Here is a 65,244-nt window from a genome sequence, read left to right as displayed (position 1 = left end):
GGTGTATTTGAGATGAGTTGTTCGTGAAATGCTCGGTGTTCAGCTCAATAAGGGCTCATTCGCTCAGCTTATATTATAAACTAGCCAAGCTTGAGCTTCATTCTGAAGCTCGATTAATAAATGAGCCAAGCTTGAGTAGCTGAAAGCTCAGCTCGTTTTGGCTTGCGAACACAGCTCACGGATATAGCTCGTGAACAAACTCTTTTATAAGCTCATTTATAAGCTTGGTTGTGAGCTCGTTTATATATATATATACTACATTAATATATATACATGTATGTTAAGGTGTATATGTGATTATTATTATTATTATTATTATTATTATTGTTATTGTTATTGTTATTACTACTACTACTACTACTACTACTACTTGAGTCACATATACGGATCTGAATGAACCAATGCATTCGTTAAATGTTTGAAGGCTTAGTTCATTAAAAGCTAAGCTGGCTAGTTCATTAAGCTAAATGAGCGATTCACAAGCCTAATTGTTGAGCACGTAAGAAAAACACGACAAGCCTGACCAACACCAAGCTCAGCTTGTTAAGTCTCGTCAACAACTCATTTATTGTATAATTAAAAGCTCGTTAATAGGAATCATTAAGAGACTTGTTTATAGTATCATTTACAATGTTATTTGCATCAATCATTAATATAATCATTTATAGTATCATGAACAAGCTTATTTACTGGATCGTAAATAATATTACAAAAAACAATTATAGATAGTTACATCACAATGTTTATTTTGTTATTATCGTAATTATTTGTTAATTTTTTAATGAAGATTTTAACAAGTTCGAACGCAAGCCTTAATGATTCCATAAACAAGCTTAAATAATTCTTTTACTAAAATGATCCTCAAACTAAAATTGAGTTGAGTCACACTTTATAATGATTGATTAAATAAGCTTTAAAAGATACTTTACTAAATAAAAAAATAGAAAATAAAAAAAAAATAATCGAGCCTTAATCATGGTACAGAGCCAAGTCTAAGCTTCGAATTTTATTAGCAAGTTGCGCTCGAGCATAAAGCTCAAAATAAGCTCGGTTAAAATAGCAACAAGCCAAGCTTGAGCCTAACAAGTGAAGCTTGAAGATAGCTCGTCTTGAGCTTGAGCTTGAACAAGGCAAACCTCGGCTCGCCTTGGCTAGGATCGGATCATCTCGCCTCGTTTACAGCCCTAAATATAATATTGTATGGACCAAATATTTGTTTTTTTTTCAGAAAAACTATTTTTGGTATTTATTTATATTATTTTAGTAAATATAACTTTGGGGTTTAATGGAAGTTTAATTTAAAACATTTGAGTTTAAAATACAATCTTAACAATTTTTTTAAATAGTTATATATATGTATCTACCTTGTATCCCTGATATTGGTGGTTACCACCCGTGTAACACTGATGCTCAACCCCGATGTCGGTATTAGTTTGTGTTGGGCGTGGCAGGGATTCCTTGACCCCGCGGGGATCCCAGCTGTGGAGTGAGTGAGGAGAATTTCTCCCCCGTAGGAAATTTTGGGACAGGGAATCCCCGCCCTGTCGGAAGTGGGGACGGGAATCCCATTCCCTGCCTTGCCGTACCCCACTTGCATCCCTAGCTGGAATCCATAAGAATTTTAGAAAGTAGTTTTTCAATTATTCACAAAGGGTGTTTAACCAAGAACACGACCATATAAAATCAAGGTTTCAATCAGGTGAGCACAAACTGGCAAAGTGTGGGTGCATTAAAAATGCTTATGAGCTTTCTCTGCAACACCTATCTAATCTCAACAAAACAAAACCCTCAATTCTAATATTAAGGACACAAACATAAATTGTACAAATGGGATTTTAAAACTTGCTGAGCCATTAAGGCATATCAACAAATAGTTCAACAACACAACATTATAACTAAGCAATTACACATCCTGCACAACATTCTAATTATTTTTCAATAACCGGCCTCATTGGTGAAGATCTTGCTATCATTGCACAAGCTGGGATACTCGAATGTGACTGCCTTTGTGCCCTTCCAAACCATTGTGCTAGCTTGAATACATGGAGGTTGGCACATATTCTCGCATCTTGAACCCGACTTATGTCTTCGCGTTTGACCGTTCTCAAGATTTCCTCCAAATAGTATGTTCACGATCTACATTTTCTTCTTTCTTTAACATTCGGCTTCACAAACCTATATGCATGAAAGTAACACAAATAAACAAGTATTAGTGCTTAAACCTGATAAAAGTAATGCTCATCATAAGGAAAGAACATTTCACGTTCTTATCACACAAGCATTTATCACATCACATGCCTCTTTGTTGTTGAAAGAAAGAAAACTTTAGACGCTCTTAATCTTTCTTTTCCAATGAGTACAAAGTGCAAGAATGAGATTCTACTTACCCAAAAAACAACTCACAGAAAATAATATCTTTATTAGTGGTCACTGAATACTCTTATTTTTTGTTCATGCCAATTATTATTTTGAACAATCTTAACCATATGAAGCTACTTCTATTTCATAACAACTATTCTTTTTAAATGTCACTAGAAATTAAAACATATTTATTAATAATATTATTTCATAAATATATACATATTTTTGTCATACCCGAAACCCAGCTTGCCGGAATCCGTGCATCGACAAACGGCCGCATCCCTACAAGGTCGAGACCTAGTAAGCCTGCAAGGCCTCAAAACCCAATTCTACAAGCTGCACAAAGAAACACACTGAAATTAGGAAGCCAAAAAAACTAAAACTTCAGAAAAAGCTAATCAAAACACTAAGGTGCTGGAGTACAAAATAAACTGAATACAAATCTAAGTCATCCTTAATAGGTACTAAAATGGCGCTTGCTCAACGATTCCCACTAAGCTATCCGTGACAATGTACTCCTGATTTGAAACAATTTACAATGGAATTTATGAGCTTAATAGCCCAGTAAATACCTACTAAAACTATCGGGATCATAAAAGTTCAAAACTTTCAAAACTCAAACAAAATATAATAAAATACAAGTATATCATAATCAAATTCAGAAGTCAAGTTTTTCAATAAAACATAACTGATCAAAAAGCCAACCATATATATTCCAAAAATAATTATTTTCAAAACAAAATGTCATAGGTCATATATTTACCCTCAGTGAGCCGAGCAAAAATATCATAGGTCATATGTTTACCCTCGGTGTTTAATTCTAGTGACAGGGTTATTACAAAGTTAGTTGGGGAGTACGAGTTGCTATGTCAAAATACGTTATGCCCAAACATCCATCTAAACAAAATACACAAATTCGATGAACACAGATATAAAATAATTCCAATTCATTTCTAAATCTAAATACTTACATATGAATTGGAAATAATAAATAAATAATAAAATCAAAATATAAATAAAAATAATTAGTATTTTTCTCAAAAATTTCAAAAGTTTAGAAAACTAGAATTTTTATTATATACATATAATAGGATTTATATGTAGAATACTTACCTGTCTAAATACCAAATTTTGAATGCACACCAATTTAGTTTTCTCAAAAAGTCCTATATTTGGTAATAACCCATCAAAATTATAGACAAAACAAATTCTAAAATTCAAATGAATGCAAAAACATTTTCAAGACACTAACAAAGCTACCAAAGTCGAGACTAATAACCAATTCTCGCCGCCGACACCACACACAAAAAGGGAGATAAAGAAATGAGACTAGGTCTCTTACCTTTTTTTAAAAGGGTGATCTAAATCGGAAGGAGGCGAAGAGACGGCTAGGGTTTCAAAACTAAAAAAAAAAAAAGAATATAAAACGTTTAACGTAACCGCCTAACATTAACATTTAAAATTAAAATAAAAATTAAATTTCTTTGTGGGGCCCACAAACTTCCCCTTTTAAAAGAGTTTAGTCCTATAAACTCAAACTTCATCAGTCGAAGAAGGCTTTCAGTAAGATTCTTATCATGAAAAACGTAGAGTACACTGGATTAGCTGATAAGATTCAAAGACCAAGGGATTTAAAACAAAACTTGACTGATGGTGATACTTCTAAGGACAAAGATCACAACAATGATGATTGTTGCCAAAATATTTGAAAACAAAAACTATGTGGAAAATATGTTTTTATTAGTTTTGATTCCAAAACATGAAATTGAAAATTAAAAACAGAAATTTAATACAATGCAAAATGACCCCTCAGTTAGCGAGAGCCCGAATTTACGAGCGTAGGTCTAGTTAGAGAGAGACTGAGTCTATAATTCATCACATGTTTATTTAGCAAGAGCTGGAGAGTGAATGATCTAAAAATCCTTCCAAATTAAAGACTAATGCTATATTTCTCTCTTTCTCTGTATGTGACTTCATCATGACATCCCTACCTCTCACAAGGAAAGTATTCACAGACGCACCTCTACCTCTCTCTCTCTCTCTCATTCTTGTTGAGGTCTTTTTTCTTTCCTTAATTCATCACATGCCTTTTATTGTTGAAAGAAAGAAAACTTTAGATGCTCTTAATCTTTCTTTTCCTTGGAGTACAAAGTGCAAGAATGAGCTTTTGCATACCAAAAAGCTAATTCATAAAAAAATGATATCTTTATTAGTGGTCACTGAATACTCTTATTTTTTGTTCATGCCAATTATTATTTTGAGCAGTCGTAACCGTATGAAGCTACTTCTAGTTCATAATAACTATTCTTTTTAAATGTCACCAGAAATTAAAACGTATTTATTAGTAATATTAGTTCATAAATATATACATCTTTCACAAGAGTAATGACAAAATAAAAGGTGCATACACTCCTCCACAACTAGCTTGTTAAATTTGCAAAAATCCTATATTCTTATTTACAGCTACATATACAATTTGTAGATATTATAAATTATTTGTTGTTTTTCCCTTCATCTATCAATAAAGCAGTGATTTATTCATTTTATTGAAAACAAAATTATAAATTATTTAGAGTATTATTTGATAGTGATGTAAAACAGAAAATTTTTGAAAAAAAAAAATATTAGACTTGAATGTAATTATATTCTCTCCTGTCCCTCACGAGGAATCATCCATTAACTTTTTAGAGAAAGCAATCTCAGGAACATCTCCCTCTCAGCATAATCATCATATCCCCAAATGAACCGTAACTGCAAATCCATATGATCCATGCATAGCATAGAGCAAGACAACAAAAACAATTGATTACATACACTAGTACCACATCCTCGTCCATAATGTCATGGCCTTTTATTTCATTAATATGATTATCCACATAGAAATACAAACAAATAATATTCTAGAAGTTCAAATAGGAAGAGATTCCCTTCTACCTGCCCATGCACGGATGAAATTAGAACAGATTTGTGGACCCCGCCCTTAATTAGAGCTTGCCTTAGTTGCTAATCATACTTACCTTACCCCTTAATCTTTTTTTTGGCTGGTTGTTTTGAAAAGCTTGCAAAGGAGGAAAACATGGAGAAATTCCAGGATTTCAGTCCCATCTTTGTCTCCTGGCATTATTTCCTCATCCCTTGCATTATCACTACCCTTCCTTGCTTCCTTCCACCCTCTAAACTCTTCCTCATCTCCTTTGAAGCCTTAAGAGTGAAGCACCTCACCGGATCACTGTAGCGGCGACGATCAAACTGGGGAGGAGCTCTTCATTTCATCATCAACCTAGAGGTAATTATTGTAGGTTGCTCATGTTGTCCGGAAGTTAATTTCTCTTTCTTAAATGATGGTTGTTAGCTTGCTTCTTATGTTTGCATGGGTTGTTGTTTAAAATTTTTTGGTGCTTATCCTTGCATGAAAACCCTCTCCTTATGCATGTTGAAACCCACCCTTGTGCCTCTTGAGTATCTTTAGTTCTTGGTTTCCATGTTACATAAAGTTTTATTCATGGAACCATCTATATGTTTATACCATTTTCCTTGAAACTCAAGCCAAAAACCCAAGTTTTTGCATGCCTAATGAATGTTTAGTTTTGTAGTTTTGGCATGTGTGTTGGACCTTACATATTCTTGCATCCTTGTGTTTAACTTTCTATGCCATTTATATGTTACCAGAAATACTAGTAAACTTGATCCCCTTCTTAAACTTTTGCATCCCCACTTGTTTGCATGGAAAAACAAAAAGACAAGAAGGCTCCAAGATGTGGCCTGGTTGCATGTCATGCTTTGATTATTTAAGCATCAATTATGGTATATATATTTATATGCACATTGACTTGTTGGTAGCCTTTTTAAATTGGTAGCATATATATATCCACACATGTTGGTCCTGCAACCATAAGTATGTGTAAATATAGATATATATATATATATATATATATACATACATGCATGCATGCATGCATTGATCTACTACTTGTGCTAGGAGATTTATTTCCATCCTTGTTTCTCTCTCACCTATTGTCCTTGTTCCTCTTAATCATTCTATGTCCCCTTCCCACATCATTGTTATTACCACTAGTATTAGTATTATGTTAGATCTTCTTGTAGACACTTTCATATTGTTGTTGTTTTAATGGGGTATTTTTAGACTAGCTTAGCATGAACTTTTTGTGCTTTGAACTCTTCCAAATATTCATGTATATTTGGTTGGTTTTTCCCTTGGATTTTAGGACCACCTTGAGCATCATCTTGGATCTCTTTTTGAATTTAGGATCACCAAGTAAGTAATCCCTTTAAACTCTTGTATTTAAATTTTTGTTGTTTTGGTTTATTTTTCATGTAAAAATTTCTAAAAATTTTTGTTTGCATTTATTCTTTAAAAATTATTGTGGGAATGCCATCTATTTATGTCTTGTGTTTTTTAGAGGAAGAGAAGTTTCTATACTTAGTTGGAACCATAGTGCTATTATTTGCCAAAAACTTATATATGTTATTTCCTTTGTTACTTCCAAATATTTGGCAAAGTAATTATCCTTTTTGTAACCTTGTTTATTCCCAATAGCAAAAAAACTTGAGATTTATTAAGTGCTTGAATCCTTGGTCCACCTAACATCAACTTGAATTACCTATATATTATTTGGGTTATACATTTATCCCTTTAAATATCCACTTGCCTTTATGTCCTTGCCTATCTCCTTCCTAAAATTTTTAACATCCTTATTTTGACAATATTTCCTTTGAAATTATTTTTCTAGCTATTTTGGTTTTAGGTGGGTCATTTTTCTTCAATTGATGAGATACATTAGACCTTGTATTTTTTACAAATTTTAGTATATTATTGTACTAATGCATTTCTTCCTTGAGATTGGTCGAATAATTATTTATTGGTTACACTATTATTTATACTTGTGTTATTTTATTTTTATTTTTTATTTTTTGGTAAATCTTTTATTTTCTTGAATTTTGGGAAAATATTTGTGAAATGTTGTTATTATTTCTCCAAAGTGAAAACCAGGTTTAGGCTTGGAAAAGTGAGTATTTCCTTTTACATTATTTATTTATCTGTTTATTTAATTATTTACTTTATTTTATTAGATGAATTTTTGGAAAATACTTGTGAATATTATGTATTCTTGGCTTGGAATTGTATCTGAATTTTTGGTCTCCAAATGAACAATATGCAACCCTCGCTGCTGGGGGTTAAACCCTGACCTTGTCGACAAGTAATTTTGGAAAAATGAGACTCGCAGTTTCGCGACCGTGTCCGCTTACGTGAAATAATCAACGGCCACTGTTATTCAGTCTCGGGTCACCGAGGGTAAATAAATGATTTCAGTTATTTCGGCTCGGGTCTGTCACCGAGGGTAAACAAATGACCTTTGGCACTTTCAGTGAATTTGGAGTCATACTTTGGATATTGTATTTATTGTTTTACCTTTGATTTTGTTTACACTATTTTGTGCTATTGCATTATTTTTTTTGTGCAAATTTCAGACCTGAACTTTTGCTTTCAGTTTGTTTTGGATTACTTACTGGGCTAGTGAGCTCATGGATTTACTTTAAATCCTTTTCAGATCAGGAGTAGTAGACCCAGGGATCTTAGAAGACTTCCAGTAGATGTCTTCTTTGGGATTTATGCCTTAAGACTTTTGTCTTTGCATTTGTTGTATTATTGTGTAAGAACCTCCTTGTAGGTCGTACTGTATTTCCTTTGCCTTGTATTTGGGTTTGGTTGTAAACCTTCAGTTGTACTCTTATTTAGTATTTTGTCAGTTATTTTCAACTCCTAGTCTGTGTTTAGGTTTTGAGGCCTTGCAGGTTCACTGGGCCCCGTCTTGTGGGTCTGCGGCCGTTTGTCAATGCACCAGGTTCGGGGCGTGACAAATCTAGTGGTATCAGAGAAAATTAGATAAACCTCCTATCTAACGATCCTAGCAGTATAGATAGAGTCTTCAGTGTGAAATTCTTAGGATGATTGATGATTTTGGTAGAGGATATGTTCAGTATAATATTGCTTGTATTCTTGTGCATTGATTCTTATGTTTTGTTAGGAAGAAGATGACTTCTGGACTTAAGCAGGATAGCGAACAGTCAGCCTTGGGATACAACAAGGAAGCAGTCGAACAACTTATCAGGATAGAGAAGAAAGGAGAGAAAAAGCGATTGAAGAAGCTGGAAGGCTATGAACCGTCCAGTGGAGCAGTAGTTCATCCTCTCATGCCATCATCCTCTATGGTGATAAGCATGAACACCCGTGATTTCAGCTCACTGATAGCAAAGGCTATGAGAGAGCTGTACGAAGAAGAGACTGATATTCGCATGATGTAGTGGGATATTGGGATGTGGATGCGTAAGGACGGGCTTTCTGAAGAAACGACTACAGCTTATGACTATTCCTTGGCTATTCTCCACTGTCTTGGTCCTGTAGATCCCCTCCGGGATAATACTGACCTAGCCGTATTATCACCAAGAACCGTGCAAGGCCGTGAGTATTTCATACGTAGGGAAGAGCGGGAAAAAAGAAGGGCTGTGAAACTGGCTAGAAGGATTTTGGTGGAGGATCCAGTTACTTCTCCCCGCTCACTCTACCCTGGTTCATGTTGAGAGTTCGGCCCAGGAGAGTTGTGGAAGCTGCTAGTGCATCTTTTTCCCTTTCTTAGTCTTATCTTTGGTGTTTGATTGTTAAACCTTCCTCCTTGTATGCTTTGTTGTCATTCTTTAAGACTAGTAGTACCTAAGTGTTGCTTGATCATGTGCTTTTCCATGATCATGTTCTCTTTTGGTGGTATTCTTATTATCTTCCCAGGGATACCTGTTTAGATTGTGGTTAAGCCTCGTTGTATTAGAGTAATGGTTCTGCTTGATTTGGTTACCTGCTTTCAATAAGCCTTTGTTGTCCTCGCAACCTAGTTTCTAATTGGATTAGGGTTTTTGCAGAATGCCTCGCAGAGCAGCTAACAGGAGCGTGAATGAATTACTTGGTCAACCAGCAGCTGCTCAGGAAGGCCAAGGTGGAAACCAAACCGATTCTGCTAACAGTCCAGGGGTGATGTTGGAGCTTTTACGTGAAGTAGTGGGGTTGGTGTGGGAGCAGCGTTTATCTCAACAACCAACACCGCCACCTCCTCCTCCCCCTAAGAAGCCCAAATAAAGGAGAGTTATGGAATTTAGGAGTACAGGACCCCCGCCATTTGAAGGAACCACCAATCCAGATGAGGTAGACCAGTGGGTAGCAAAGATGGAGAAAGCTTTTGTCGTAATGAACTGTACTCCAGAAGAGAAGCTCAGGTTCGGTATATACATGATTCAAGGACCTACAAACGATTGGTATAATGGGGAAATTAGGATCAGACAAGGAAAAGAGTTTGAATCATGGGCAGAACTAAGGAAGGCACTCTTTGGGAAGTACTTTACCAGGGACAAGCAGAGGCAACTAGAGCGACAATTCATCCGTTTGACACAGGGGAATAGGTCAGTAGATGAGTACGAAGTGGAGTTTGATCGACTATCCAAGTATGCTTCCAAGCTAGTGGAAGATGATCAGAGTCGGGCGAATCGATTCGAGGAAGGGTTACACCCTCATATTCGCAGGGGACTAGCACTTCTGCATTTGAGTACTTATGCTGAAGTGGTGGGATGCGCTAAGTCCCTAGATTCTGTTTGGAAGGATACTCAGGAACAAAAGAAAAGCTTCCAAAAGAAGAGAGGCAGGAATTTTGACAACCAAAGTACCCGACCTACTGGAGCGGGAGACAGGAACAACTCCGGCAATAGAGTTCAAGCTGAGTCACAAACAATCAATGGACCACCGGCACAACGACCTCGCAAGTTGGCCCCTATCCTCCTCCCCGGACTAACCAGCCAAGTTGTGCTACTTGTGGTGGAGCTCACAGGACTACAGATTGCATACGGGCTTCCGGAGCTTGTTATAGGTGTGGTAGTCAAGGTCACCGCATTGCTCAGTGTCGGCAAATGCTTTCTAAGCCTCAACAGACTTTTAGTGGGCAGAGTTCCAGGGTGGTACCAGACGTAAAACCCCGAGCTCCTTCAGCAACAGTGCAGGTGAAAAAGTCGTTAGTGGACAACCATCTTCCTCAACCTATCAGAAGACGGGCAGACCTAAGACTCAAGGGCGAGTCTATGCATTGACTCAAGAGGATGCTCATGCCTCTAATGCTGTGGTGTCAGGTACTTTACCAGTATATTCTGCTTATGCATGTGTTTTGTTCGATTCTAGAGCTACGCATTCCTTTATTTCTTCTGCATTTGTTCGGAAGCATGCTTTGCCTGCTGTTGTGTTGGATTATGATTTGAGTGTTGCTACACCTGTTGGTGATGCCTTAGTAATCAGCACAGTTTGTGTAAATTGTCCTGTGGTAATAGATAATCATGTGTTGCTAGCTGATCTCCATGTCATGAGCATGAAGTACTTTGATGTTATTTTGGGGATGGACTAGTTATCCTCCACCCATGCCGTGGTAGATTGCCATAGGAAAAGAGTTGACTTTAGAATCCCTGGAGAACCAGAGTTCTCTTTCCTTGGGAGTGCTTCCGTATCACCAGCTCGAGTAATTTCTGCCCTGTAAGCTAAGAAATTACTTTTGAGTGGGTGCTCAGGAGTCCTCGCCACTGTGGTAGAAGTCAAGAGTGGAGGTCATGTGCTTGAAGATATCCCAGTAGTGAAGGAATTTCTAGATGTGTTTCCTGAAGATCTTCCCGGGGTTGCCTCGTGACGTGGGAGATAGAGTTCTCTATTAACCCAGTCCTGTGCACTAGTTGCATCTCTAAGGCCCCTTATAGGATGGCCCTCGCTGAGCTAGTAGAATTGAAGAAGCGACTTTTGAAGAACTTCTCGATAAAGGTTTCATCCGTCCGAGTGTTTCTCCTTGGGGGAGCTCCCCTGCACTTTTTGTGAAAAAGAAAGATGGCAGCTTGAGATTATGCATCGACTATCGGGCGCTAAATAAAGTGACGGTGAAGAATAGATATCCATTACCAAGGATTGATGACCTATTTGATCAACTGCAAGGTTCACAAGTTTTCTCGAAGATTGACCTCCGAACAAGATACCACGAACTGAAGATCAAGCAAGAGGATGTGCCAATTTCTGCATTTCGAACTCGTTATGGTCATTATGAATTCCTAGTAATGCCTTTCGGGTTGACTAATGCACCAGCTGCTTTCATGGATTTGATGAACAGAACTTTCAAACCTTTCCTGGACAAATTTGTTGTGGTGTTCATCGACGACATCTTGGTGTATTCTAGAAATCAGAAGGACTATGAAGAACACTTGAGGATCGTGTTGGGGACGCTCAGAGAGAGGAAACTTTTCGCCAAATTCTCCAAGTGTGAATTTTGGCTTAATCGAGTGGCTTTCCTTGGCCATGTCATAACCAAAGACGGCATCTCTGTGGATCCTACCAAGATTGAAGCAGTCGTAGAGTGGAAAAGGCCGACAAGTGTGACAAATTCGTAGCTTTTTGGGACTGGTAGGTTACTATAGAAGATTTGTTGAAGGATTCTCAGTGTTGGCAGCACCATTGACGAGACTTACAAGGAAAGGGACAAACTTTCAGTGGTCCGATAAGTGTGAACAGAGCTTCTAGGAGTTAAAGCGTCATTTGGTGTCAGCACCTGTCCTCACACTCCCTTCTCCAGGAGACGGTTTCACTATTTATAGTGATGCTTGTAAAACGGGGTTGGGTTGTGTCTTGATGCAAAATGGCCGAGTAGTTGCCTATGCCTCTAGGCAACTTAAACCTTTTGAGGAGAATTATCCCACCCATGACTTGGAGCTTGCTGCAGTGATTTTTGCTTTGAAGATCTGGAGACACTACCTTTATGGAGAATCATGTGAAGTATTTACAGATCACAAGAGCCTCAAGTATATTTTCACCCAGAAAGAGCTGAATTTGAGACAGAGAAGGTGGTTAGAGTTGATGAAAGATTATGATCTGACTATCAGTTATCACCCTGGCAAGGCTAATGTTGTGGCCGATGCGCTTAGCGTAAAGTCTTTTGCAAAGTGGCAGCATTGATCACTTCTCAAAGGTCTATTTTGGAGGATATATGAAGAATGGAACTTCAGATAGTTCTGCCGATTGCCAATGCTTCTCTAGCAAACATGGTGTTACGACCTACTCTGCTGGAAAGGATCAAGATAGCTCAAGAAAAAGATGATTACCTACAGAAGATCCGTCTAGAAGCAGCAGATGGTTCCCAAGGTCAATTTAGAATCCATGAGGATGGCTCAATTAGATTTGGTGATCGGATCTGTGTACCAAATGTTCTAGATTTAAAGAAGGAGATTTTGGAAGAAGCCCACTTCTCTAGTTACTCGATGCATCCCTCGGGCAAGACACAAAATGTACAAGGACTTGAAGTGCAACTTTTGGTGGAACAACATGAAGCAAGAGATTGCTCAGTTTGTGGCACAATGTTTGACTTGTCAACAAGTGAAGGTAGACCATCAAAGACCTGCAGGACTTCTCCAACCTCTTCCTATTCCTGAGTGGAAATGGGAGAATATAGCTATGGATTTTGTGTCTGGTTTTCCTAAAACCAATAAAGGTTTTGACAGTGTGTGGGTAATAGTTGATAGGTTAACTAAATCTGCTCACTTCTTAGCTGGTAAGACTGGTTTGTCTTTGGAAAAACTTGCTGAGTTGTATATTGACCAGATTGTGAAGCTGCATGGTGTTCCAGCAACCATCATCTCTGATCGGGACTTGCAGTTCGTAGCTCATTTCTGGAGGAGTCTACATAAAGCTTTAGGGACGAAACTCACTTTCAGTACGGCTTTTCATCCTCAAACTGATGGGCAATCAGAATGAACTATTCAAATTTTGGAAGACATGTTGCGAGCATGTATGCTAGATTTTGGAGGTGCTTGGGATCGACATCTACCCTTGATAGAATTTTCTTATAACAACAGCTACCAGGCAAGTATCCAGATGGCTCCCTATGAGGCTTTGTACGGGAGGCAGTGCAGGTCACCTATCTGTTGAGACGATGTAGGAGAAAGAAAACTTTTGGGGCCAGAGATTGTGCAGATAACAATTGAGAATGTTCGCCAAATTAGAGATCAATGACAAGCAGCTCAGAGCCGGCAGAAAAGTTATGCAGACAGTAGAAGAAGGAACTTGGAATTCCAAGTGGGAGATCACGTGTTCTTGAAAGTTTCTCCTACTAAAGGAATTGTTCGCTTTGGTGTGAAAGGTAAACTTAGTCCTCGTTTCATTGGCCCTTTTGAAATCTTGGAACGTATTGGTGAGGTGGCTTATCGGCTTGCCCTTCCACCTGCTCTCTCTCGAGTGCATAGTGTGTTCCATGTCTCCATGCTGAGGAGATATGTTTCCAATCCTGATCATGTGATCCAGTTCTCGGATTTTGAATTAAATAGTGACTTGTCCTTCGAAGAGCAACCGGTAAAGATTGTAGATTTTAAGAAGCAAGAACTAAGGAGGCGGGGCATTCCTTATGTCAAAGTCCAATGGAGAAACTATTCTGAGCATGAGGCAACTTGGGAATTAGAGTCTGTTATTAGAGAGAAGTATCCTTTTCTTTTTCTCAGGGCAAGTGCGAGTTTAGAGGACTAAACTCTTTTAAGGAGGGAAGGATTGTGGACCCCGCCCTTAATTAGAGCTTGCCTTAGTTGCTAATCATACTTACCTTACCCCTTATTCTTATTTTTGGCTGGTTGTTTTGAAAAGCTTGCAAAGGAGGAAAACATGGAGGGATTCCAGGATTTCAGTCCCATCTTTGTCTCCTGGCATTATTTCCTCATCCCTTGCATTATCACTACCCTTCCTTGCTTCCTACCACCCTCTAAACTCTTCCTCATCTCCTTTGAAGCCTTAAGAGTGAAGCACCTCACCGGATCACTGTAGCGGCGATGATCAAACCGGGGAAGAGCTCTTCATTTCGTCATCAACCTAGAGGTAATTGTTGTAGGTTGCTCATGTTGTCCGGAAGTTAACTTCTCTTTCTTAAATGATGGTTGTTAGCTTGCTTCTTATGTTTGCATGGGTTGTTGTTTAAAATTTTTTGGTGCTTATCCTTGCATGAAAACCCTCTCCTTATGCATGTTGAAACCCACCCTTGTGCCTCTTGAGTATCTTTAGTTCTTGGTCTCCATGTTACATAAATTTTTATTCATGGAACCATCTATATGTTTATACCATTTTCCTTGAAACCCAAGCCAAAAACCCAAGTTTTTGCATGCCTAATGAATGTTTAGTTTTTGTAGTTTTGGCATGTGTGTTGGACCTTACATATTCTTGCATCCTTGTGTTTAACTTTCTATGGCATTTATATTTTTGTTACCGAAATACTAGTAAACTTGATCCCCTTCTTAAACTTTGCATCCCCACTTGTTTGCATGGAAAAACAAAAAGACTAGAAGCCTCCAAGATGTGGCCTGGTTACATGTCATGCTTTGATTATTTAAGCATCAATTATAGTATATATATTTACATGCACATTGACTTGTTGGTAGCCTTTTTAAATTGGTAGCATATATATATCCACACATGTTGGTCCTGCAACCATAAGTATGTGTAAATATATATATATATATATATACATACATGCATGCATGCATGCATTGATCTACTACTTGTGCTAAGAGATTTATTTCCTTCCTTGTTTCTCTCACCTATTGTCCTTGTTCCTCTTAATCATTCTATGTTCCCTTCCCACATCATTGTTATTACCACTAGTATTAGTATTATGTTAGATCTTCTTGTAGACACTTTCATATTGTTGTTGTTTTAATGGGTATTTTTAGACTAGCTTAGCATGAACTTTTGTGCTTGAACTCTTCCAAATATTCATGTATATTTGGTTGGTTTTCCCTTGGATTTTAGGACTACCTTGAGCATCATCTTGGATCTCTTTTGAATTTAGGATCACCAAGTAAGTAATCCCTTAAACTATTGTATTTAAATTTTGTTGTTTTGGTTTATTTTCATGTAAAATTTCTGAAATTTTGTTTGCATTTATTCTTTAAAAATTATTGTGGGAATGCCATCTATTTATGTCTTGTGTTTTTATAGGAAGAGAAGTTTCTATACTTAGTTGGAACCATAGTGCTATTATTTGCCAAAACTTATATACGTTATTTCCTTGTTACTTCCAAATATTTGGCAAAGTAATTATCCTTTTTGTAACCTTGTTTATTCCCAATAGCAAAAACTTGAGATTTATTAAGTGCTTGAATCCTTGGTCCACCTAACATCCACTTGAATTACCTATATATTATTTGGGTTATACATTTATCCCTTAAATATCCACTTGCCTTTATGTCCTTGCCTATCTCCTTCCTAAAATTTTTAACATCCTTGTTTTGACAATATTTCCTTTGAAATTATTTTTCTAGCTATTTTGGTTTTAGGTGGGCCATTTTTCTTCAATTGATGAGATACATTAGACCTTGTATTTTTTACAAATTTTAGTATATTATTGTACTAATGCATTTCTTCCTTGAGATTGGTCGAATAATTATTTATTGGTTTCACTATTATTTATACTTGTGTTATTTTATTTTTATTTTTTATTTTTTGGCAAATCTTTTATTTTCTTGAATTTTGGGAAAATATTTCTGAAATGTTGTTATTATTTCTCCAAAGTGAAAACCAGGCTTAGGCTTGGAAAAGTGAGTATTTCCTTTTACATTATTTATTTATCTGTTTATTTAATTATTTAATTTATTTTATTAGATGAATTTTTGGAAAATACTTGTGAATATTCTGTATTCATGGCTTGGAATTGTATCTGAATTTTTGGTCTCCAAATGAACAATATGCAACCCTGTCAGTGGGGGGTTAAACCCTGACCTTGTCGACAAGTAATTTTGGAAAATGAGACTGCAGTTTCGCACCGTGTCCGTTTGGTGAAATAATCAACGGCCACCTGTTATTCAGTCTCGGGTCACCGAGGGTAAATAAATGATTTCAGTTAGTTCGGCTCGGGTCTGTCACCGAGGGTAAACAAATGACCTTTGGAACTTTCAGTGAATTTGGAGTCATACTTTGGATATTGTATTTATTGTTTTACCTTTGATTTTGTTTACACTATTTTGCGCTATTGCATTATTTTTTTTTTGTGCAAATTTCAGACCTGAACTTTTGCTTTCAGTTTGTTTTGGATTACTTACTGGGCTAGTGGGCTCGTGGATTTACTTTAAATCCTTTTCAGATCAGGAGGAGTAGACCCAGGGATCTTAGAAGACTTCCAGTAGATGTCTTCTTTGGGATTTATGCCTTAAGACTTTTGTTTTTGCATTTGTTGTATTATTGTGTAAGAACCTCCTTGTAGGTCGTACTGTATTTCATTCGCCTTGTATTTGGGTTTGGTTGTAAACCTTCAGTTGTACTCTTATTTAGTATTTTGTCAGTTATTTTCTACTCCTAGTCTGTGTTTAGGTTTTGAGGCCTTGCAGGTTCACTGGGCCCCGTCTTGTAGCTCTGCGGCCGTTTGTCAGCGCACCAGGTTCGGGGCGTGACAAGATTATTTCTATGCTTATATTTATTTTAGATAGGTGGAATAGTAACACAATATATATTGCTGGAGCCATGCCCATCATGAAGAATTGCTCAACTGAGAGTGAGAGAACACAAACAAAAACATATCATTGTCAACATGGATCATTATGCTTGTTCTGTATATAACAAGACAATAAACAACAACCAAAAAAATCTTTTGCATTACTTTTCTTGTACTAGTACTGGACAAGCACATACTTGAAGTCAAGAACTTCCTTGAAACTGCTTGACTTGATCCAAACCTTGGCTTCATAAAGTTGCTTCACTCCGAGATTGGTGGCCTCCAAAGTTATGACGTAAATAATTCCCTCAGTGACTGGTTCTATCATCACCTTCACAACTTTGATGAACACAAGATGCGTATTTAACATGTGAGATGATCATGTTAAGCATATGATATGAAGCACCATACAGATATTGTTGGTGATATAAGTTACAGTATAGATATAGATCAAGAGAAAAATAGATGTGATGACCTCCTTCTGGTTGTGCATTTGCGCAGCAAATTTTGCAAGGGAAGTGATGTACGAATCAAACTTCAGGTTGATTTCCACATCCTTAATTTCTGCTGTGGCTTCAGTTGTTCAACTCAAGTAAATGGACGGAATTAATAATGAAAAGAGTAGATGATAACAAAAGCTTTGTGTTGGTTGGTCTCAGTGACTGCCATTTGCCCCACTTTTATAGTGTGATCATGTGCTTGGGTGTGCAGGTTGTCCATTAATGCACATAATAAAGTTGTGAAAGTACATAGATCTATTTAGCTATTCTAGTATGAATATCCCATTACCAATTGTTGGATATTATGATATAGTTAGTGGGAACTCTAAGGACCAGATAATAAATAGTGAGTATAAGCATAGGATTCGTTATTCTTTAATTAGTTCTGAACGTTCTGACTAAATTAAGCCACGCACTTTGGAAAACTTTTTACCCTCAACTCTTTGGTTTTTGGTTAAGACATTGAGTTTTAATATATTTATATATTTTTTGTTTAAATAGTCACCATAATTGATGGGAAGGGGTACATATTTTTATAATTTTCTTAGGTTTTTCCAAGTTATTTGGAAAAAACTAGAGGTTAAGTTAGTGGACATGGTCAATTATAAAACAATTAGGCGTACATATTAAAATCGGATGAGTTCAATCTGAATATATATATATATATATAATAAATTTTTTTAATACAAACCCCCAAAATGGGATTTTAAGTATTTGAGTTAGCAGATAGGGAATTTACCCAGGAAACATTTTCCTAGATAATGAACTAGGAAATAGAGAGGGAATAAAAAGGAATGATGAGATATAAAGGTTAGAAACATTACCCAGGGATTACACAACGAAATACCTAGGGAATTAGCAACGCCAAAACTTTCCCAAGCTAATATGTTGTTAAATCTCATGGGAACTAGGCGCCTAATATTTAGCAATGAATTACCATAAAAAATTATCCATTGGCATCTGTACCTTAGCTAATCCTTGAGTAAAATTGAATAACTTTAAAATTACCAAGGAATTAGCTAGGTAAAATAATCGTTGTTATTTGTCCCTAGCTAATCTCTGGGAACAATTGAATAACTTTAAAATTACCTAGGGATTAGCTAGGTAAAATAGTTGTTATTTGTCCGTAGTTAATCCCTGAGTATTTTTAATTCTTAGGATTTTTATTTAACAAGAGATTAGTTTCCATAGGTAAAATTGTTGATCTTAAACATTACCTAAGGATTATGTAGGGACGATAGTCATCATGTTTGCTTCATAGCTAATCCCTGGGTAAATATAAATTAACTTGATTTGTTTATAAGAGTATTAAATTACTTTTTTAAAGATTTGTTATTGAGTTTAAAAATCTTATTAATAATTGTTTTAACTACATTATGATATTATATATATATATATATATATCTGTGTGTGTATATATATACTTTTATAGTATGATTTTTATAAAAAAATTGCATCTAAAGAAAATAAAATAATTAATAACCTCAATGTCTCCTTGTACTCCAGCCTCTGTTTTCATCATTTTTCCCAATCTCCCTATTAACCACATCACCATAATTAATTAATTTAGTTATTAAACTCAATCCGAATAAAATTAGAGTTAAATATATTATTTACAATTAAACTCAAGGAACCAAATAAATCAGATAATATATGGGTAGGGATCAATTTGATTGTCTATAATTTACTTATGTAACATAAAATCCAGCAATCGTTTCTTTCTCTATTAAAAAACATTCAATTTATTTGGTATATTAAAATATTAATTTTTATTAATACTGTAATTAGATATTTGTTACCATTTCCTCTTAATAAGAGATTCAAAATTAAATTCAGTTCCATCAGTAAAATTTTAATTTAAAAAATAAATTTGATAAATCTGTTAGATTATGTTATTATTTTTAAAGAAAAAGTCACTATAATGTGTTTATTAAATATATATTTATTTTATGTTTTTTTAAAACAATCAGTTTTGATGCAGGACATAGGCTTCACTCTATGAATTAATTATAAGTCAATTAATTAATCAATATCCATATCTTAGCTCATTACTTTCAATGAATTAATTAATCAATTAATTAATGAATGAATTACCTTTGGGAACATCATTTACTCTCTTAGGTCCACCCCCAAACCCTAATCCCTTTTCCCTGCCTCCTCTTCACCCAAACCCTAATCTCTGTCTACTTCGCCGACAACCTCATCAGTAAGGTCACGCGCGTCGAGGCCATCCAAGGCCGAATCGTGCTAGTATTGGGGTCGTGGTCTGCCCAGTCGCTAATCCTTATCTCCTTGTTTGCCGTCACCGGGCACAAAGTCACAAGATTGTCATCCGGTCCTGTGAACCTGACGCCATCAATCCGCCCGATCTCAAGATTCACCGGTCACCCCAATGCTTGATATGAGGTCTATCCACGCCCAACTGGTAACACACACACAGTGCATGTTTAGATGATAGTAATGGTTTCCCTTTCTAGGGGAACCATTACTTACACAACTTTATACCTTTGTTTCGATGGTATTTTAGAGCGGTAATGGTTTTCCCTATAAGCCACCATAACCATGGAGGGGTGATATTTCATTTCCCTCATGGTGAAGAGAGGCCTCTTCACCTCTTCCTTGTAGACGCACTCTCTATTTCTCTCTCCAAATCGAGAAGCTAGAACTTTGATGCGGCAAGTGAAGAGAAGCCTCTTCACCTCTCTCTTGCAGACACACTCTCTATTTCTCTCTCCAAATCAGGCTTCTCTTTGGATTTTTGTGCCCGCAGGTGATTTTTTTTATGATAATTTCTGACACACCCCTTGCGTGTGTGTTCCGCAAATGCACGGGTTTTCAAAGTAATAAAGTACCCGACAGATGGATAGTCGAATCCACGGGGAATAGATGTCAAGAAACAAGTAGTATTGCTATTTATCTAGAGTGAAAATTGATTGCTGATTGTGATTCAAACGATTGATAAGGATAAAATAAAAGTGAAAGAAAAAAGAGCAAACAAGAGTAACTAGAGAAAGTAACCAATAGTAAAATAGGGTACTCGTATAATGCTCGCCCTAGGACTATTGTTTCAAGTGAAAGAATAATATTATGCTTCCTAATTTAAGTTTAATGAGTCATGGAGATCGAAAGACACACGGTCCCAAACCTAAGGTCAACCGTGACTAGCCCTCTACACTATACCACTGCTGAAAGGGATACTCTCAACATCTCACTCTGTGTGGAACTGCTTGAGTTCTAGGGACTCCAAGTGATAAACCCTATTCCCTAATTTAGATCTAACCCTTTGGTCCAGGTGAAAGATCCTTAATCACAATTAAGCCCCAGTTGAAAAGATCTAATAGCACTTCACTTTATCATAAATCCAAAGAACCCTTGGAATATGGAGGTAGGAAAATCACATCGGAAGGGAAAGGAGATGTTCTGCTATCTCTTGACTCACCCTCTCAACCCTCTTCAATATTGCTCTGTCTAACCTAATAAAGTGTGACTCATTCACAAGGTTACCTAAATGGATTCTCAATCCTAGTGTCACTCTAAGGGAAAATCACAACAACAAGCACACAAGAATGAAACTCAATTTAAACATCAATTAAAGAAACATAATAGAAGTCAATGAAACAAAATCATCCTAGGGTTTACAAGACCAAGCACCCACAACGGGTTTAGCTCTTCATGAAGCAATACATAAGTAAAGATGAAATAAAAAATGAATGGAAAAACTCCGTAAGGATAACCCCCTTGCATTCCGTGGTGATGGTCTTGAGGAACCATTTTTTCCTCTCCAAAGATTCCTCCATCGAGCCTAGGGCACACCCCGCCGAATCAAAGCCGTCGGAAGCTCCCCCAATAACTTTCCTCTTAAGGAAATTGATGTCAAATGCGGTAGAAACACTTCAAAATCCCAGCAAAAACCTCTCCAAGCTCTTGCCGCGCTCTCTCCAAAAGATAGGCCAAAGATAGGAAAAAGATCTCCAAAACAAACTTGTGAAGCGATATTTAAAGGGCCGGAATCGGGATTTCACACGCCCTTGTGGAAATTCCACACGAGCATGTGAATTTCTAGGCTTCTCATTTTCTTCGTGCTATGAACAGTAACTACTACAATACCTTACTACATTGATTTGCTGTGATACTCCAATTTATAGATTTACTCCTAATTTCATTTTCTTTATCGAAGCCACATGGTTGGGCACACATCCATGTAGTAAATCATGTCGCATCTTCACGTCCAAGCACATTGACGAAACTCTCGATAATATTGCACAAGTTGGAATATATGAGTGTGACTGCCTTTGTGCCCCTAAAATTTATAGATTTACTCGCACATTTTGGAGGTTAGCACACACGCATATGCCTATGATCACAACTTGTGCTTTCATCCTTATTTGGTACAAGAGATTCCTCAATAATCGTATTCATGATCTATTTTTGCTTCCTTTCTTCCAACCTTGTCTCCACAACCCTAAATGCACAAAAAAACACAAATACACATGAATGAGCCATATAAACTAATAAAAGTGAAGCTCAATGTAATAAAAGGATACTTAATAATGCTTATAATCAAGCACTTATCAATTTCTCATGGATGGACACTTGTTAAATATTTCGAACAATAATGTTTTATAGTTTCTCTGATAGATTGTATGTTTTTCCTTTCTTTTAATTAATTTTTTTGTTGCGGGGTTTGGTATTTTTGGTATATTTTAATTGTATTTTTTTTATGTATTCCTGGTTATGGTCTTGGATTTATAGATTGCAATCAATTCTCTTTCTCTTTCAAAATCTTGCTTCTCTCCTTATCTTTGCACCAGCCGGCGAGGGTTTTTTTTTTTTGTGATAATTTCCCATGGATGGACAGTTGTTAATTAGTTTGAACAATAATGTTTTATGGTTTCTTTGTCAGATTGTATGCAAGTTTTAGGCTTTTCCTTTCTTTTATTTGATTATTCTGTTGGTTGATTTTGTATTTTTGGTATAATTTAATTTTTTTTATGTATTCCTGGTTCTATGTCTTGGATTTATAGATTGCAATCTATTTTGTATTTCTCTATAATTCTTTCTTCTCTCCATATCTTTACTACTGTCCTATAGAAAGCAAATAAACCAACTGACACACCCCCTTGCGGGTGACCTGCAAGTGCACGGGTTTGTCAAAGTAATAAATCCCTCGTGAGTGGGGTATCGTATCCATAGGGAATAAGGAATAGATACACTAAGATTGCTACTTAACCAAGTGAAGATGAAACAATGATTGTGTTGATAAGATGTAATGTAGACAAAAAATAAAAGAAATAAGAAAGATAGGCACAAATAAGTGAGAGGAAAAAGCAATCGATAAGAAGTGGGGCACTCAGATATTGTTCCACCTAGGATTATCGCTTCAAGTTCAAAACCAATTATTATGCTTCCTAACTAATGCTCAATGAGTTGTGGACATCCTAAGATACACGGTCCCTAACCTAAGGTCAACCGTGACTAACTCTACATTATGCCCTAGCGGAGAAATCGATCAGTCTCAACACCTAACACTCTACAAAGTCGTAAGAAGCTCTAGGGATTCCAAGTGATAAACCATATTCCTATATGTAGACCTAACCCTTTGGTCTAGACGATAGGCCCCTAGTCACAATTAAGCCCCGAATACTAAAGTTTCCTTCAACGCTTCACTCTGTCGCTCGCTCAACTAAGTCTCAACGGAGTTCATCCTTTATCACTTCACTCTATTGTGACCGCAAATAACTCTAGATAATGGAGGTAGGATAAATCACATCAGAAGGGAAATGGGACACTTCGCTACCTCTCACCTCACACTCTTGACCCTCTCCAATCTAGCTTTGTCTAGCTCTCATGGTGTCACTCATCCACAAAGGCTACCAAGATGGACTCTCAACCCTAGTGTCTCTCTAACGGAGAAATCATTCAACAATCATTCAAGATTGGAACTCAATTAAAGACATTAATTAAGGAAAGCATAATAAAAGGTCAATGAAACAAATACATCCTAAGGTTCACAAAATCCAAGTACCCACTAGGGGTTTAGCTCTCCATGGAGCAAGATACAATCAATGATAGGATCGAAAGTAAAAAACAAGCAATCTATAATAAAACCCCCCTCAGTATTCGTATTGATGGTCTAGTGAAGTAGCCTTGTCTTCTCCAAAGGTTGCCTTGTCAATCCTAGGGCACACCTCGTCAGATTGGTGCCAACGAAAGCTCCCCCAATGACTATCTTCCAAGAGAAATGTGGTGTCGAAACCATAGAACCACTCCAAAAGCCTTGCCAATATCTCTCTAAACCCTAGCCGCAAGACTCTCAAGAGTTAGAGAAAATATGGGAAAAAGGCCTCTCAAATCGGGCTTAATCGAGGCTTTAAATAGGCTGGAATCGAGCATCCACACGGCCATATTGATGTTCCACATGCTCTTGTGGAAATTCCACATGGGCATGTGGATTCTCTGGAATCGTGATTTTCTGTGGGCTGTGAACAGTAACCGCTACATTGAATTGCTAAAGTAACCTGCTACAGTAACCCCGCCAAAATGCTCCCAATTCCACGTTTTTCATCAAGGTAACATAAACGGGAAAACGTTTATAACATAGATCGCGTCGCTTCTTCAATAAACAAACTCATTGGTGAAGATCTTGCTATCATTACACGAGTTGGAATACGCAAATGTGACTGCCTTTGTGCCCCTCATGTGATTGCTTGAATACATGGAGGTTGGTACACATTCATGTATTTTTTAATCCAACTTGTGTCTTTGTGTTTGTTCCTTCCAAGATTTTATCAAATAGTGCATTTATGATTTACATTAGTTTCTTTCTTACATATTTGGCTCCACAATCCTACATGCACCAAAGTAACACAAATACACATATATTAGCGCTAAAACCTGATAAAAGTAATGTTCAACGCAGGGAAAGATACTTCGCATTCATAACATACAAGCACTTATCACCAACTTAATGATGTATATCTTAATGATAATGAGGAGTGATTGTTGATTGGTTTTGTTTATGAGGAGTGATTATTAAGTTCTATTTTACATATGGACTTGTATATCTAGGTTTTGGGCAATTTGACTGGTAAACTTGAAATTCCCGGTATGGATGATCTTAGCAAAGTGAAGTTGTATTTCTTGATGTACTTGTGTTACTTTTACGTTTTAAACATTATGATCATTGTATGTGCAAAAAGCGACGTCATCATGGAAGTCAGTTAATTCAATACGAAATTGAAACAACATCATGTAGGCGACAAAGACGACATGGATACTTGAGAGGGGTTACTTATGAAAGTGACATAACATGCATTAATAAGTTACTCATGGATAGGCCTTGGTTTCATCGGTTGTGTGAACTATTGATTACCACCGGTTGATTACGGGCCATGAGAAATGTTATGGTGGAAGAAATGGTTGGAATGTTTTTAAACATTGTAGCCCACCATGTCAAAAATAGAATAATTAAGTATGATTTTGTGCGATCGACGGAAACAGTTAGTCGGCATTTTCATGCCGTGTTGTAATCAAATATTCTTTGCCATAGTGTTCTCCTAAAGAAACCTGAACCGGTCCAAGTCAATTCAACCGATAATAAGTGGAAATGGCTTAAGGTAATGAATCAAATTTAATAGGATATGTTTTTAAATTTTTGGTAATTCACATAAATGAATAAGCAATAATAATTTCTTTAAAATGATGTAGAATTGACTTGGAGCCTTGGATGGGACATATATATGGGTGAATGTACCCACCACCGATCGTCCAAGATTTAGATCACAAAAATGTGAAATTAACACAGATGTACTTGTCGTATGTAGACAAGATATGCAGTTTATAAATGTCCAAACCGGCTGGGAGGGTTCGGTACATGATGCTCGGGTGCTGTGGGTTGTCGTTACTAAACCAAACGGATTTAAGGTTCCAAATGGTGCGTTATATATAACATGTTCAGCATAATTTTGTTATTGATGTTTGTGTGTCTAACATGTTCACGTATTAGGTTTATATTACTTTATCGATGCTAGATATGCAAATTGTCCCAGATTTTTTGAACCTTTTCTAGGGCAACGGTATCACTTGAGTTCATGGACTGATGGGCGCCACCCGAAAACACCTAATGAGTTTTCTAATATGAAACATGCTAGTGCTAGGAAAGTTATCGAGAGGACATTTGGCCTTTTGAAAATCAGGTAGAAAATTCTAGCTAGTCCAAGCTTCTATAGCATAACAACTCAACATTGTATTATTAGTGCGTGTTGTTTGCTCCACAATTTCATTAGGAGGAAGATGGTTAATGATCTTGAAGAGGATGAAGTTGATGTTCCGTCCTTTGAAGATATTGTGGAAGATAACACAACCAAATTAACAGCCACATAACCAACTGATGAATGGACCCAATTTAGACAAGAATTAGCCATAAATATGTTTAACACATGGCAATCAAGTTGACATAATTAATGGATCATTATGTAGTAAACGCTTTATGTGTTTGTCATTCTTTTGGATTGTTAGATCATTATGTACTTTGATAAGTGATTGTGTGATAAGAATGCGAAGTGTTCTTTCCTTATGATGAACATTACTTTTATCAGGTTTTAGCGCTAATACTTGTGCATTTGTGTTACTTTCATGCATATAGGGTTGTGAAGCCGAACATTAAAGAAAGAAGCCAATGTAGATTGTGAATGCATTATTTGGAGGAATTCTTGAGAAGGGTCAAATGCGAAGACATAAGTCGGGTTCAAGATGTGAGAATGTGTGCCAACCTCTGTGTATTCAAGTTAGCACAATGGTTTGGTGGGGCACAAAAGCAGTCACATTCGAGTATCTAGGCTTGTGCATTGATAGCAAGATCTTCACCAATGACGCCGGTTATTGAAAAAAATAAAGCGATCTACGGCGTAAACGTGTGCCCGTTGATGCTATCTCGATGAAAACATGGATTCGGGAGTGTTTTGGGGTGGTACTATAGTAGGGTAATGTAGAAAACACCATAGTAAAAACTGTAGCAGGTACTGTTCACAGCCTGCTGAAAAAGAGAATTCTAGAGAATCCACACGGGCTTGTGAAAATTATCCACGCCCGTGCAGAAATTCCACAGGCCTGTGTGGCAGATCCACAGGGGCGTGTGGATGCCCAATTCCAGCCCTATTTAAGCCGCAATTCAGCAACGATTTCAGGATTTTTTCTCCATTCTTTCCCAAATTTGAGAGGGGGCTACAGCTAGGGTTTTGAGAGGTATTGTCAGAGATTTTGGAGAGGTTTTTTGGCTTCGACATCGTGCTCCACTTCGAAGAAGGTTATTGGGAGAGCTTTCGTCAGTACCGATCCGACGAGGTGTGTCCTAGGCTGGACAAGGGGACGTTTGGAGGAGACGAGGCTTCTCCACAAGACCATCGCCATGACTATCGAGGGGTTTTCTATGGATTACTTGTTTTTACATTCGATTTCATTGTTGATTGTAACTAGCTCCATGGAGAGCTAAACCCCATAGTGGGTAGTTGGATTTGTGAACCCTAGGATGTATTTGTTTCATTAAACCTTCTATTATGCTTTCATTAATTGATGTTTTATTTGAGTTCCTATCTCGAATGCTTGATTGATTGAATCCTCCCTTAGAGTGACACTAGGGTCGAGAGTTCATATTGGTAACCCTTGTGAGTGAGTGACACACCACGAGGGATAGACAAGGCTAGTTTGGAGAGGGTCGAGAGGGTGAGTCAAGAGGTAACAAAGCGTCCCCTTTCCCCTCCGATGTGATTTATCCTACCTCCATTTTCTTGATCTCTTTGTGGTCATAGTAGAGTGAATGGGCTAAGGGATGACCTTCCACTGGGACTTAGTTGTAGAGGCAACAGAGTGAAGCGTTGAAGTGATTTTAGCACCTAGGGCTTAATTGTGACTAGGGACCTCTCACCTGGACCAAAGGGTTAGGTCTATTACTAGGAAGAGGGTTGATAACTTGGAATCTCTAGAACTCCATGCGATTCTATCCGAGTGTGAGGTGTTGAGATTGTTCGATTTCTCCTCTGAGACATGGTATAGAATTAGTCCTGGTTTACCTTAGATTTGGGACCGTGTATTGAAAGATTTCCATTACTCATTAATGGATTACTTAGGAGGCATAATAGTTGGTTTTGCACTTCAATGATTGTCCTAGGCAGAACAATAACCGAGTACCCCATTTATATCCATTACCTTATCTCTTACTTACTTGTACTTTTCTCTCTCTTATTTCTTTTATTATTGTTTACATTACATCTTGTCAACATAATCATTATTCATCTTCACTTGGTTAAGAAGCAATTTAAGTATTTTTACTCCCTACTCCCTGCAGATACGATACCCACTCACCTGGGATTTTATTACTCGACAAACTCGTGCACTTGCGGGATATACGCAAGGGGCGTTGTCAAATTTTTGGCGCCGTTGCTGAGGAGTAGGCGTTTAGAGATACTTTGCACTTTATTATCTTAGTCATTTGTTCATTCATTCTATTTCACATCTTTGATTTGTTCTTCTTCTTTTGGTACAGCTCCAGGTTATGGCCTGAGGGAACCCTTCAATATTAATTGAAGGAGATCCCAAACTTAAACATACACTCCGAAAAAAAGGGAAAGAACCTGTGCAAGAACCGTCAAATCTAGCTAAAGTGGAAGTTGAAGGATCTGACAACATGGCTGAGCAGAATGAACAACAGCGAACATTATCTGATTTTGCTAGACTGTCAGTGCTGGGGACACAATCTAGTATTGTGCGACCCCCGATTATATCTCCGAACTTTGAGCTAAAACCAGCATTCATCCAGATGATTCAGTAGTCAGCGCAGTTCAATGGTTTGGCCTATAAGGATCCAAACAACCACATAGAGAACTTCTTGAAAGTTTGTGATATGCTGAAGATTAACGGTGTATCAGATGATGCTATTAGATTGAGGGCTTTCCCATTTTCTCTCAAGGGAAGAGCCAAGCAGTGGCTTCATTCCTTGCCAAAAGCATCCATCACGAGTTGGAATGAGATGGTCGAAGCTTTGCTTGCTAGATACTTATCTTTGGGAGAGTCGGCCAAGCTTTGTAATGAGATATTGTCGTTCATGCAGATGGAATTGGAATCATTGTTTGAGACATAGGAGCATTTCAAGGACATTTTGCGGAGGTGCCCACAACACGGATTTCCCGAATGGATGATCATTCAAACTTTCTATAATGGGTTGAATCCGAGTACAAGGCAATTGCTAGATGCCACCGCGGGAGGTACAATGGGGAGTAAAACCCCGGAAGAAGCCTGACAGTTAGTAGAAGACATGGTCATGAACAGTTATCAGTGCAATGCGCGGGAAAGGAAAAAGGTGGCCGGGCTCCATGAAATAGATGTAGTCACTTCTTTGGCATCCCAAGTGGAATCATTGAGTAAGAAGTTAGACCTTCTAACTTTGAATAGAGTGCCGGCCGTGACTACTTGCACCGGGTGTGACGGAGGACATGCTTCCTCCGATTGCCCGATCTCTATTGGTGATGTATGTTCGATATAGAAAGTCAACTTTGTGAGTAATGCAATAAGGAACCAAGGTAATCCATATAGCAATACCTACAATTAGGGTTGGAAGAATCATTCCAACTTTTCATGGAGCAACCAAGGACAACCAAAAGCCATGGCACCACCTGGTTTCCAACAACAACGAACCCCAAACATGGAAAATAGAGTGTCCAACTTGGAAACCCAATGACCAACTTAGAGAAAGCCTTGACTAGATTTGTGCAATCATCAGATACACGGTTCCAATCAGTCGAGGCTACACTTCGCAACCACACTTTGTCATTGCACAATCTAGAAAATCAAGTGGGCAAATTGCAAAGTCTCTATCGGAAAGGCCGCAAGGAAGATGCCGAGTAATACCGAGACCAGTCCATGAGAGCATGTGAAGGCAATCACTTTGAGAAGTGGTCGTGAGGTTGAAGGTAGGCTTCCAAGTGAGAAGACCAATGTTGAAGCACCGGAGGTCATAGAGGTTGAGAAGGGAGCAACCAAGGAGAAGGAGGTGGCACACCCACCTTACAAGCCAAGAATCCCTTATCTCTCTAGATTGAAGAACGACCAAGTGGACGGGCAGTACAAGAAGTTTCTAGGTTTATTTAGGCAACTACATTTAAACATTCCCTTTATTGAGGCATTATCCCAAATGCCAAGGTATACCAAGTTCTTGAAATATTTGTTGACCAACAAAAGGAAATTGGAGGAGAGTGACTCCGTGATTCTAGATGCATCTTGCTCGGTGGTCTTACAAAAGAATAAGCCGAACAAGAAGAAAGACACAAGAAACTTCATCATTCTGTGCAACATTGGCAACTTGGGTGAAGAAATGGCATTGGCGGACTCAGGGGCCAGTATCAACGTCATGCCATATTCCTACTTTCAGAAGCTAGGCTTGGGAGAGCCTAGGCCCACTCAGATGACATTGCAATGGTGGACCAAACAGTAAGACATCCGAGGGGCATCATTGAAGATGTGCTTGTCAAAGTTGACAAGTATATATTTCCTGTAGATTTTGTGGTGTTGGACGTCGATGAGGATATGGATGTTCCTTTGATACTTGGGAGACCATTCTTGTGGGAGTTTGACTTTTTCTTTACTTTGCTTATGTTTTGCCTCTTGAGTTTAACTTGTTGTTTAAGTATTTTGAGTGTTCTTTTGTGTTAGGAACTTAGTTAAGGTTTTTGGGAGGTTTATAAAGTGGGAGAGAGTCGTTTTGGAGGTCAACCTGAAAGCCTCACGGTTTCCATGCGGGCGCATGGAAGCCCGTGAGGGTTTCTGGTAAAAAATTCGATTTTTTGTTGGGCTGAATTGGACCAACCTGAAAGCCTCACGGCCTCCATGCGGGCGCATGGAGCCCGTGAAGATTTCAGAAGTGGTCTCAAAGTTGTCTCATGAGCTTTGGTATATATATTGGCCTTCTTGGACCTTCTAGGACATTCCTAACTTCTTTTTCTCTCCTTCTTCCTTCTCCTCTGATTTTCTTCATTTTTCTCTCTTCAAACCTCTCATCTTTGATCACCAAACAAAAGAAGAAGTGGAAATCTCATCTCCTTACAAGAAGAAGAGTTCGATTAAGGCATAGAGAAGATTATCGGTGAGTTGGGCTACATCAACTTCCTCCTTTTCTCTCCTCTCATCCTTGTTGTGATTCTTTGAAATTTTTGTGAGAAATCTTAGTTATTGAAGTGATTTAAAGATTAGAATCATTTTAAGGTTGTAAAACCATGATTTGGTGAGGAAATGAGAGACATCTTGCACCTCAAGGGTTCGGGTTACTGTAGCACCGAACCAAGTTAAAGTCCTTTTGTTCTTTTTGCTGATTTTGAGGATTTTAAAGGTTTCATTCTTGTTATATCTTCTTATTAGAGTGCTTGGAAAACTCTAGAAGCAATTTACTCCTATTTTTAAGCACATTTTTCCTTCTTTTTTTAATTGGTTGTAGAATTGTTGTTGAATCTTGCTTTTTGTTGGTTGTTTAACGGCTTCTAGGAGGAGAAGCTTCAAGCAAAGGAAAAGAGATTACGGACAAGTAACCTTGGAGGGTGTTAGCTTGCCAAGTTTGTGAGTGGGATATACTAAATTATGGACTATAAATCATGCATGCTTATAATACTAAATTTGCTTATTTCTGAAGGATAAACTCCTTGTCGCCAATAAAACTCTTGAAATATTTTCAGTGTGATTTTAGAAATCATGATGAACTATAATGTGGCTTTTTCCATGATTATTGGAAAGATTCAATATATTATTTGTGATCTAGAAAACCCTATATTTTATAATATATGATTTCAAGTTTTGTGTTTTCACGGGACTTGATGTTTTTGTTGGGATGTTCATAAAAGCTTATGCAAACCAAAAATGATTTCATTGTGATGATGATACATTTGAACTATATTTTTCAAAAGAAGCTTTTTTTGTATGATATTCTTGATGAAATTGGTTTCATTGGAATTATTTTGAGCAAGTCATTCACTCTTGGGATGAGACTATTATTTGTGAATATTTGTGATCTCATGGTTAGACTTTTGCTTTCCTTTTGGTATGTATATTAAGCCTAAGGGGTCAGAATGATATTTATCCGTATTAATGACTCTTGTTCATGAATTGTAAATATAGTCCTGAATAAGGACACTTTTTATGTTGTTATAAATCTTGGGATTTTGCTATGCAAACACCCGTGGGGTCTTGAACATATCCATGGAAATGGTGGGCTACGGCCTTCATGTTCTTGACGGGGTGGTTTTGATGGTGACAGGGGGAAACCCCAATACTTACTGCAGTGAGAGTGTGGATGGTTTCCACGGGCCGACCTGTCTAGAGGTGGCGTGGAATACTGTCAAACCGGTTATGCCATTTCAGGTGGGAGCGTAGAGCCCACGACTTGGATATAGTTGGGTTGTTCGAGTCACCACACGAACTTCCCAGCTGCCAACGCCAAGATATGCGCATCTTGGTGGTCTCGACCCTAACCGCTGCCACGCAGTTAGCGAGGGAGGGTTTTCGAGGCTATTTAAAAATATATTTGTTTATTTTAATCGATGATTTATACATTTTTTTGAATTATGAGTTACTAAGCCAAAGTATAAACTTGGATTTCTTACTCATATGGATTTTTGAGATGATTTAAAAAGAGTTTTTATCGAGCATTTCATTGTTGTAAATTTTTATATCTTAATTTATACTTGACAGTCAAAGTATATTGAATATTTTGAGGAGTTGAAATATATTTTTTTTACCTTTTACTTTAATATATTATGTATGGGACATAGCTCCATGTTTAGCCACTCACTGAGTAACCTAGTTACTCATCCCCTCTTTATTTTTCCCTCCCCCAGGTGACAGCAGAGCAGCGGGATAGCAGCGTGAAGTTCTTGGCAGAGTAGTTTGTATTTTCTTAAGCTGTGTATGAAGCTTATATATTTTGGCATGTAGTTGATGGATCCACTAGGATATTACCAACCCTAATATTAATATGTATCTTTCTTCTTTGATACTTTTATATATGTTGGTTAGCTTTATGTTGTGTATGAGATGTATACTCTCTAAGTGAATGGTTGTTGTCATGGTTTAAATTAAAGTGATGGGTTGTGTAGGAACATTTGGGTATATTGGATTGCTAGAATGTTTATTATTGTTATAGTTGTTTTGTACAGGAAACAGGTTAGCCTTACGGTGATCTAGGGGTGAGTTAGTGTTGGACCTCCCTTGGGTTATCGTGGCGGTATGTCATGAGTGGGACCCGTGAGACGGGGCGTGACAATTCTTGCGTACTTCCAAGGCATTGATCGACATGGACGGCGGGGAGTTAACACTGAGGGTTGAAGATGATAAGCTCAAATACTGCATCGCCGAAGCCATGCGACAATCTCTTGACTTTGATGATGCTCTCTACTTTCTTGACACTACTTATGAGATAATTGAGGAATATATGCCGGAAATGTTCAATCCGGACCCATACGAGGGGTTGCTAGACCAAGAGATGGAGAATGAAGAAGTGCTAATGCTTGGTCTAAAGGAACAAGTACTATCTACTTTGGGGATTATGAAGAAAGTGCTCCGGAAGATGAAGAGGACAAGGAGACGCCACAAGAAACTCTCTAAGGCTGTTAGAGATGCGCAAAAACCGAACAAGGTGGATGAACCTTTGCTAGGCGGTACCAAGTCCGATAACTTCCTCTCTACCCTCAAGAGACTTTGCTCATCGTGCTTTCAAGTCATGGGTAAGAGGAAAACCTTCATCTATGAGCCCCCGTGAGGTAAGACAAGGTACGTCAAGCTAAGTGGCATTAAACAAGCGCTTCTCAACCCAAGCGTTTACTGTTTTCTTAGTTGTTAATTTAGTATTTGCATGAATAAGACTTTGAGTATCAGTGTCTTGATTTCTAGATGCTTTTGTTGTGTTTACATTGTGGATTTTTGGTGTCATCTTGTGCTTTATTGTGTTTTAGAGGAGAATTTTGGTTGTTTAAGCTTATTTCCAGTGTTTTCTTTGGTAAAGTGGCTTTGTAAGGCAGACTTTGAGTTTATTTATATGTTCAGGAATTTTCTGCAGAGCCTGCAATGTTTTCGAAGTGTCCAGAGAAAACACATGCCTGTGTGGAATTTCCGCACAGGCGTGCGTTTGTTCAAAGCTCATCTAAAAAGGGCACAGGGGCGTGGACTCACCCTGTGAACGACCTTGTGACAGTCCACGCCCGTATGGAATTTCTGCACGGGTATGCGTTTTCCTGTAGAGGCTTACAAATTTATCCCCAGAAAACACAGGGGCCTGAGTCTGTCCCTGTGGGTCGGGCGCACGGGCGTGGATATTTTCCAAACACCCATGCAGTTGCGTTCAAAGATAGAGGAGTGGTTTCCCGAGAGTGCACGGGGGTGTGCGTCAGCCCCTGTGAGTCTCTCCTGTTGAGGTACACGAGCGTGGGTAATTTCCGCACGCCCGTGTGGATGTACAAAAACTCTAGAGTCACGGGTTTTTTTAAAATTTAATCGAGTTTCTCAGCCTTCCCACTTTCAACTGCCCAGAAAACACACACACTTCCTCTCCCGACCTCATATTATTAATTTTGAGTAGATTATTTGAGTTTCTCACCGGTTTCAAGTGTCTCGATTTTATCTCATAGGTAAACCCTTCTTCCTTCTTTCTCTTAGACAATTCTTGATTTTACTTGTTAAAACTGGTGGATTTTGCTTTGTTTCTACAACTAGAAGGGGAATGCATGCTTAGGAAAAAGTTTGAGTAGTTTTAATAATGTATTTGTTGAGTTTTTAGCTTGCAGCCGTGCGTTTTTCACGCCCCATGGATCCACACGGGAGTATGGAATTTTCACACAACCGTGTGGATTTCTCCAGCATTAACCTATGAGCATTCTTGATCAAATTTCTTTTCATATCTTGCAAGACTGGCCCCCAGTTGAAGAAGAAAATAGACAAGCGTACGCGGGAGCATTCCCCTGAGTTAGGTCATATGGACTTCGCTATTCCTGAGCATTAGGCTCATTTCGAGCGGCTGTCGAAGCTCAGAATTGGTCAGACCCGATTTCCAGACATGAGCATTCTCAGGGAAGTTCAATCAGAAGAAGATATGGCAGATGAGATTGAGGGGATGTTGTCTGTGGATAGCTGGAGATGTCTTTTGTCTATCCGAGAGCCAGTTATTCATCAGCTTACTTTAGAGGTACTTTCATCCTTTGAGTTTGACATATCGTACTCGAGATTCGACAATGTCGATTTTATACAGTTTAGAGCACTCGGCCATCATTACAGTATGAGTGTTACACAGTTTTTCATTTATTTGGGCTTGTATAATGAGGTTTACACAGATACAAAGGAGAACGATCAATTACCCATGGATTACCCCGGTAGTCTGACGCCCCAGAAAGCATATAAGACACTTTGTGGGGAGGGGCAGTATGAGCCAGGAGTGTCAAAGGCTACTTGCCTTTCTCGGCCATCTTACAGATTTATCCATGTCATTCTTAGCAGATCTGTGAAAAAGCGTGGTGATAGCACAGGGGTACTGAGCAGACTGGAGCTATTATACCTGTACTCCATGATGCAGAGAGAGCCGATTCATTTGGGTCACATTCTGGCTAGGTACATGTGCCACCAGAGCCAGTATGTTAGAGCACGAGTCATTTTTTCAGGCCCGTATATCATGAGACTAGTCATCGGCATGGGTCTCCTTGAGGCAATTCGAGGAACCGAGAAGGTGAGCATACTTGCTCCTTTTGACATAGAGACACTGCGATTGATGGGGATGATTCACAGAGTTATGTCTGGAGTTTATGCCTTGGTTACACCAGCTTCAGAGATAGCTGAGGGTGAGGATGATGACGCCGATTCTTCTCTGTCTTCCCCTGAGCCTCAGCCGACACCAATGGAGACTAAGGCACCCCTTGTGGTAGAGGAGCCACCCCCAGTACGCATGATTTCACCATCTTGAGCCTATGATCGATTTGAGAGGCTCGAGAATACGGTGGAGGTGTTACAGATAGAGATTACGGAGGTTCGAGCTACACAGGCCGTGCAGTACACATAGTTTATGGTATGTTTTGACACACTACAACAGATTCTTGAGCGAGACGTTGCCTCATCGTTTGTTCTGCGATCACGAACTCCCTCAGCTCCTCCGGTCTCACCATTACCTGATCCACCGGTACCATTCGATTATCCAGCAGCAACAGCAGCAAAGCCGACAGCTGATGACACTGACACTTGACTTTATTTTTCATCATCTTTATTACTTCTACATTTCATTTTGGACCTGTATACTCAGAAAGGACTTTCCTTCTGAGTTTATTTTTTATTTTATGGTTCCGAGTTGTATTTATTTCTTTATCTTTTATATACTCTAGTTGTTTTTGTTTATTAAGCTTTACTGAACCCCCTCGTGTATGCGTGCAGATGGTCTTGTCAGTATAGGAATTGAGAACTAGTCATGGACACGACCGAAGTGCTTTTGCACTTGGTCGTGTGTGCTTTACAACCTGTCAAAACATCACTCCCAAAGATTTAGCTCCATAGAATGCAACACTAGGAGTCAAGGGAGTATAATTTTGATTGCTTCTCCCACATATACTCTCGACTGATATACATTATGAGTGGACTTGCATGTGTACATTGGGGACAATGTACAACTTAAGTGTGGCGGAGAGTTTTATAGTGCACATGTCTTTTATATTAGTTTTGATTAACATACATGCTCACATAGCCAATGGCGGTTCACCTTAGTTACAATGATTGTATTCTTGAGTTTAGGAGATTTTTTAACATTGAATGTTCTCATGCTCTAGTTCTTGCTTGAATTTTTAGGAATTTTTGCCCGATTGACACTTGTTGCACTACTCGCTCATTAAACTCTTTTGGAAACTCAAGTTTGTTGTTAAAGGGACTAGTTATAGTTGTTTCTTTTATTAATTAAAAAAAAATGGAAAAAGGAAAAGGAAGAACAAAATAGTTTTATTGTTTACTTGTGCTTGTTGGGTGGAAAGAGCTACCACCTATGAAGTATGAAGCTATTCTCATAAGTCGAATACTAGTTATGCCCTAATGAGAGAAAGAGCTATCTCATAGGATGAGTGAAAACTACCACCTCAAAAGTGTGACATCCACCTTAGCGGCCGCTTTCGAAAGGGCTACCTTAGAGGATGTATGAAGCTACTACCATTTTTTTTAATTTGTGTTACTTTGTGTATATAAATAAGCACTTTATACTTAGAACTTTGAGGAGTATACTTTGGGTTGACTTGAGTGAGTTTGCAAACACACTTACACAATTTCAGGTTTGTTGACCTTTTTGATTCAAGTTTTTAACTAGAGCATTGATTTTTCGTATTTAAGGTTAAAATTTCCCTTACTTCTAGAATGCTCTCTTTGTATGCTTTAATGAACCTAAGCAAAAGCACTTCCAATATTTCCTTTGTCTATTCTTCAATGTTTTAATTTTTGCTTAAGGACAAGCAAAAGCTTAAGTGTGGGGGAGTTTGATAAGTGCTTGTGTGATAAGATGCAAAGTGTTCTTTTCTTATGATGAGGATTACTTTTATCAGGTTTTAGCGCTAATACTTGTGCATTTGTGTTACTTTCATGCATATTGGGTTGTGAAGCCGAATGTTAAAGAAAGAAGCCAATGTAGATCGTGAACGCACTATTTGGAGAAAATCTTGAGAATGTGTGCCAACCTCCATGTATTTAAGCTAGCACAATGGTTTGGAGAGGTACAAAGGCAGTCACATTCGAGTATCCCGACTTGTGCATTGATAACAAGATCTTCACCAATGAGGCCGGTTATTGAAAAAAACAAAGCGATCTATGACGTAAACATGTGCCCGTTGACGTTACCTCGATGAAACATGGATTCAGAAGTGTTTCGGGCCGGTACTGTAGCAGATCACTGTAGAAAATACTGTAGCAGGTACTATTCACAGCCAGATGAAAAAGAGAATTTTAGAAAATCTACACGGGTGTGTGAAAATTATCCACGCCCGTGCGGAAATTTCACAGGCCCGTGTGGCAGATCTACAGGGGGTATGGATGCCCGATTCAGTCCTATTTAAGTCGCTATTTAGCCCCAATTTCAGCATTCTTTTCTCCATTCTTTCCCAACTTTGAGAGGGGGTTGCGGCTAGGGTTTTGAGAGGTATTGGCAGGAGTTTTTTAGAGGTTTTTTTGGCTTCAACATTGAGCTCTACTTGGAAGAAAGTTATTGGGACATACGCAAGGGTCGTTGTCATACTTCTTGGTTATTATGAGTTTATGTACCGTTTCATGTATGTCTTCCTTAAATAATTAATCCATTTATATTTATTTGCTTATCACTAATTTTAATTCCATGCTTGGAGGGAAACACCAACAAAATCCTCCTTCTAGTTGATTGTATACTTGAACAGTATTTTGCATAAGCATTTTTGTTATGTATGATGATTCAATTGCAATTGTTCATTTGTTTCTATACCAATTAACATGAGGAGTGTAAAGTTCGGCCTTAGGGGTTGGTAATTTAAATTTGGAAATTAATACATTGATAGGATTTTGTTATTGATTAAGTGGAAGGTTAAAGTCAGAAGGCAATTCGAACTTGATGATTGCACTGATAATGCCAACATTGATAGTATTGAGTTCAAAATATGATTTTGTCATTGATCATGAGGAAGGTAATTCGAACTTGGTTACGGTTAACATAATGTCGAGATTAATAGGTTTGAGGTCACACTGTATATGTTTTTTGTCATTGACCAAGAGGAAGGAAAAAGTTGGAAGTTGATTCAAGTTTAACTATTAGTATGATGATGCCATGATAAATAGGTTCAAATTCAAACTTGTTGACTATGTCATGGTGTGTTGGTTGGCTGGTATTTTAAATATTTTTTCTGCTATTGAATTTCAACAAGTTGGGTGTTGATGTTTTATGAAATTGTGGTCCCCTAAATAAAAACAAGAGTAACTTATTCTCTGCATGACATTTAGTTCGCCTTGTAAAGGCTGTTACAGACTTTGATATCCTAATAGTTAGAAAATGGTAACCTATTAAAAATACTCAAGAAATATCCCAGTTTGAGACCATATCAAGGGTAGTCCAATGTTAATATTGATAAATATAATCAATGAATTTCTATTGTGATCTCTTTCATATTAATTTAGTTTTATCTTGTAATAGGGGAAGCCTTTTTTTTTAATTTACTTTCTTTTCTTGCGGAGAGAATGTGGCCTCTAATAACTATATCATTTTATGGTTATATTATGATTCTCTAATACTGCTTTTGTTGTTTTCCTTTCATCTTTGACCTAAATAAAGCAATATATAATCTGGTATTGTATTATTTGGATAGTAGTATTATTTTATGCTTACAATCTGATCCTAGTTATATTTGGACAGTAACTGCTTATTTTTTAGTAGGCTCAACAAGATCGAATGCCTGCTTAATAGGAACCGTAGAGTTCATAAAATTTGTTCTAAATTTCATTCCTTGTATGTATACAAATTGTTACCTAACAATGACAAATGTCCTAAGATATCACCTGAAGTAAACAAAATTTACACAAGTTTTTAATCTCTTTTTTTTCTCGTTCCTTTTAATGATTTTGTCTTCTATAAGTATTCAATTGCCCCCGGCCAAAGTATGTATGATGAGTTGATGAGTCTTCATGTGGGTTTCTGCTCTCTAGTTATGAATTATAATGTGTCAAATGATTGGTTGAGGCCCATAGTTTCACCATTCTTGTTTGTTCTTGATGAAGCCTCCTTGACATTTCAGTGCACTGTGCTCTTCGTTATATGTCAATATTTACTAATGAACAACATGATAACATCTCATTGGAGGAAGGCGTGGGTTTATATTAAATGGCTTTTTATGACCTATCCATACCCACACAAGAACGACGCAGTCTCCATCACCCATGCCATCTGACAACAGCACCTCAACATCTAGGCGCTGAAAGAGGAAGACTATTGCTAATGACTCAACAATGGACCAAATTTCTACAAATTTTCAAGATTTTGTACATATGGTAGGCCAAGAATTTAGAGCATTGGCTGAGGCTGCAGCCCGAAACGCTGAGTCGGTGGCTCTCATTACTGAGTCTGCTACACGAAAGGCTAAATCTGTTGCATGAAATGTGAAATTGCCGAAAAGAATGTTGAAATATACTCGTAACATTGAAATCACATCGCACAATGATGTAGCTCATGCAGAAATGCAAGGAAAAAAGCGATCACTTAGTGATGTGTTTCTTTCCATTGATGGTCTAATAGAAAATGAGCCAATGTTCATGTTGCAAGTTTTGGCAAGTTTTCTTATCAAGGATGTCATATTGCCCACCTAATACTTGAATCATCTTGGTGAGAATTTTACATTTCAAATGTTTACCATTTCTGATACAACAATGGTTACTTCATCTCTTTCTTTCAATACTTAAAAGGCTTCATGCTTAATGTCTTCTTGCAACATTTTTTGCCCATTAAACTGATATTTTATCAATTTTGTACTTAGAATTCAACTAATATTTTGGGATGGTTCCTGGCCAATGAAGTACTTTATCAAGTTTATACTTAGAAATCTACTAACATTTTCCATTCCCGTGTGCTTTATTTGTAGGTTTATCAATTTGATAGGCAAGTGTTACCAGGTTCATGTCATTATGGAAAGGAATTGGTTTCTGTTTGTGATAGTTTTCCTTATTCACAATGGACCAAATTGTTTGTTGTTTTGTTGATTGTTAAAATGTTTGTTGAACTTTGGTGGTTCTATATTATTAATTTTGAGTTTTCAATTTTGGTTGAGGTTGCCACAAGTAAATTTTTGAGTGTTTAATTTTTAAATTCAGATCAAGTCACACAAATATTTAAATTAATACGTACGTGATTTATTGAACAAAAATATAACCAAATTTGTAATTATAAATTAGTACCACATTAAATTAGTTATTTAAAATTAATTTTCAATTTAACATTAATCTATAGCAACAAAATAAATAATTATATTTCAATTATTTTATAAATAAAAATTTATAATATTTAAATAGTAATTATAACACAGAAATTAATAAGTAATTATAACAACTAAAATATTAAATGAAATGATATATATATATATATGTATGTATGGGACCATAATATTTTAATAAATTCAAATAATAGTCGTAGTATAAACTTTAATACAATTAATTAAAAAGTCAAGTACGGCATTAAATTAGTTATTTAAAATTAATTTTCAATTTAACATTAATCAGTACCAATATAATAAATAATTATATTCCAATTATTTCATAAATAAAAAATTATATATATAAATAGTAATCATAACACAGAAATTAATATGTAATTATAAGAATTAAAATATTAAATAAAATGATATATATATGGCCCCTAATGTTTCAATTAATTCAACTAATATTTGTAATATAAAGTTTAATATAATTAATTAAAAAGTCAAGTACGACATTAAATTAGTTATTTGAAATTATTTTTTAATTTAACATTAATCAATAGCAATAAAATAATTAATTATATTTCAATTATTTTATAAATTGAAATTTATAATATATAAATAACATATCTTTACAAGAGGGATAAAAGGGTAATTGTAGCACAACTTCATTTTTTACTTTTCCCATTCCCAATGTTACATCTCCAACCAAACACTTTTTTCATTACCATCCCCTGCCCATTCTTTTCCCCATCTTCATTACCTCATTACCCCTCATCCCTATTACTGTAATCTAAACGCCCCCAACCTCTCTTCCCCTACCCATTACTTTTTTCTTTCTCACTACTCTTTTTCAACGCTATTGTTTTGCTCATAGATCCTGACGAAGTTGGCCGTCGTACATTGTTTTCGAGGCGGATCTAACGGTGGAGAGCGCTCCAATGGCTGAACGCTGGCAAGATCGTAAGTTGAAGTTCTTATTGATTTTACACGACCGACATTAATCATCGGAAGTTGGACTAGCTCGATACCACCAAGATTAGATGAGTTAAACAGGATCGATATCTTTCATCGAAGTACTCATCATTTTTCTTTCCCATGAAATCTGTCAATCTCCATCTTCTTCTTAACATTGTGATGTTTTGTGGTTTCTTTTTTGTTGATTGTTCTCCAATTGTTGGATTTAGGAAGAAGAAGGGGCCAAACTCATCTGAGAAGTAATTGCGGTATTAGTTTCTCTAGTTTGGTTTGAAGAATTAATTAGGGGTTTTGTTTGAGTTGATGGGGCCATACTTATGGCCTAAATTATCATGATAAGTTAAAATAGTTTACCAAACCTTTTTTTTAATATAAATGTGGTTTACCTCTAAGGTGAGAGAGTTATTTATTATATAGATGGAACTCTGTTATTTATATATTTTTATTTTTATTTTTACTAGTCTTATGAACCAGTAGATTGGTTGAATGACATCGAAAAAAAGCATCACAGTGAATGATTTTTCTAAAATACACATGTATATTTTCTAATTGCATCCTAATACACATATATAGTCTGAGGTCATAAGAAGTAGGGGAAATTCTCATGTCTATGCACTAGCTTTAGTATGATCACCAGGGAAAAACTAATTTATTTCATAATTTGATCCTAGGCTTATGTTGTCTTTTAGTTTTTTTAATGATTAATTAGTACCGGTCGATTAAAGAATGATTGTAAAACCTTTTTTTTTTTTAAGATTAGAAGTGAGCTATGTTTCGTTTCATTTCGCTTCTATTTTTTGGACTGTTTCTCAATTTCTTTTGATTTCTTGTATTTTTTTTAATTTTTTCATATTTTTTGTTCTCAATTTGCGTAATTTATATGCTTCTGTAAAATGATATCGTTCTTCAAATACTACAAGAGCAAGAAAAATGATGCAAACCACAGTTTAAAACGTATTTATAGCTTCCATGAGTGAACCGTAGTTTATAACGTGTTTACCCTTCTTTTACAAATAAAATCAATGAGACTCATTGAAAGCAATGATTTTCAGATAAGACGTACTTCTCAGAATTTGAAGTTGCATTTTTATGTGCATAGATTCATAGAATTTTTTTATTAGACTGCCTTTGACCATTAAGTTACTAAAGAATGATTGTAAAAGCTTTAGGCATCTGATTCAATCAATTAGTCTCTAACTAACACATTCATCCAAACAAACACATACAACACACCCTCATCTGATTTGATCGATTCTTTCAGCAAACTTTATTTTCATCTTACAAAAAAGAAGGATGAATTGTTGCTTATTGTTTGATGTCTGTTCTTTTCTGTGATTCTATTGTTGTTTTTACTGTCAAATTGTTGTACTAAACATTGTAACTATGTTCCTCAACATTTTATCTAATTCATTTAATGATTTCTCATCTTGCTTAATTAATTGATGTTGCTTTTAATATGAACACTGTATTATTCCATATATATATATATACATATATTTAAACATTAACATATTTGGTCAAGATTGGATTATTGTGCCAGGTGGGGTGGTGAACCATATTCTTAATGTTTTTTCTTAAAAATCTTATTAGAACTATCAATAAAAATAAAGATGGTGTAAGTGACCGGACATAATATAAACACTTCATGTGTTCTTTATCAACAAATGATGTATGGGTTGCTTGTCAACAATTAATATAACTAGTGAGTTTAATTATTATTCTCACAGCAATTGTATTTAAATTACCAAGACTATTAACATGGCAATGCATCATTTTCTTTTCAAGGTTTAGTTTAACATGGAATAGGTGGTGAATAACTCGGAAACCCAACAACTTAATTAATACAATTTTCCAGTCAAGGAGATATAGTTGGGACAATAGTATTATTCATGGTTCATAACTATTAGATCCTCTCTCTCTCTCTCTCTCTCTCTCTCTCTCTCTCTCTCTCTCTTGTTTAAACAAAAAATTGAAACGACATGCAGAAAAGTTCATAGTTCTTAACAACAAAACTAGGTATAATTGAAAGGTTGTAGGGGAAAAAAGGGCATTCCAGCTGATAGAGATGCAAGCGTACGAGCCAATCAAGTAATAAAGTATGCTCAAGAACAGGGTATCGATCCACAGGGAAAATAGAGAATACTAGTACTAATCTTAACTTTGAAAACTAGTCTACCCAAAGTTATGATGTGTGAACATGAATAAAAGAACGAAAATAGAAATCAAGAATAAGAATATAGAATCGGTCACAAAAGCAAGGGGAAATAGGATGCTCGAGCATAGAATCTCTTTAGGGTTTTATAAGTCCTGGACAAAGGTTGGTAGTTAGTAATATTATTTGAACCGAGAAATATCATAAAATAAACCAGCGCCCTTTTGAAAGGATGAATAGTAACTGATAAGGATGCAAGTGTACGTACCAAACGTGTAACAAAGTTCTAAAAAGAGGGGTATCGGTCCATAGGAAAGATCGAGAATACTAGTACAAATTCATATCCTGAAAGTTAGCCTAAATGAAAGTAGTGATGTGTGTGAACAAACTATGTAGCAAGAGCAAAGAAAACAAGAAAAAGGTAATAAAAGATCGAGAAACCAGGGAGAAAAAGGATTCCCAGGCATAGTATCCCTTTAGGATTTGTCAACTTCAGGACAAAGGTCATATAAGTATGCAATACTATTTTGACTGAGAGAAATCTTAAAGTATATTAAACCACTCTTTCGAAAGCGATTAGTACCTGATTCAGTTTAGTGCTGAAACAGACACCCTACAATCTCTTTGCACTCTATGAAATATCAATGTAGATTAACAAGAATTTCTCATATAGATAATCCTTTTTGCAAAGATATTATCCCTAATAGCATATATAATAGAAATACGATTTCTGCTAAGATCTATTTCCTACGATTGCAAAGAGCATGGAAATCACTTGTTAATTCACTCGGGAGGATTGAGGAAAGAGAACTCTCAACTACAAAGTACCCAATTGCTAGGCTTACTCACAATCTACTCCAATTGTGGCATGCCTATGCTAGGTGGGTATTTATACTCATTACAAAGCACATCAAACATGAGAACTAGGGCTTTTGCTTTGTTAGTGATCAAGCCATACAAAACACTTAGTTAGATTCAAATAACATGGATTGCAACTAAGAAACAATTAAATCAACAAGATCAATATAAAGGGATGGGTTTAGGGACGCAAGTGGGGTGGGGAATCCCAACTCCCCAAAGGGACCCACCCAAAGAGAGGAGGATTCCCCAAAATAATCCCCCTGTGGGGTAAGGAATGAAGGACAATCCTTCCCCGTCTAGCAGGTCTGGCGGGGGCGAGAACGGGACGGGGAATACTCTCCCCACCTCACTCCCAATAGGGAATCCCTACGGGGCATGGAATTCCCTGTGGAATCCGCACAGTATATCTCATGCCCGAAAGGGATTTCCCAATAACAAAAATAAATTATATTTTTAATTTTTATTTATTTAAAAAATTTAATATTAATATAATTATGGGTGTGTTCGAGCCGAGCCGATCGTGAACGGCTCGGTGTTCAACTCAATAAGGGCTAATTCGTGTTCAACTCATATTGTAAATGAGCCAAGCTTAAGCTTCATTTTCAAGATCAATTAATAAATGAGCCAAGCTTGAGCAGTCGAAAGCTCAGCTTGTTTTGGCTTGCAAACACAACTCACAAACATAGCTTATGAACAAACTCATTTATAAGCTCATTTATAAGCTTAATTGTGAGCTCATTTATATATATATTACATTAATATATATATATATATATAACAACGCCCCTTACATATGTCCCGCAAGTGCACGGGTTTGTCGAGTAATAAAATCCCATGTGAGTGGATGTCGTATCCACAGGGAGTAGGGAGTAAAAAAATACTTAAATTGTTTCTTAACCAGGTGAAAATGAATAATGATTGTGTTGATAAGTTGTAATGTAAACAAGAATAAAAGAAACAAGAAAAAAAAGCATAAGTAAGTGAGAGATAAGGCAATCGATATAAATGGGATACTCGGATATTGTTCCACCTAGGACAATCGTTTCAAATGCAAAACCAACTATTATGCCTCCTAACTAATGCATTAATGAGTCGTGGAAATCCTTCAATACACGGTCCCAAATCTAAGGTCACCGTGACTAACTCTATACCATTTCCCGGAGGAGAAATCGGACAATCTCAACACCTCACACTCGGATAGAATCGATGGAGTTCTAGGGATTCCAAGTGATAAACCCTTTTCCTAGATATAGACCTAACCCTTTGGTCCAGGTGAAAGGTCCCTAGTCACAATTAAGTCCTAGGTGCTAAAATCACTTCAACGCTTCACTCCGTTGCCTCTGCAACTAAGCCCCAGCGAAAGATTATCCCTTAGCCCATTCACTCTACTATAACCGCAAAGAACTCAAGGAATTGAAGGTAGGATAAATAACATCTGAGGGAAAAGGGGACTCTCTGCTACATCTCGACTCACCCTCTCGACCCTCTCCAACCTAACTTTGTCTAACCCTCGTGGTGTGTCACTCACTCACAAGGGTTACCAATATGAACTCTTAACCCTAGTGTCACTCTAAGGTTGGATTCAATCAATTAAGCATTCAAGATTGGAACTCAAATAAAACATCAATTATAGAAAGCATAATAAAAGATTTAATGAAACAAATACATCCTAGGGTTCACAAATCCAAGTACCCACTAGGGGGATTAGCTCTCCATGGAGCTAGTTACAATCAACAATGAAATCGAATATAAAAGCAAGTAATCCATGGAAAACCCCCCTCGATAGTCATGACGATGGTCTTGTGGAGAAGCCTCGACTCTTCCAAAGGTCCCTTTGTCCGGCCTAGGATACACCTCACCGGATCGGTGCCGATGAAAGCTCTCCCACTAACCTTCTTCCAAATGGAGCACGATGTCAAAGCCGGAGAACCTCTCCAAATCCCTTGCCAATACCTCTCAAAACCCTAGCCGCAGCCCTCTCTCAAGTTACAGAAAAGATGGAGAAAAGAATTCTGAAAATGGGGCTGAAATCTGCTTTAAATAGGGTTGGAATAGGGCATTCACACGCCCCTGTGGATTCCCCACATGGGCCTGTGGAAATTCCGCACGGGCGTGGATAATTTCCACACGCCAGTGTAGATTCTCTAAACTTCACTTTTTCGACAGATTATGAACAGTACTGGCCTGAAACACTCCCGAATCGATGCTTTCATCGAGATAATGTAAATAGACAAACATTTATGTCGTAGATCGCTTTGCTTCTTCAATAAACGGCTTCATTGGTGAAGATCTTGCTATCAATGCACAAGCCGGGATACTCGAATGTGACTGCCCTTGTGCCCCTCCAAACCCTCGTGCTAACTTGAATACAAGGAGGTTGGCACACATTCTTGCATCTTGAACCCGACTTATGTCTTCGCGTTTGAACCTTCTCAAAATTTCCTCCAAATAGTCCGTTCGCGATCTACATTAGCTTCTTTCTTTACCATTGGGCTTCACAACCCTATATGGATGAAAGTAACATAAATGCACACATATTAGCGCTAAAGCCTGATAAAAGTAATACTCATCCTAAGGAAAGAACACTTCGCATTCTTATCACACAAGGACTTATCAATATACATGTATATTAAAGTGTATATGTGATTATTATTATTATTATTATTATTATTATTATTATTATTATTATGATTATTACTACTACTACTACTACTACTACTACTAGTACTACTACTTAAGTCACATATAGGGATGTAAGTGAACCAATGCATTCGTTAAATTTTTGAAGGCTTAGTTCGTTAAAAGCTAAGGTCGGCTAGTTCATTAAGCTAAATGAGTGATTCACAAGCCTAATTATTGAGCTTGTAAGATAAACACGCCAAGCCTAACCACCACCAAGCTCACCTTGTTAAGAATCGTAAACAACTCGTTTATTGTATAATTAAAAGCTCATTTATAGGAATCATTAAGAGACTCGTTTATAGTATCATTTACAATTTTATTTGCAACAATCATTAATATAATCATTTATAGTGTCATGAACAAGCTTATTTACTGGATCATAAATAATATTAAAAAAATTTATAGATAGTTACATCACAGTGTTTATTTTGTTATTATTGTAATTATTCGTTAACTTTTTAATGAAGATTTTAACAAGCTTGAACTCAAGCCTTAATGATTCCATAAACAAGCTTAAATAATTGTTTTACTTAAATGATCCTCAAACTAAATCCGATTTGAATCACACTTGTTTTACTACACCATACTTTACTAAATAAAAAATAGAAAATAAAAAAAATAATCGAGCCTTAATCATGATAACGAGCCATGTCTAAGCTTCAAATTTTCTTAGCAAGTTGCGCTCGAGCATGAAGCTCGAAATAAGCTCAGTTAAAATAGCAACAAGCCAAGCTTAAGCCTGACAAATGAAGCTCGAAGATAGCTCAGCTTGAGCTTGAGCTTGAACAAAGCAAAACTCGGCTTGGCTCGGCTCATCTCGTCTCGTTTACAGCCCTAAATATTATAATATATGGACAAATATTTGGTTTTTTTCACAAAAAAAAAGCTATTTTTTGTATTTATTTATATTATTTTAGTAAATATAATTTTGGGGTTTAATGGAAGTTTAATTTTAAAATATTTGAGTTTAAAATACAATCTTAACAATTTTTTTTAAATAGTTATATATATATATATATATGTATCTACCTTGTAGTCCTGATAGCGGTGGTTAGCACCCTTATAACACTGATGCTCAACACCGAAGTCAGGATTAGCATTTGTTTCAGGTGAGGCAGGGATTCCTGACCCCGCGTGGATCCTAGTGGTGGAGTGAGTGGGGAGAATTTCTCCCCTGTAGGGAATTTTGGGACGGGGAATCTCTGCCCTGTGGGAAGTGGGGATGGGAATCCCATTCCTCGCCCTGTCGTGCCCCACTTGCATCCTAGCTGGGATCCACAAGAATTTAGAATGTGGTTTTTCAATTATTACTATAAACAATTTTGTGCTAAAACACAAAGGATGTTTGACCAAGAACACGACTATATAAAATCAAGGTTTCAATCAGGTGAGCACAAACTGGCAAAGTGTGGGTGCATTAAAAATGCTTGTGAGCTTTCTCTGCAACACCTATCTAATCTCAACAAAACAAAAACCTCAATTCTAATATTAAGGACACAAACTTAAATTGTAAAAATGGGATTTTAAAACTTGTTGAGCCATTGAGGCAAATCAAGAAATAGTTCAACAGCACAACACTAAAACTAAGCAATCACACATTCTGCCAACTAAAATAACAAACATTATAAACAGTTTTTAGGAGCGTCTTGTCTAAACATTGTAGACCAAAAGTGGTGCAATAAACATTTATCAATCCCAAACATTAAAATTCTCATTATTATCGGGTTCCGAGATTTCCCACTAACTGCAAATATATATATATATGTATGATGCAATTTTTGTTTAATCTACACCTTCCAAGTATTGCCAGGTCAACTAACTTGACATGACCTCTAATTATTTCCAAATAACAAGGAAAAGCCTAAGAAAATATTAAATCTAAGAACCCTTCCCATAAATTAAGGTGACTATTTAAATAAAAGATATATAAATATATTAAAACTCAATGTGTTAACTGAAAACCAAAGAGTTAAGGGTAGAAAGTTTCCCGCAGTGCCTGGCTTTACTCTGAAGGTTCAGAACTAATTAAAGAATAACAAATCCTATACTTATCCTCACAATTTATTATCTGGTCCTTAGAGTTCCCACTAACTATATCAGTATATCAAACAATTAGTAATGCGATATTCATACTGAAACAGCTAAATAGATCTATGTACTTTGACAACTTTATTATGGGCATTAATGGACAACCTGCACACCCAAGCACATGATCACACTATAAAAGTGGGGCAAATGGCAGTCACTGAGACCATCCAACACAAAGCTTTTGTTATCATCTACTCATTCTATTATTAATTCCGTCCATTTACTTCGGTGGAACAATGGAAGCCACAGCAGAAATTAAGGATGTGGAAATCAACCTGAAGATTGATTCGTACATCACTTACCTCGCAAAATTTGCTGTGCAAATGCACAACCAGAAGGGGGTCATCACATCTAGTTTTCTCTTGATCTATATATATGTACCATAACTTATATCAACAACGATATCAGTATGGTGCTTCATATCATATGCTTAACATGACCATCTCAGATGTAGAATGTGCATCTTGTGTTCATCAAAGTTGTGAAGGTGATGATAGAACCAGTCACTGAGTGAATTATTTACGTCATAACTTTGTAGGCCACCAATCTCAGAGTGAAGCAACTTTAAGAAGCCAAGGTTTGGGTCAAGTCAAGCGGTTACAAGGAACTTCTTGACTTCAAGCATGTGCTTGGCCAATACTAGTACTAGAAAAGTAATGCAAAAGACCTTTTTCGTTCTTGTTTATTGTCTATTTATATACAGAACAAGCATAATGATCTATGTTGACAATGATATGTTTTTGTTTGTGTTCTCTCAATCTCAGGTGAGCGATTCTACATGATGGGCATGGCACCAGCAATATATATGGTGTTACTATTCCACTTATGGGAAATAAATAAAAGCATAGAAATAATCTCTTCTAATTTCATCCATGTGTGGACAGGTAGAAGGGAATCTCTTCCTATTCGAACTTCCAGAATATCGTTTGTTTGTATTTCTATGTGGATAATCATATTATGAAATAAAACAACATGACATTATGGAGGAGGATGTGGTACTAGCGTATGTAATCAATTGTTTTTGTTATCTTGCTCTATGGTATGCATGTATCATGTGGATTTGCAGTTACGGTTCATTTGGGAACATGATGATTATGCTGAGAGGGAGATGTTGCTGAGATTGGTTTCTCTAAAAAGTGAATGGATGATTCCTTGTGAGGAACAGGAGAGAATGTATATGATTACATGCTAGTCTAACATTTTATTTTTTCAAAAATTTTCTGTTTTACCTCACTATCAAATAATACTCTAAATAATTTACAATTTTTTTTAATAAAGTGAATATACTACTGTTTTATTGAAAGAGGAAGGGAAAACACAATAAATAATTTATAATATCTAATAATGATATATGTAGTTGTAAATAAGAATATAGGATGTTTGCAAATTTAACAAGCTAGTTGTGGAGGAGTGTATGCACCTTTAATTTTGTTCTTACTCTTGTGAAAGGATGCATATATTTATGAACTAATATTATTATTAAATACGTTATAATTTCTGGTGAAATTTAAAAAGAATATAGTTGTTATGAACCAGAAGTAGCTTCATATGGTTAAGACGGTTCAAAATAATAATTGGCATGAACGAAAAAATAAGAGTATTCAGTGACCACTAATAAAGATATCATTTTCTGTGAGTTAGTTTTTTGGTAAGCAAAAGCTCATTCTTGCACTTTGTACTCCAAGGAAAAGAAAGATTAAGAGCGTCTAATGTTTTCTTTCTTTCAACAAAAAGAAGCATGTGATGAAATATGGAAAGAAAAAAGAGAGAAATATAGCGTAAGTCTTTAATTTGGAAGGATTTTTAGATCATTCACACTCTAGCTCTTGTTAAATAAACATGTGATCAATTATAGGCTCAGTCTCTCGCTAACTAAACCTATGATCGTAAATTCGGGCTCTCGCTTACTAAGGGGTCATTCTGCATTATTTTAAATTTCTTGTTTTTGTTTTTAATTTTATGTTTTGGAAACAAAACTAATAAAAACATGTTTGCCAAATTATTTTTGTTTTCAAATATTTTGGCAACAATCATCATTGTTGTTATCTTTGTCCTTAGTAGTATCATCATCAGTTAAATTTTGTTTTAAATACCTTGGACTTTGAATCTTATCAACCAATCCGATGACACTCTACATTTTTCATGGCCCGAATCTTACTAAAGGCCTGCTTTGACTAATCAAGTTTAAGTTTAAAGGACTAAACTCTTTTAAAGGGATGGAGTTTGTGGGCCCCACCAAGAAATTTAATTTTTTATTTTAATTTTAAATGTTAATGTTAAGCGGTTAAGTTAAAACGTTTTTATATTCTATGTTTTTTAGTTTTTAAACCCTAGCCGTCTCATCGCCTCTTTCCGTTTTTTATCACCGTTTAAAAAAAAAGGGAAGAGACCTAGCCTCATTTCTTTATCACCCTTTTTCCATGTTGGGTCGGCGGCGAGGATAGGAGAAGGTTTTCATTGGTTCACTATTATTGTTCAGGTAAGCTTTCTATGCATTAATTTCAAAAATTTGTTGACGGGTCTATCTTTGGAGCTACACCATTTTCTTTTCATTCTTTTGAATTATTGTTGTCAAAGTGGATTAGGATTAATAAATCTAACTGTTCAACACTAGAAATTGGACTTTTTGAATATGTTAGGAGATGGAATCTATGATTGTGAAAATGAATTTGGCTGATTTGATGATTACTTGAGAATAATGGAAACATAGAAGATGAAAATTCTAATGTTCAGGAGATTGATTGCTGTTTTACTATCAAAGATGCTGAAGTATAAAGATTATGTTTCCAAATTATAATGAGGATGAAATGTATTCTTGTAAAAAGATCAGAAGATTTGATTTATTTGAGGAAAATTAGATCCAGAAATTTTGTGTAGAATAATAGAGATCCCTCTATAATTTGGTAGAGTTAAAGACATAATTTGGAGGAGTTCAAACTAAGGAAATCGTTCATATTGCTCTTATTTATCTTACTGCCAAAGTTTAGAATTTTTGCAGTTGTATTCTGTAAGATATATGTTTTATATGCAGGTGCCTCGGGTAGGGTTTCTATGAAGGCCCTTAAGCATTTTTCATTTTTTTATGGTTTTGATTCTGAATTAGAAATATATTTATATAAGAAAATTGTAGAAGATGATTTTATCTTTGGCTCTACCAAATTTTAGAATTTGTAACTTTTTAATTTGTGAGACATGATCAGACTTCTATAGGTGTGTTCAATCTCATTTCTGCAAAAATCATGAAGATTGATTAGAGGATTTGATGATCTTAGAGGTTGAATCAGGACTCATGTTTTATAAGAAAGTTGTTCGATTTTGAGTTAGTTATATGCAATTCATAAGAAAGTTGTTCAATTTTTTTATTTTGAATTAATATTAAAGGTTTATAATTTTGTATGTATTTTATATAACCAAATTGGATGTAATTTTTAATTATATTTTGAATTAAATTAATCGTACCAACTAAGCCTACCCTCCACCATATCGGATATAGTACAAGCATCATTTCTTGTATCTGTACCACTCTCATGACTTGGATCGTACCGCATATCTAGTAACTATGGTGTAGACTAAACAATAATTGCATGATATATATATATATATATAAATATATTTTCAGGTAGTGGGAAATCTCAGGACCTGATAATGAGAATTTTGATGATTGGGATTGATAAATGTATATTGCACCATGTATTGGTCTTCAATGTTTTGACAAGACGCTCCTAAAAACTGTTTGGAATGCTTGTTGTTTTAGTTGGTAGGATGTGTGATTGCTTAGATTTAGTGTTGTGCTGTTGAACTATTTCTTGATATATCTCAATGGCTCAGCAAACTTTAAAATCCCATTTGTACAATTTATGTTTGTGCCCTTAATATTAGAATTGAGGTTTTACATTTTGTTGAGATTTGATAGGTGTTGCAGAGAAAGCTCATAAGCATTTTTAATGCAACCACACTTTGTCAGTTTGTGCTCACCTGATTGAAACCTTGATATTATATAGTCGAGTTCTTGGTGAAACACCCTTTGTGTTTTAGCTCAAAATTGTTTATAGTAATAATTGAAAAACACATGCTACAATTCTTGTGGATCATAGCAAGGGATGCAAGTGGGGTAGGGCAGGGTGGGGCAGGGGATCCCCGTCCCCACTTCCCACAAGGCGGGGATTCTCCGACCGAAAATTCCCCATCGAGGAGAAATTCTCCCCACTCACTCCCCCACGAGGATCCTCGTGGGGTTGGGGAATCCCCACCTCGCCCAACACAAATGCTAACCCCTACATTGCGGTTAAGCATCGGTGTTACAAGGGTGCTAACCCCGATATTGGGTACAAGGTACATATATATATATATATAAATTTTTTGTAAAAAAAATTGTTAAGATTATATTTTATACTCAATTGTTTTAAATTAAATTTCTATTAATCCACAAAGTCATATTTACTAAAACATTATTAATAAATACCAAAAAATAGTTTTTTCAAAGAACCAAATATTTAGTCAATATAATATTATATTCACATTAATTTTTTTAAAATAAATAAAAATTTAAATATATAATTTATTTTTTGTGTTGGGGAATCCTCGCGGGGTGTGGAATTTACTGTGGGGATTCCGCAAGGAATCTCATTCCCCATAGGGATTCCCCACAGGGAGCAGGGCGAGGAGTGTATTCCCCTCCCCCGCCCATCCCACCCTACTCGCTAGGCTGGGAAAGGGTTTTCCTCATTCTGCACCCAGCGGGTGGACTATTTCGAGGAGTCCTCGCCCCTTTGGGGAGGGTCCCCGCGGGGAGCTAGGATTCAACGGCCCACTTGCATCCCTAACCCCAACTGTTTATACTTAATAATGATATTGTTATATTTATTATTAGTTTTAATTTTAAATTTTTAGTTACATTAGAATTTAAAATTTTAAATAACCTTGCTCTTATCCTCTCGTAACAATTAAATGTTTTAATTATATCCGGTTCTGTAGCCCCGAACTCATAATCACCCGATCTCCTTCACCTTGGTACCATAGCTATTCTCCATTCTTTCATTACGTGGGGGTGCTAGTGATGAGGTTTGGAAAGCCTTCTTCGGAAGCCATATACCAGTGAGTGAGGTAGGTTATTTGTTCTTCTCTATCGGTTCATTTTCGGTTGTGATGTCTAGTGGTAATGTTGTTCACTAACAGAGCAAGCTATTAGTTGAGTGGCACACACTTGTGAGTTTAGGATTGTGTCAATTCTTCCGCCATGTGCTTTTATATGTTATATTGAGTAATTTTAGATGTCGTTATTTATTAAATTACTGATTACTCTTAAAGTACACCCCTGTCCCATAAGAGAGAGAGGATCCTATATTTGATTTTAATTAAACTTATGTTTCATCCTTTCATAGTGAGCGATTGTTGATATTATACTCCAATTTAGAATCCCAAAATGCTATTATATTAGTTTACATTATTGTATCATTAAATTAAATTAATAACATAGATTGGTATTTTTTTTTGTTGACAAATTGGCGGCTAGCACCTTTTTTATTTTTTTTGCATTGTGCTTGAGAGGTTTCAAACTTGAAACCTCTCAAACACAAGCAAGGTAGGAAATCATTAGGCTATACCTTGGTTCCTACATAGATTGGTATTGTATAAATGTTGCACAACCGCAAAGGCACAGATTTGCCAAGTAGTAATTTAGATATGATTCCACGAAGACCAAGTGTGATTACTAATCTATTGCAACAATAGGCTATCTAGGCAATTAAAAGATATATAAATGGAAGACTAAAAACAGCTAGTAGAGAAATTACACATATGGTAATGCAAAAATGCAGGGTTGTGGACTGAAAATCTGATTTAGGTAAACCTAGATTTGGGAACTCACCGCAATGCGTAATGAAAGATGTGCTCGGATATCTACTTAGTTTGGGTAGATAAAATAAAGGGTAATAATCCTTAATTACTTGTCGCTCTCTTTCAAGAGACAACAAGTTAATTTTGATTAAGCCATCTCCTAATTTCGTGGTAGATGAACTCTTTCAAAACCCTATCAAGCTCAATGATTAAACAATAAACCCTCGTGAAATACCTTTCAATAATTTCAAGGTTGACTTAAGAATTTCTGGGATCTAGAATAACCTTTCAATTGATCTTGATCTCTAAGATAAAGCAAGCAAGGCTTTCATACTCACAAGCTATGCAAACAGAAATCAAAAGCCAACTCAAAGTAATCTACCATTAATTCATAAAAGATCCTTACAAAAGAAACAAGCACATCAATCAGCACTACTTTGGGCTAATCCTAAACTTAGAGAGAAGTTCTACACTTCCATGTTTTAAGTACAGGAGAGAACAAGAAACCCAGAAACTATTCAAGAGCACACCACAATAGAGCTTGGAAATTCCCTATGTTGCCCACAAAGACTTGATCTTTAGGTTTCCAGCCATTTTCTCCTCATTTTCCTCCTCTTGGAGCCTTTAGAGCCACCTTTGATCTTTGTCCAGCTACCACCCTTTCTGCCCTACCTTTTCTCTTGCAGAAAAACCCTTTCTTGATATCCTTTATACCCAATGTCAGAAACTCGGTCTCAGGTACTTTTACAGACCACATGTGGGTTGTGTATCATGGAAAAGCTGGCCCACCAACTAAGTGTTTTCATTGTCCTCTTTGACTTTGGAACATCCTCAATTCATCAAAGTTTTGGGTCAGCTCCAGCTTCTTATATGCAAAATAACTAAAAGAAGTAGTTTGTACACAAAGGAAGAATAATTCATTAAAAAACCTAGGAAAATGCATGCTTAATGAAGAATCAATAACTAAATGCATGATAATAGTTATGCAGTTTTATATACAATAATGAGTGAAAAATATCTCATAAAATTTGCACCATTTGAAAAGAACAAATTTATACATGTTGATAATCTTCCAATAACTTCGTGGCAATTTCCTCTCTAACTTGAGCCATTTGTTGTAGCTTACTTGGTGTCAGTGTGGGAACCAGAAAGAAGATATATGGTCTGCTGACTCAAAAATTTAAAATAGATTTTGGGGTTTGCCTTAAAAAATTATATTATATTATATATACATATATATTCAGCTTGAACCCATCCAAATTTTAAAAAAAATTAAGGGGGAGGGGCTTTGGAGTTGTCGTCATAAACGTTTTTGAAAAATCAAGTAAAAATTTAATTTCTCAAACAATAAATATTCACAAATAATTTTATCAAAATTTATATATATTATATGTTATACCCTAGTTTATAAAAATCAGAAGGTTAAACAATAATTTTCACAAATACTTTCTAAAAATATAATTGTTTATACTTTATAAACCCATTTGTAAAATATTGACCAGCCAAATAATATTTTTTATAATTATCTTCTTAAAATTGTTAATTTTTAAACTATTGGTATTAATTTGTAAAAAAAATTTGATATTTTATCAAAAATTAAAAAAACCAAAAAGGAGAGAGAGAGAGAGAGAGAGAGAGAGAGAGAGAGAGAGAGAGGAGAAGAGGATGAGTTTCATAGTGGAAGGAGAAAGGGTTTTGAAAACGTTTCCAAAAAAGTTGAAAATATAAAAATGTTGTAACCTAATTTTTTTTACAAAAACATGATGATTGTTGCAAAAATATTTAAAAGCGAAAACAATGTGGCAAACATGTTTTCATTAGTTTTGTTTCCTAAACATGAAATGAAATTGAAAACACAAAACAAGAATTTAAAACAATGCAAAATAACCCCTTAGTTAGAGAGAGACCGAATTTGCAAGCATAGGTTTAGTTAGCGAGAGACTGAGTCTATAATTGATCACATGTTTATTTAACAAGAGCTAGAGTGTGAATGATCTAAAACTCCTTCCAAATTAAAGACTAACCCTATATCTCTCTTGTTGAGATCTTTTTTCTTTCCTTAATTCATTACATGCCTCTTTTTTTTTGTTGAAAGAAAGAAAACATTAGACCCTCTTAATCTTTCTTTTCCTTGGAGTACAAAGTGCAAGAATGAGCTTTTGCTTACCAAAAAACTAACTCACAGAAAATGATATCTTTATTAGTGGTCACTGAATACTCTTATTTTTTCGTTCATGCCAATTATTATTTTGAACAGTCTTAACCATATGAAGCTACTTCTGTTTCATAACAACTATTCTTTTTAAATGTCACCAGAAATTAAACATATTTATTAGTAATATTAGTTCATAAATATATACATCTTTTTGTCATGCCCCAAACCCATCTTGCCGGACTACGTGCATCAACAAACGGCCGCACACCAACAAGGTCGAGACCTGCTAGGCGGGCAAGGCCGCAAAACCCAATTCTACAAGCTGAACAAAGAAACACACTACAAATTAGGAAGCCAAAAAAACTAAAACTTCATAAACAGCTAGATCAAAACACTAAGGTGTTGGAGTACAAAATAAACTAAATACAAATCTAAGTCTTCCTTAACTAGTACTAAAATAGCGCTCGCTCAACGATTTCCGCTAAGCTATCCGTGACAAGTGTACTCGTGACTTGAAATAATTTACAACAGAATTTATGAGCTTAACAGCAAAGTAAGTACCTACTAAAAATATCGGGATCATAAAAGTTCAAAATTTTCAAAACTCAAACAAAATATAATAAAATACAAGTATATCATAATCAAATTCAGAAGTCAAGTTTTTAAATATAACATAATTGATCAAAAAGTCAACCATATATATTCCACAAATAACTATTTTCAAAACAAAATGTCAAATTTCATATATTCACCCTCAGTGAGCCTAGCAAAAATATCAGTGTTTAACCCCAAGTGACAGGGTTATTACAAAGTTAGTTGGGGACTACAAGTTGCTATGTCAAAATACGTTATGTCCAAACATCTATCGAAACAAAGTACAGAAATTCGATGAACCCATTTTCAGATATAAAATAATTTCAATTCATTTCCAAATCAAAATACTTACATATGAATTGTGAATAATAAATAAATAAAGTATTTCAACATATAAATCAAAAATAATCGAGTATTTTTTTCTCAAAAATTTCAAAAGTTACGAAAACTAGAATTTTTTTATTATATACATATAATAGGATTTATATGTAGAATACTTACCTGTCTAACGGCCAAATTTTGAATTCACACCAACTTAGTTTTCTCAAAAAGTCTTATATTTGGGAATAACCCATCAAAATTATAGACATTCTAAAAATTCAAATTAATGCAAAAACATTTTTCAAGACACTAACAAAGTTACCAAAGTCGAGGACTAATAACCAATTCCCCTCGACCCTTAAGATTGAAATCATCATAGCTTTTGCTGAATCCTAACCCAAATCAAAAAATTTCAATCTTCCGAGAAAACTAGACATATACATTTTATAACATATTTAAATCTGACAATCATTTAAGATCAACAGAATTTAAGCAATCACTTTTAAAAATCATAAACATGCAAACCAACCATTTCAGACAAGCCTTTTCTGATAAAAATATCTCACAACATATAACTTTAAATGAGATTAAACTTTAAAAGCATATAACTAACTCAAAATTGAACAACTTTCTTATAAAACATGAGTCCTAATTCAACCTCTAAGATCATAAAATTCTCTAATCAATCTTCATGCTTTCTACAGAAATGCCATTGAGCACACCTATAGAAATCTAATCATATCTCACAAATTACAGGGTTAAAAATTCTAAAATTTGGTAGAATCAAAGATAAAATCATCTTCTACAACATTATTATATAAATCTATGTCTAATTGAGAATCAAAACCATAAACAAATAAATCAAAATACGCTTAAGGGCCTACACAGAAAACCTACTAGAGGCACCTGAATATAAAGGCTATATCTTACAGGATACATCTGCAAAATTTCTGAAATTTAGCAGTAAGATAAATAAGATCAATATGAACGATTTCCATAGTTTTTTCTCCTCCAAATTATGTCTTTATGTCTACCAAATTAGAGGGATCTATATTATGTCTACACAAAATTTACGAATCTAATTTTCCTCAAAAATCAGATTTTCTCATCGAGTTACAAAAATACATTTCATCCCTCATTATAATTTGGAAACATAATCTTCATACTTCAGCATCTTTGGTAGTAAAATAGCAATCAATCTCATGAACATTAGAATATTCGTCTTCTCTGTTTCCATTATTCTTAAGTAATCATTGAATCAGCTGAACTCATTTTCACAATAATAGATTCAAAAAGTCCAATTTCTATTGTTGAACAGTTAGCTTTATTTATCCTAATCCACTTTTACAACAATAATGCAAGAGAATGAAAAGAAAACGGTGTAGCTCTAAAGATAGATCTATCAACAAATTTGCTAAATTAATGCCCAAAAATCTTACCTCAATATAATAGTGAAGCAATTAAACCCTTCTCCCGTCCTTGCAGCCGATACCACACACAAAAAGGAAGATAAAGAAATGAGGCTAGGTCTCTTCCCTTTTTTTCAAAGGGTGATTTAAAACAGAAGTAGGCGAAGAGATGGCCAGGGTTTCAAAACTAAAAAAAAAATAGAATATAAAAACATTTAAACTTAACAACCTAACATTAACATTTAGAATTAAAATGAAAATCAAATTTCTTGGTGGGTCCCTTAAACCTCCCCCCTTAAAAAAGTTTAGTCCTCTAAACTCAAACTTGATCAGTCGAAGAAGGCTTTTAGTAAGTTTCAGACCATGAAAAACGTAGAGTGTCACTTTGGATTGAGTGATAAGATTCAAAGACCAAGGGATTTAAAATAAAACTTGACCGATGATGATACTTCTAAGGACAAAGATCACAACAATGATGATTGTTGCCAAAATATTTGAAAACAAAAACAATGTCGCAAACATGTTTTTATTAGTTTTGATTCCAAAACATGAAATTGAAAATTAAAAATAGAAATTTAATACAATGCAAAATGACCCCTTAGTTAGCGGCGCGAGATTTTACGAGCATAGGTTCGATTAGAGAGAGACCCTTTATTTAACAAGAGCTAGAGTGTGAATGATCTAAAAATCCTTCCAAATTAAAAACTAACACTATATTTCCCTCTTTCTCTGTATGTGACTTCATCCTGGCGTCGCTACCTCTCATTAGAGAAAGTATTCACGAGGCGCACCTCTATCTTTCTCTCTCATTCTTGTTGTGGTCTTTTTCTTTCCTTAATTCATCACATACTTTCTTTTTTGTTGAAAGAAAAACTTTAGACGCTCTTAATCTTTCTTTTCCTTGGAGTACAAAGTGCAAGAATGTGCTTTTGTTTACCAAAAAGCTAATTCATAAAAAAAAATTGATATCTTATTTTTGGTTCATGCCAATTATTATTTTTAGCAGTCTTAACCATATTAAACTACTTCCAGTTCATAACAACTATTCTTTTTAAATGTCACCAGAAATTAAAACGTATTTATTAATAATATTAGTTCATAAATATAAACATCTTTTCACAAGAGTAATAAAAAAAATAAAAGGTGCATACACTCCTCCACAACTAGCTTGTTAAATTTGCAAACATCTTATATTCTTATTTACAGCTACATATACCATTAGTAGATATTATAAAATATTTGTTGTGTTTTCTCTTCTTCTTCCAATAAAAGTGATTTATTCATTTTATTGAAAAATAAATTATAAATTATTTATAGATATTATTTGATAGTGAGGTAAAGCAGAGAAAAATTTTTTGATATTAGACTTGTATGTAATCATATTCTCTCCTATCCCTAACGAGGAATCATCCATTCACTTTTTATTGAAAGCAATATCAGGAACATCTCCCTCTCAGCATAATCATCATTTACCCAAACATAAACAATTTATTAATGCAACAGTACCATCCTCCTCCAGTAATGTCATGGAGTTTTATATCATCAATATGATTATCCATAGAAATACAAACAAATGACATTCTAGAAGTTCAAATATGAAGAGATTCCTTCTCCCTGCCTGTCATGCATGGATGAAATGGAAGAGATTATTTTCTAGGCTTTTATTTGTCCCATAGGGGAATAGTAACACCCATATATATGCAGCCATGCCCATCACGAAGAATTGCTACCCGGGGTCGAGACACGAAACAAACAGTCAACATGTCAATATGGATCATTATGCGACAACTCAGAGCTATAACAAGCCAAGCACAACTTTGAATCAGATTTCCTTCCAGATTTCACTTGGCTAAAGCTGCTTCACTCGAAGTCTTGAAATTTGCGCATAATTCCCTCGTTGGTGGTTCTATCATCACCTTCATCAACTTTTGATGAACACAAGATCGCATTCTACATGAGAGATAATCATGTTAAGCATATGATATGAAGCACCATACTCGATGTTATTGTTGATATAAGTTACTGGTACATATATATAGATCAAAAAGAAAAATAGATGTGATGACCTCCTTACTGGTTGTGCATTTGCACAGCAAATTTTGCGAGGTAAGTGATGTATGAATCAATCTTCAGGTTGATTTCCACATCCTTAATTTCTGTTGTGGCTTCCATTGTTCGACAGAAGTAAATGGACAAAATTAATAATTGAAAGAGTATATGATAACAAAAGGTTTGTGTTGGATGGTCTCGATGACGAGCCATTTGCCCCACTTTTATAGTGTGATCATGTGCTTGGGTGTTCACGTTGTCCATTAATCGCATAATAAAGTTGTGAAAATCACGTGAGATCTATTTTCAGTCTGTTCCATTATGAATACGGCATTACCAATTGTTTGATATTCTGATTAAGTTAGTGGGAACTCTAAGGACCAGATAATAAATAGCGAGGATAAGCAAAGCGATCTGTTAATCTTTAATTAGTTCCTGAACATTCGGACTAAATTAAGCCACGTACATGGGAAACTTTCTACCCATAACTCTTTGGTTTTTGGTTAAGACATTGAGTTTTAATATATATATATATATATATATTTCTTGTTTAAATAGTCACCCTAATTGATGGGAAGGGGTACATATTTTTTTATAATTTTTCTTAGGCTTTTCAATGTTATTTTGGAAAAAAATTAAAGGTCAAGTTAGTTGACCTGGTCAATTATAAAAACAATTTGGGTTACATATTAAAAATCGGATGGGTTCAATCTGAATATATGTATATATATATATATATAATAAAAAATTTTAATGCAACCCCCAAAATGGGTTTTTAAGTATTTGAGTTAGCAAATAGGGAATTTACCCAGGAAACATTTTCCAAGATAATTAGCCAGGAAATAGATAGGGAATAAAAAGGAATGATGAGATATAAAGGTTAGAAACATCATCCAGGGATTACACAATGAAATACCAAGGGAATTAGCAACGGCAAAACTTTCCCAAGCTATTCTATTGTTAAATCTCATGAGAACTAGGCACCTAATATTTAGCAATGAATTACCATAAAAAATTATCCGTTGGCATCTATACCTTAGCTAATCCCTATGTAAAATTGAGTAACTTTAAAATTACCAAGGAATTAGCTAGGTAAAATAATCGTTGTTATTTGTCCCTAGCTAATCCCTGGGTACAACTGAATAACTTTAAAAGTACCTACGGATTAGCTAGGTAAAATAGTTGTTATTTGTCCGTAGCTAATCCCTAAGTATTTTTAATTCTTAGGATTTTTATTTAACAAGAGATTAGTTTCCGTAGGTAAAATTGTTGATCTTAAACATTACCTAAGGATTAGGTATGGACGATAGCCATCATGTTTACTTCATAGCTAATCCTTGGGTAAATATAAATTAACTACATTTCTTTATAAGAGTATTAAATTGCTTCTTTTAGGATTTGTTATTGAGTTTAAAAATCTTATTATTAATTGTTTTAACTACATTATGATATATATATATATTGTATATATACTTTTATAGTATGATTTTTATTAAAAAATTGCATCTAAAGAAGAAAAAATAATTAATAACCTCAATGTCTCCTTGTACTCCAGCCTCTGTTTTCATCATTTTTCCCAACCTCCCTATTTACCACATCACCATAAATAATTAATTTCATTATTAAACTCAATCCCACTAAAATTAGAGTCAAATATATTATTTATAATTAGACTCAAGAAACCAAATAAATCAGATAAGATATGGATAGTGATTAGTTTAATTGGCTATAATTTACTTATGTAACATAAAATCCTCCAATCCTTTCTTTTTCTATTAAAAAACATTCAATTTATTTGATATATTAAAAATATTAATTTTTTTATCAATATTGTAATTAGATATTTGCTACTTTCCTCTTAATTAGAGATTCAAAAATTAAATTTCGTTCCATCGATAGCAGTTTAATTAAAAAAATAATAAATTTGATAAATTTGTTAGACTATGTTATTTTTTTAAAAATAAAAAGTCACTAGGAGTGTAAAGTTCGGCCTTAGGGCATGGTAATTTAAATTTGGTAATTAGTACATTGATAGGATTTTTGTTATTGATTAAGTGGAAGGTTTAAAAGTCGAGTAGGGTAATTCGAACTTGATGATTGCATCGATAATGGCAACATTGATAGTATTGAGGCCAAATATGATTTTGTCATTGATCATGAGGAAGGTAATTCGAACTTGGTTATGGTTAACATAATGTAAAAGGTTAATAGGTTTGAGGTCACATTGTATATGCTTTTTGTCATTGACCAAGAGGAAGGAAAAAGTTTGAAGTTGATTCAAGTTTAACTATTAGTACGATGATGCCATGATAAATAGGTTCAAATTCAAACTTGTTGACTATGTCATGGTGTGTTGGTTGGCTGGTGTTTTAAATATTTTTTTCTGCTATTGAATTTCAACAAGTTAGGTGTTGATGTTTTATGAAATTGTGGTCCCCTAAATAAAAAGAAGAGTAACTTATTCTCTGCATGACATTTAGTTCGGCTTGTAAAGGCTGTTACAGACTTTCGTATCCTGGTAGTTAGAAAATGGTAACCTATTAAAAATACTCAAGAAATATCCCAGTTTGAGACCATATCAAGGGTAGTCCAATGTTAATATTGAACAAATAAAATCAATGAATTTTGATAAGTGCTTGTGCGATATGAATGCGAAGCGTTCATTCATTATGTTGAGCATTACTTTTCTCGGGTTTTTACACTAATATGTGTGTTTTTATGTTACTTTCGTGCAGGTAGGGTTGTGAGGCCGATTATGAAGGAAAGAAGCCAATGTGGATCACAATGCACCAATTTTGGAGGAAATCTTGCTAAGGTTCAAACGCGAAGACATAGGTCGGGTGTGAGATACTAGAGTGTGTGCCAACCTCCTCGTATTCTAATTGGCACATCCATTTGGAGGGGCACAAGGGCAATCACACTCGAGCATTCTGACTTATGCACATAGAACAAGAGCTCCACCAACTTGTCTATCATTGAAGAAGCAAGTGATACACGACGTGAACGTGTGCCCGTTTGCATTACCCCGATGAAAGTATGGATTCAGGGAGATATTCATGCCGGACACTGTAGCAGAGCACTGTAGCAACAATGTGGTAAAGTACTGTAGCAGCACTGTTCGCAGCCGGCCGAGAAAATAGGAATTCAGAGAATCCACACGGGCATGTGGAAATTATACACGCCCGTGTGGAAATTCCACATGACCGTGTGTAAAATCCACAGGCCCGTGTGGTCGCCCGATTCCAACCCTATTTAAAGCCGATTCAGCCCCGATTTCAGCATTCTCTTCTCCATCTTTTCCCCAACTTGAGAGAGGGATTTGGCTAGGGTTTTGAAGGGTATTGGCTAGGTTTTTGGAGAGGTTCTACGGCTCTGACATCGTCATTCCTGAGGAAGAAGGTTGGTAGGGGAGCTTCCGTCGAGGCGTATCCTATACCGGACGAGAGAATCTTTAGACGACGAGTAGAGGACTCTCCACAAGACCATCGACACGACCATCGAGGGGGTTTCTCTATGGATTCATTGCTTTTACATTCTATTTCTTTGATTGTATTTAGCTCCATGGAGAGCTAAACCCCTAGTGGGTACTTGGGTATTTGTGAACCCTTGGATGTATTTGTTTCATTGAATCTCTTTATTATGCTTTCAATTAATTGATGTTTATTGTGAGTTCCAACCTTGAATGCTTGATTATATGAACATTTCCCCTAGAGTGACACTAGGGTTGAGAGTTCTCGTTGATAACCTTGTGAGTG

At 35.9% G+C, this 65,244-nt stretch overlaps 1 protein-coding gene and 1 non-coding gene across 2 annotated transcripts; one reads left to right on the top strand and one right to left on the bottom strand.

The window, feature by feature from the left end:
* The first annotated feature begins 9,517 nt into the window (after nucleotides 1–9,517).
* LOC120253765 lies at nucleotides 9,518–10,814 on the top strand. Its single transcript, XM_039262012.1, has 2 exons — nucleotides 9,518–10,289; nucleotides 10,366–10,814. The coding sequence occupies exons 1-2, from the start codon at nucleotides 9,518–9,520 to the stop codon at nucleotides 10,812–10,814; spliced, it is 1,221 nt and encodes a 406-aa protein (XP_039117946.1).
* Nucleotides 10,815–28,475: 17,661 nt separating this feature from the next.
* LOC120253767 lies at nucleotides 28,476–28,582 on the bottom strand. Its single transcript, XR_005534408.1, has one exon. It is a non-coding gene; the product is annotated as a small nucleolar RNA R71 (small nucleolar RNA).
* Between the last annotated feature and the right edge of the window lie 36,662 nt (nucleotides 28,583–65,244).

Source organism: Dioscorea cayenensis, unplaced genomic scaffold (assembly GCF_009730915.1).
Source record: "Dioscorea cayenensis subsp. rotundata cultivar TDr96_F1 unplaced genomic scaffold, TDr96_F1_v2_PseudoChromosome.rev07_lg8_w22 25.fasta BLBR01000202.1, whole genome shotgun sequence".
Classification (NCBI taxonomy): domain Eukaryota; kingdom Viridiplantae; phylum Streptophyta; class Magnoliopsida; order Dioscoreales; family Dioscoreaceae; genus Dioscorea; species Dioscorea cayenensis.
Note: the sequence above shows the minus strand (reverse complement) of the source record. Positions and strands in the feature narration are given on the sequence as shown.

Bases quoted from the DNA above. Each gene is read 5' to 3' on its own strand.
- LOC120253765 (XM_039262012.1), top strand. From the start codon at position 9,518: ATGGAATTTAGGAGTACAGGACCCCCGCCATTTGAAGGAACCACCAAT. The intron at 10,290-10,365 runs GTGTGGTAGTCA...TTTAGTGGGCAG, and splicing joins GCTTCCGGAGCTTGTTATAG to AGTTCCAGGGTGGTACCAGA.